Raw genomic sequence first — 72089 nt, 5'->3', positions numbered from 1 at the left:
ATACGACCTTGCATCCTCAAAACTCCATCATTTCCAACATTAACCTGCTTAGAACCACCATGGTGTAATGTGTCGCTAAGGACAAGCAAATGAGGATCATCATACTGTCGCTCTTTGATATGCTCATACAATAAAGACCGAGTGACTATACAAGCTAGAATACGATTGGGCTATGAAATATCTAACATCACGAACTGATTGGCCAAAGCATGAACATCTTATGCAAGCAGTCTCTCACCAATTGGGATGTACGCAAGGCTGCCCATACTCACTTCCTTTTTACTCAAGGCATCGGCCACCACATTGGCCTTCCCGGGGTGATACAAAATGGTGATATCATAGTCTTTCAACAGCTCCAACCGCCTCATCTGCCACAAGTTCAAATCCTTTTGTTTGAACAAATACCATAGACTCCAATGATCTGTGAATACCTTGCACGACATGCCGTAAAGATAGTGCCTCCAAATCTTCAGCGCATGAACAGTGGCTGCAAACTCTAAGTCATGAACATGGCAATTCTTCACATGAACCTTCAAATGTCGCGACGCATATGCGATCGCCTTGCCATCCTACATCAATACCACACAGAGCCCAATACCAGATACATCATAATAAACCGTATAAGATCCTAAACCTATTGGTAGCGCCAACACTAGCGTCGTAGTCAAAGCAGTCTTGAGCTTCTGAGAGCTCAACCCACACTCATTTGACAATTTGAAGGGCACCCTTTTGGGTCAATCTAGTCAATGGGGCTACTATGGATGAAACCCCCCACGAACCGGCAGTAATAACCTGCCAAACCCATGAAACTCTGGACCTCTATAGCTAAAGTAGGTCTAGGCTAGTTCTGAACTACCTCAATCTTTTTGGGATCCACCTTTACGCCCTCTTCCGATACTACATGCCCTAAAAACAATCGAGTCCAACCAATACTCACACTTTGAAAACGTGGCATATAACTGGCTTATCTCTTAAAGTCTGAAGTAAAATCTGAAGATACTGCTCATGCTCCTATCGACTGCGGGAGTAAATCAAGATATCATCAATAAATACAACCAAAAAGGAATCCAAATACGTCTTGAACACCCAATTCATCAAATCCATAAAATGTTGCGGGGGTATTTGTCAGCCCAAGTGATATCACTAGGAACTCATAATGCCCATATCGAGTTCGAAAAGCTGTCTTAGGGACATCAAATGCCCTAATCTTCAACTGACGGTAGCCAGACCTCAAAATAATCTCTGAAAACACCTCGGCACCCTGAAACTGATCAAATAAGTCATCAATCCTTGGCAATGGATACTTGTTCTTGATTGCGACTTTGTTCAACTGCCGATAATCTATGCACATCCTCATCGATCCATCATTTTTCTTCACGAACAACATAATCGCACCCCAAGGCGGGATACTAGGTCTAATAAAGCCCTTATCAAGCAAGTCTTACAGCAGCTCCTTTAATTCTTTCAGCTCTGGCGGGGGCATACGGTATGGCAGAATAGAAATAGGCTGAGTGCCCGGAGCCAAATCAATACATAAGTTAATATCTCTGTCGAATGGCATCCCCAAAAGATCTGCATGAAACACCTCTAGAAACTCATGGACAACTTGTACTAAATCCATGGAAGGAATCTGCGCACCAAAATCGCAAAAATATAAGACAAATAAGCTAGACACCCCTTCTTGACAATACGTCGAGCCTTCACATAAGAGATAACTTTGCTGGAAGAATGGCCAAGAGTTCCCTTCCACTCTAATCGAGGCAATGCCGGTATGGATAAGGTCACCATCTTGGCAAGACAATCCAATAAGCATGATAAGGTGACAACCAATCCATACCCAAGATGATATCAAAATCTACCATATCAAGAAGTAGGAGATCTATGCTAGTCTCAAAACTCCTAATAGTAACCACACACGAGCGATAATCACGATCTACAACAATAGAATCTTGTAACACCCCAAACTTTAGATAGAATCCCACATAAACAACACACAAGAGGGATGTTGGGTATATAAGTTAACAATCCTTAGACCCTAGTGACGCGTTTTAGACCTGTGAGGGTCTAGGCCCAGAACAGATAATATTACTAGCGGGCTGAGCTGTTACAGATGGTATTAGAGACACTGTTGTGTCAGCCTTGCCGATGGTTGGTCAGAGTTCAACTGAGTTTAGGCAAATCCCAGTTAGGCGGGGTAAATCTCAGTGCTGAGTCTAGGCGAATCCCATGCAGTGGAGCAAACCTTAGCAAAGACGCTGAGTCCATAAGAGGGGGTGTATGTAACACCCTAGACTTTAGACAGATTTCCACATCGGCAATACACAAGAGGGATGTTGGTTATATAAGTTAACAAGCCTTAGAACCTAGTGACGCATTTTAAACCCATGAGGGCCTAGGCCCAGAGCGGACAATATCACTAGCGGGCTGAGCTATTACAAATCTCCCACAGGTATGGACACATACACAGGAGCACTCAAAGAATCACGAGACACAACCAGATATGAAGCAATATAGGATGACACGTAGGAATGAGTAGAGCTCGGATCAAATAGAACTGAAGCATCACTATAGCAGACTGGAAAAATACATATGATAACAGTGTCAGATGACTAAACCTCAAGCCTAGACGGGAAAGCATAATATCAGATCTGGGCCTCACCACACTAAACTACGTCTCTAGGATGGGCTCTAGCTGGCTGGCCTCCATCTCTAACAGCCTGACCCCACCTTTGGCTGCTTGACCCCTGCCCCTAGCTAACTGAATGAGTGGTAAAGCAACCAGTGCTGAAATTATGGCATGAGAACTCTGTTGTGGCATGCCACCCAATAATCTCGGATTGACCTCCTGATATTCCTAATACCACCACACTCAAAACACTCATCCTGCTGTTGTGGCTGCTGAAACTGAAGCTGATCCGAACAAGCCGAATAACCATGATGATAACTCATAATCGGAGGCGCACTGATAGGAGCTGGTGGTGCACTGTAGGCTGGTTTCCCAAAATAAGTCACATAAGGACCACGACTTCCTTAAACTAGGGGTGGGCATTCGGTATTTCAGTTTGGTATATAAGAATTTCGGTTCGATATTTCGGTATTCGGTTTATCAATTGGTTATACCAAATACCGTACCAAATTATTTCGATACGGTTCGGTATTTATTATTTTGGTTCGGTACGGTTTCGGTTTAATGCTATCATTCATAATAACGAAATGCTGCCAACCATTAGTTCAAAACTTTGGGGGTGTATTAAAGACATGTCTATGACCTATCACTGATCTGAACATGGGTGTTGCTATGAGTGTTCAAAACTTTGGGTAACAAGTAACATAATTAGAATGTCTTTAAAGACATGCCTATGATCTGTAATGACTTAATGTCATTACTGCTACTGTTATAGGCAACCTAAACAACTTATGATTAAGTATCTGAATGACAACCTAAACAAAAACAATCAATGACAAAATTGAAAACCATTAAGTCATTAACAACATTTTCACAGAAAAGAAGTTCAACAGTGCAATAACAATAGCAGTAACGACTAAACCTGAAGTCTTGAACGATTGAACCTAAACATTTTCACAGCAGCCTGCAGTATAACAGGCTGCAAATTTTAGTGTTCTAACAGCACTGTAGCAGCATTAACAACAAATTAAACAGTGCAATAACAATAGCACTAGTAGCATAATTAACAGTAGCAGAAATGCAAAATTAGTGTTCTAACTTCTAATAGTACCAGTAGGCAGCAGTGCCTAATCGCATATACCTCTTTCCATATTCAATTTCCAAAATAAATTGGTACAAAAAAATGCCTAGGCCCCATTTTGATTTTGTTGCTACTAAGTCTATTACTGCATATATTCGCAGAGCATCCAAGAAAATGAATATTAGTTCTATCTAATCTTCAAAACTTAGATCATGAAATGAGAGTTCCTCGAGACAAATTAGAAAAATGGAGATTGAAGAATGAAAAATTGAAAAGTTATGAACTAGACCTGTTGAAGTCTTGATTTGAAGAGTTAACTGCAGACGTCGGACAACCGATCTCACAAGCGAGTGGCGACAGCGGACGCCACCAGACAGCCGATCTCTGAGTTTTTGAGTAAGGGGTCGTTCGTTCTTACTTAGGTTTCTCAGTTGTTTACTCGTTGTTAGTTCTTGCTTCTTAGTTCTTAGCTTTCTCAGAATGTTAGGACTTAGGTTAGGGTAAGACAAGTGAAAGACTTTTAGGTTATTGGGTTGGGTCTTATTGGGTTGGCTCCAAAAATTAAAATTTTGGCTTTTGGGTCATCACTTGGGCTGGGGCTGGGCAGTCCCAGTATTCTACATGATTTTTAAGTTTTCAGTATTTCTGTATACCGAATTGTCAAGATCCTAATACCGAGGACCAAACCGTTATACCGAAATACAGAAAATTCAGTACCGAATTAAACTGAAATACCGAAAAAACCGAAACCAAAATATCAAATTAATTCGATCCGGTTCGGAATTCGATTTTTTGGATCTTATGCCCACCCCTACCTGAAACACTGTGAGATGCCTGAAGCGCTGACTAAAATGACCTGGGTGGATGGCCTCTACCAAAAGTACCCTACTTCCAAATGAGGCACCACTGAAACTACCAGAATGATGAGTCCTCTTATCTTACACCTGCCCCATCTCCTGAGCATGAACCATCTCGATCCGCCTAGCAATGTTTGCAGTCGTCTGGAAGGAAATATCACTCCCGGTCTCCTTGGCCATTTGTAGCCTGATAAAGTAAGTGAGTCCATTAATAAATTTCCTCACTCTCTCCCTCTCAGTAGGAAGCAAGATAATGGCATGACAGGCTAGGTCCACAAAATGGGTCTCGTACTGAGTAACGGTCAAACTGTCCTGCTGGAGGCGCTCAAACTTGTGGTACTCCTCCATCAGGGTGACAGGGAGGAACTTCTCTAAAAATAGTTGTGAGAATCGATCCCAAGTAAGTGCAGGCAAACCAGCAGATCTTGTCAATATATAGTCTCTCCACCACCTCTTGGCGGAACCCATCATTTAAAGCCCAGTAAAATCGACTCCATTGGTCTCAACTATACCCATGTTCTGCAGTACCTCATGGCAGCGATCAAGATAATCCTTTGAGTCCTCAGAAGGTGTACCACTGAAGTTAACTGGAAAGAGCTTGGTAAACTTGTCTAATCTCAACAAAGCCTCGTAAGACATGGCAGACCTATCACCGGCCTGTGCCGCAATAACCGGTTGAACTACCCCAACTGGCAGGGCTGCTGGAGTCTGATACTGGGGACCCATCTACTCCGGAGTGTGAGTAGTGGGAGTCTGTGCTCCTCTCCCAGCCTGAGAGATGGCTGGTGCTACCGAAAATATACAGGCCTGGGCCACACTCTCCATAGGCCTACCAAACGGACTAGAGCGTCTTGAAGCACTAGAATGGCTATGAACCCCTCCGGGACCTGAGCGGGTCCAACAGGTACAGTCTGAGCTGGAACCTCCTCATCAAAATCTACCAGAGGCTCCACTGCTGGAGTTGCTGCTTGAGCTTTAGGCTGAGCTTTGCCTCTGCCTCGGCCTCTAGCGCGACCTCGACCTCTGACTCTGGTATGAGCTGCCACTAGGGGCTCCGGTTGCTATCCAGCTGTAGATGCAATATGTGTTTTCGCCATCTGCGAGATATTAGGAATAGAAGAGTTCAATCATCAATGATAGAATAAAATCGCACGACATAGAAGAATATAAGTAAATTTGTTCCTAAACTCCATAGACTTTAGAAGATAAGTACAGATATCTCCGTATCGATCCTCCCGACTCTACTTTTCTTGCTCCTGACTCGTGAGACCTAGATAACCTAGTGCTCTGATACCAACTTGTCACGATCCGGAATTCTCAATTTTGGGATCGTGATGGCGCCTAACATTCCGTTTCGCTAGGCAAGCCAACGTTAGAGTAAATATTATGCATTTTAAACAATTCAAGTTATTAAAGCCAATTAAGCTGAAATAAGGTGTAACGACCAAAATATCTAAGTACAATCCCGGACTTGGTGTCACAAGTGCACGACCTGCTAGAAATTTTACAAATAGAGTCTGAAATAAATACAATTGTTTCGAATGAAAGGAATAGTAAAAAGGGTAAGAGGAAGGGAACTTCAAGGTTTGCGGACGTCAGTAGATCTACCTCAAGTCTCCAAATATGATAATCCAAGTTGTTGCACCTCACGTACAGCTGGGACCAATATCAAAATCCACACAAGAAGTGGAAAGTGTAATATGAGTACAACCGACCCCATGTACTATGTAAGTGCCGAGCTAGCCCGACGAAGTAGTGACGAGACTAAGGCAGTCACTTACAATAACCTATACGCAGTATAAAATAAAGATAGGAAAGAAAAATACAGAAATGAATTTAAACAATTAACACAGGAAAGTAACCCAATCTCCAAAGGAAAACCAGCAAATGCCAAAATAAAAATCCTTAGAATCTCGTATGAAAATACCGAAGCCAACACAACACAATAAGGAATAGAAACATATAGGTTGTTGCGGCCCGCAACCCAATTCCATCGTACAACACAACTCTCTCTTATTCCACCATAATAATATCACTAATAATGAATAAATATATATTGCGGTGTACATCCCGATCCCATCATATAATCAAAATCAACATCATAATTCACCCTTATTTCACCATATAAATCTACCCTTATTTTATTTGTTGCGGCTCGCAACCCGATCCCCCCATATCAATATAAATACACCCTTATTTTACCATATCAATTCTACCTTATTTTACCTGTTGTGGCGTGCAACCCAACCCACCCTACAATACGAATAAAGAAATAAATGTAATCAATTTAACAACTCGAACCACAAGAATTCTCTACGATAAACAGATATGAAGCAGAACCAGAAAGGAAATCTCGTCTCAAATTAAGAATTCATTATGGTTAATGCTAAACAGTAAGATAAACCAAATAAATGACAACTAAAGGGCACAAGTAAATCATTGAAGGCAAGTAGCAGTAAATCATGGAAGCATGGGAGAATCTAATATTTTTAACACGAGAATAATAAATGACAATAGCAAATAAAGGCATAAGAAGCATTTAAAGTATTTAACAGTTAAGGCATGTAATCAACCCAGAGCTCTACCGGGGCCTTTCCTCTAGAATCCGCCTCCAAACCAGTCGTATCTAACCAAAATTGACTCAATAACATCAAACAATGCTACGGTAATCAATTACAATACGTAAAGTTAAGGTTTTTACACTTCTCCCAAAAAATCCAAAAAATAAAAATCAACCCCGGACTTGCTTGGTCAAAATCCAAGATTCGAACCAAAATCCATTTACTCATTCACCAGATGACAGCAGAAGTTCAAAAAAAACAGAAATTTCTAAGTCTGAAACACCCGTAGCCTATCCAAAACTCACCCGAGCCATCGGGGCTCCAAACCAAATATGCACACAAGTCCAAAAATATTATACGAACTCGCTCGCCCGATCAAAATACTAAAATAACACATAGAACTACGAATTACACACCAAAACGAATGACAATATAACTTAAGAACTTTCATTTTAACAACTGGACATCTGAATCACACCAAATCAACTTCGTTTTGCACCAAATTTAGAAGATAAGTTGTACATAGAGTAATAAACTTATACCAAATTTCGAAACCAAAATCCAAATTCGGTAGCAACAAAGTCAAACTTAAAATTTCTTTAAACCTTTAAACTTCTACTTTTCAACAAATTGCGATAAATCAAGCAAGGGACCTCCGAATTCAATTTCGGGCACACACCATAGTCCCAAGTCACGATATGGACCCATATGGATCGTTAAAATACAGATCCGAGTCTGTTTGCTCAAAACGTAGACCGAAGTCAACTCAAATGAGATTTAAAACACGATTTCACATTTTACTCAATTTTCCCATAAAACCATCAGGAAGAAAACACGGTCCGCGCACACAAATCGAGGAAGACTACGTGAAGTTATTTGAGATTTCAGCATACATAATTAAGAGTTAAAACTCTAGATAACCTATCGGGTCATCACCATCGTGTTTAGTTGCAAAATATTAGGAAAATCATGTGGAGTTTATAAATTAACTTTGAGATAGTTTGGTAAAGGCTCAAGTTGTTTTGGCTGAAATTTCAGAATGAAACACGAAGAGAAAGACATAAATAAATTGTATTTATTTTGTATGTCGGGTGTACTACAACATACAAAATACAATATACAACAACAACAACAACAACAACAAAAATTAGTGTAATCACATAACACAAAATACAATATAACAAACATAATTTTATGTAAATTGTATATTTTGAGAAAAATCTATACAAAATTTTTATATGCGCGTTGTATGTTTGGACCATATTATATATAAAATTTGTATGCACATTGTATAAAAGTTGTTTGTTTTGATCGGATTCTATACAACAAATGATAGTATACAAATTGTATGCTTTTATCGAATTTGCATATTTCTATTATATGGAAAAGAGAATATGGTCGACCAACGGTAAAAGAGTCATTTTGCGCAGCCATAAAAGTGGTTACCTGTCTATAACTTTGTTATTGAGCTTTTCACCCACCGCCTCTTTTCATCTTCTTTTCTTACCCATTTTTTAGTTCTATTCGCTCTTCTCAACTGTGGTGTCCTATTTGTTTTTAAATTTGTATGCACTTTTGTAGGTTTTCTAAAAAACCTCGTAGTTTGAATATTTTAGGAAACAATGGTGGACTTCTCATTATGGGTTTGAAAAATATATTTTCGGCTAAATTAGGCTCATTTTTTCCTCAATTTGTCTGATTCTTCATCCTTACCTTATCTGACTTATAATTTCACCTTTTTCTTTTGTAAAAGTTTTGATTGTATTTTTTTGGGGATTCGAAAGTGAGGCATGACGGAGAAGAACTCCCTCAATTTGTTGGTGCTCCCTCTGTTCAAGTGAATTCAATCTAATCTTCAATTGGATTCATGGGAGTACTGCAATTTACTATAAAAAAACCTATTTGTTTTGGTTATAAATAGTTATAGTGACAATTCATTTTTTGCAGTAACAGCCTTCCCGATATTCAATTTCTTATGAGAGGCATATTCAGAAGATATGGATTTTATTTACTTCAATAAAATTACATTATTGGCGTAGGCTATTCCTTAGCTGCATGTGCATTATTGCTTTATTTGTTGCCGTAAAATTTCGCCTTTCTTCGGATTTTTGTTTGCGAATGTCTATTACCGATGCTTTTGTTACTTTGTTTTGTTTCATCTTATTTACTTTAACTTTTTGCTCTTTGTGGTGGTAGTTGTATTTGTTTATTTGTGTGTTCATCAATTCGGAGCCCGATAAATATTGCTCTTCTATGGGCTTTCGTTTTAGTTTTTTCGTATTGAGGAGTGAAAATGATTTGTTTCAGTATCTGTGTATGTACATTTGTGTGTATGATGTATGGTTCGGTCATGCTTATATAATAGATACTACTGGTCTTATATTATCTACTGAAAGACTAAATATCTATTTTTTGTACATACTGATGTACAATGATTTGCAGATATTGTGACAAAGTTTATTGAGGGACTTATTGAGGCCTATTCCAGGTTGCAATATTGGAATAATTTTTCTGAGGTGATCCATCTTTAGTTGCTTGCTCACTTTTTTCATTTACATAATACTCTGTTGAGATAACAAGAGTTCCTAGGTTTAATTCTAACATATTATCTTTTGTGCTGAACGCGGTTAAGGTTGTCTTGAGTGCTGATGTTTCTGGTGAAAAAGTATGACAAGATCACGTTAATATCAGGTCTTCCATTTTAACTTTGCCCCATCTCTCTATTTCAATACTGGAATTTTCTTTTCATTAATAGCACTAACAACTGTGCGTTCAAAGCACTATACATAAGTTGGAAATGGATGAAGTTTGATAGATTAGTCTAATTTGTATATTTATGAAACTAGAAAACTTCTTATAATGAATTATACTACACTACACGTCCCTTGTGCGTATCTTGCTCACCTCTTTTGAAAGAAAATAATAAATTTGTATGAATCATCTGTAGTTTTGCACCTAAAACTAAATATAATTTTAGTAGTTCCTTAATATGCGACGATTAATCACTTTTGTTTGATAGATATGAAAAATTGTCGGTATAGTAGTGGCATAAAAAAATACTATAGAGCCTTAAATAAATTGGTTTTCTACAAATAACACCCAAATATCTATACTAATCAAGTCCTCATAAGTGCACCAAAATTTCACTAGATATCAAGAACATGCTTTCATTTGCACAAAATTATTGTCCACAACTTCAAGGCTTTCTTGTTGATTTTCCTTCAAAGTACCTACATAATAGTCAAGGAACTACATCCTATGGAGCAGGACTCTCGGTTTCATGTCTTTTATCTAAGGTTTAGATTTTAAAAATCTATATTTGAGGTTCAGAATTAATTATAATATTTTATTTTTTGGTATAGTCATTCTTCTTGAAGATTGCACTTAGTGAAAGGTATAACTTTATTCAATTGAACTAAAATTTAGTGAACTACTAAAAGGAACATTCTTGATAAGAAACAGATGGTTAGGGATGAAAGATTTAATGTAAGTTTAATATTAGTTATATTTTATTATTTTTAGTAGATTATCTCTTATCACACAATGCTAAACCTTAGAAACCAAATTAGTCAGAACAAATCGATTGTATGAAACTTACACATTATGCTTAGTATCGAGTCAGCCTGAGACATGGTTGCGTATAACTTATTCAAGGATACAGAATACAGAATACAGTCTTGGTCTTAAATATCTTACATTTCTTCAACTACACTAGAAATGTGTATTATAGAATATCATGCCCAATAACTAACTAATACTAAAGTTTATCCATAATCAGAAATAGACTAAGTAATCTTCGCCAACTAGCTCAACCCTTCAGTTTTAACCACATAACTCACTTACTTGATCTATTACCAATATTTGAAAAAAATGAGGACTTCTGATCTTGATCAATTACTGTCGTTGTCACAGTTAAAAGTTTCTTGAGTTTAATTATAGCCTGAAGAGAATGAAGGTGCAATTTAAAGATAGTCTATCTGTTCCTATATTTTATACTTACAGACAAAAATTCCCTAATTTTATTTGTAAGGTACAAAATTAACTATTCAATCCTACTAAAGGTAGTTCTAATAAAATCCATGTAATTGGACTCAAAAAGTTACCCAACTAGTAATTTTAAGGGGTGATTTGGTTGGGGATTTACAAGGGGTGGGCAAAATATCGGTCGAACCGAAGAAACTGCCCGAATCGTGAATTTCTATTTTTCGATTTCGATTTAATCGATTATTCGATCGGTTTGCGATTTTTAAATTATTAAATTTCGGTTTATGATTTTGATGTTTCGGTTTTCGGTTAAATTGAAAACCCGGAATTTTGGGTATGCCTAAAACTTACGTTGTAAAATGTAAACTACTAAACTTAATGTTCTGAATCCCACCTATCCGATATTCTGAAGGCCCAATACCAGCCCACCCAGTTTACCCAAACCCTAAGCCTAATTAGCCTACACTACAGACTTTCCCTTTCCATTTCACATTTTCCCTTCCTTACTCCTTAGAAATTATAAATTAGGGTTCGTCACTTTTTTTCTGTCACTCTAAGCCCGTTTGACCAAGCTGCAAAAAAATAAGCTTATGTATTTTTTTTTTCAAAAGTACTTTTTAAAAAAATGTTTTTGGTGAGAAGTAGTTTGTGTTTGATTAACTAATTAGAAAAGCACTTTTGAGCAGTAATTAGTGTTCGACCAAGCTTTTGAAAACTGCTTCTAAGTGTATTTTTCTCAAAAGTGCTTCTCTAAAAAGTGTTTTTGGAGATAAGCTATTTTTTCTGCTTCTCCAAAACGGTTTCTGCTTCTCCTCAAAAGCACTTTTTTTCCTTCCAAAAGTTTGGCCAAACACCTCAATTTTTGGCCAAAAGTGCTTTTGGCAAAAAAAAAACACTTTTGGCCGAAAAGAAGCTTGGTCAAACGGGCTATAAGTCTACGCGACTGTTGCAGTGCTGACGCTCATCCTTCTTCCTCAGCCCGTCGTTTTGCTGAAAATTGGAATGGAATTTTCTGATTTTCTGATTTAGAATAAAACTTTCTGATTTTCTGATTTTTAAAAACATCAATCAGTGGGCAGTGGCACGTCTATTACAATCTCTGCCAATTCTTAGAATCAGTGGCACGTCTATTATATTCAGTTACATAAGTAGTCTACATTGCATAAAAAATCTTGAACCGTTAATAATCGAAAAATTAAACCTCAAAAAATCGAATCGAACTTTGAAAAACTGCACCGAACCGTTACTTTTGTTTGATTTGGTTATTAAAATTACAAAATCGAAAACTAATAAACCAAATCGTACTTTTATAATAACCGACCGACGCCCACCCCTAGATTTAACCCAACCAATCTCCACCATTGACAAAAATAGGGCATTTCAGTGTTGTTATTGATTTTTTTACCCCGTAACAAAAGTTTGGGAAAAAGATCCCACCAAAATTTAAAAGTTCGTTTGCTATAACTTTTCTCAATTGCCAAGATTTTAAAGCACACAACACTAAGCTGATTGTCATGATTTTAGCATAAAATTCTAATGGATCACCATGAGATTTTTAGCACTTTGACTGAAAAATTCAGGTGATTGTCATGATTTTTGAGGTTGGGCTATTTTCCAAAAACTTTTCTTAAAATGGTTAAATATAAATAATGATTTCAAACATGTCTATTTAACATAGTTGGAGAAGAATTTTGATGCACCAGAAATCATGACAATTACTAGAATTTTCAGCCATAATATTGAAAAATTATCGCGATCCATCAGAATTTTGTGATAAAATCTTGACCATCACCATAACGTTGTGTGCTTTACAATTTTGTGAATAAGGAAAATCCTAGTAATCGAACTTTAATATTTTGACGGGATTTTTTTAGCAAACTTCTGTTATCGGGATTAAAAAATCGATAGTGGCATTGAAGTTTCTTATTTCTGCCATTTTTTCCATATAAATCTGTAGTAAATTACACAATGGTTGGTTGAGTAGAAGCGAATTAGTAGGCGTTTGGATATAAAAATTGTGAATTTGAAAAAAGTAGTATTTTGAGTTAAGTTGAAAAAGGGATAATTAAAATTTAAAATTATATTTGAATATACATTTTATTTGAAAAAAAAAATATTACAATTTTATAAGAAAAAAATAAATTTTAACGCAAAAAAGTGGTAAAACTCACATTTCAAACTTGAAACTCATATGAAATTTTTTATGGACAAACAGGTAAAGTCTCCACAGAAATAGGAATGAAGTTACACTGTTTGGTAATTACTCTTTGTGGTTTTCCTTATAAATAATACTATCTTCCTATGTTATGCAATAATTGATATACTATTAGTTTATATAGGAACAGAGGTAGAGCCAAGACGACTCCACACAGGGGTGTTTATAAAAACTCGGAACAATCGAACCAAAATAAAAATCGAATCAAATCGACTAAAAAATGTTACTTTTTAGGTTTGGTTTGGTTTTGATTTTGAATTTTTAAAATTGTTCAAATTTGGTTTGGTTTTTGTTTTAATAAAAAAATAACCAAAAAAATGAACTTCTAACCGAATATAGAAGTAGCTATTCAAATTTATTATTACACCTATATATATATATATATATATATATATATATATATATATATGTATATTTTTATATAAAGTTTCTAACATTTTATGGTATATATTAGTCGTTTGTATTTTTAGTCTAGGCCTTTGCTATTATAATAATTTAATTATTTGCTTTTACATTCTAGTTTGATTGGTAGTTTTCTTTTGCTAAGTAAATGAATTTATTTCATGTTAAAAGTAATCGATTTTTAATTTGGTACTTAAGTTATTTATCCGATTTAATTATCATCAATATATCTTGGTAAATGATAGATTTCTCAAAGAGCAATTGATTTGATAGTGTTACGTTGAAAATGTAGTCGCCAGATTATGTCTTTGGTAGTGTATATCTCATATTTAACTAAAAAATTGATTATAACCGGAAAACGGCAAAAAACAAATCGATAAAAAATGACTTAATTGATTTGGTTTAGTTCCAATATTTTAAGAACCGACTTACTTGATTTAATTTTTTTTAGAGAAACACCAATCCAAACCGAACCATGAACCCCTCACATTCTACACTCGGAAACTAAAAATAGTAATTAGGGTACTATTAATTTCCCCGGGTTCCGCGCAACCCATATATTTACCTTCTCTCACTTCTCACTCACGAAATTAACAAGCGTTGGGCAGAACATATAAATAGTTGCCTTCGCAAATTTGAGGGATCCTTTCACCATTTTCATCCGAGTTTGAAGCTTTTAAGAGAGATTTTTGAGGAATACAAAGGGGAATCACTTGGAGGTAACATCCTTGACTTCATAACTCGTTTTTATGTAATTAAAGACCTAATTAGTGATGAGAAATTTGGGAAAAAATGGGTAATTAGGGCTTGAGTTTAAGAGGCCTTTAAATGAGGATTTGAGGGGTCATTTGGACTCCGATTTCAGTGTTCTTGTTATGTATAGACTCGTGAGAGTACGAGGTTTTTGAAAATATAAATTTCACCCGATTTTTAGACGTGGGACCGAGGGGAGTTTTGGTCATTTTACATAATTTCGCGTATTAGCTTAGAATTTAATTGTAGAATCGGTTACTTGAAGGGTTATTTACATTATGCAATTGAATTGAATAGATTTAGGCCATTTGGAGTCGAGTACTCGTGGCAAAGACGTGGTATTGGGTTGATTTTGAGCCGGCTCGAGGTAAGTGACTTGTCTAACCTTGCGTGGGGGACCTTCCCCTTAGGATTGGTATATTTGGTAATTGAAATGCCTTGCACGTGAGGTGACGAGTGCGTACTTGTGCTAATTGTTGGAAATCCGATTTTCTTTAAGTACTTACTAGTATATTTCCTTTCCTATTTCTATTACCTGCACTATTAAGCATGTTGTTAGCGTATGAAAGCATGTCTAAGTGTCTTAATTGCTTCATTTGATTTAACCGCCTTACTTGAATTCTATGTAGCATACTAGGCTAGAATCACTTATTGTCTTAATATGAATTTTGCTATTTCTGTTTATCTTCCTGCTGTTGTTGTGTATTTATTTTGGGACTACGGATGTGGGATTCCAGTAGCTCCCCCTTGTCTGTTTACTTTGGGACTACGGGTTAGATTCCCGGTAGATCCCCCAGCAAATTTACTTTGGGACTACGGGTTAGATTCCCGGTAGATCCTCCTGCACATTTACTTTGGGACTACAGGTTAGATTCCTGGTAGATCCCCATGCACAGTTATATGGAACTACGAGAATGCACCTGGTAGATTCCCCAAATACTGGGTATTTACATTTGGGACTACGAAACGGAATTCTGGTAGATCCTCGTGCACTATGAGTTGGACTACGGGACGGGATCCCGGGAGATCCTTCGGACATATATATATGATGGACTACGGGACGGTATCCCAAGAGATTTACTGAATATGTAAAGATGGGACTACAGGACGGTATCCTGGGAGATCCCCGATTGTTACTATTGGTATTGAGTTGTATTTCCTTTATATTCCTGCTTTTAGTATTTAGCCCTTTTGTACCTTCCTGCTCTTATTAGACATTCCGAAGTTAGAGCTATGTAGTATTGATCTTAGCTTGTGATTCATGGGTTTTCGGGTCTTAGATTTATGTTTGGTAATGAGAGTTAAACATGGTGTATACCAAGCGACACATTTAAACAATGTTATTGCTTTATTTCTATTTTTAAATTGTTTTACTTCCGTAAGTTTTGCGGAAGATAACCAAAACTTGTAGAAATAAAATAATTTTAAAGCAGAAATAAGGCAATAACAATGTCTAAATGTGTCGCTCGGCATACACCATATATAAATCTCGAAACCAATATCCAAATCCAAGACCCAGAAATCCACGAATCACAAGCTAAGAGGAGAAATACTACATAGCTCTAACTCCGGAATTTCTAATAGAGAACAGAAAAGTACAGAAGGACTAAATACTAAGGGCATGAATAGAAAGGGACTTATCGGTCTGCGGACGCGGCAGATGTACCTCGAAGTCTCTAAGCAGTCGTCTCCCTAAATGATAGTAGGCCTGATCAGCGGTACCTGGATCTGCACATGAAAAACATGCGCATAAGAGGCATGAGTACACCACGATGGTACTTAGTAAGTGCCAAGCCTAACCTCGGTTGGGTAGTGATGAGGAAAGTTAGGGCCCTACTGAAGTTAAATAAAATATAAAGATCAACAGTATAGAACGGAACAGTATAAATGAGCACAACAGTAAAATAACACAGGGTGAACAAAATAGCAACAACTATACAGAACAAGGTAAACATGGAAAGGAAATACAGCTCAGCACCGATAGTAACAATCGGGAATCTCCCAGGATACCATCCTGTAGTCCCATCTTTACGTATCCAGTAAATCTCCCGGGATACCATCTCGTAGTCCAACTCATATTGCGCGGGGATCTACCGAAATACAGTTCCATAGTCCCAAATGTAATTACTTAGTACTGGAGAAATCTACCGGGTGCATTCCCGTAGTTCCATATAACTGTGCAGGGGGGTCTATCGGAAATCTAACCCGTAGTCCCAAAGTAAATATGCTGGGGATCTACCGGGAATCTAACTTGTAGTCCCAAAGTAAACAGACAAGGGGGGAACTACTGGAATCCCACATCCGTAGTCCCAATGTAAATACACAGCAGTAGCAAGGAAATATTCAGAGAAGAGAAATTTCAGGTTAAGGCAACAAATAATTCTAGCCTAGCACGCTACACCGAGTTCAAGTAAACAGATTGAACAATTAAAGTAATTAAATCACTTAGACATGCTTTCCTAAACTTACAACGGGCTTAATAGTACAAATAATAGCAGTAGAAGAAGGAACATACTAATAAGTACTTAAAGAAAATTGGATTTCCAAGAATTTGCACAAGTACGTATTTGTCACCTCACGTACAAGGCATTTAAATTACAAAATATATCAATCCTAAGGGGAAGGTCCCCCACACAAGGTTAGACAAGCCACTTACAAGTTACAACCAAAAAGCTCTGATCTCTCTAATGGAGTAACAAACTCCTCTCAACCATTTTACTATAGAGTCAATTGCTTAGTTAGTTTTTAGAGTAGGATTTTCAAAATTGTAGTCGGATCATATCATTTGTTTGGTAATAGTAACAATCTTATTTGATTTTCTTTCTCATCACAGAGGACAAGTTGATGTTCCTAAAGTGGAGGAGGCGATAATAAATGGTGCTAGTAATGGTGATAATATTTTTTGGTGGTTTTATAAGTTATCGTGCGTTGTTTGCTTATTAACATATAATTAATCTTGTGCATGGTGCTAGTAATGGTGATAATATTTTTTGGTGGTTTTATAAGTTATCGTGCGTTGTTTGCTTATTAACATATAATTAATCTTGTGCAGTTGTGAGATTCCCCTATTTGGTGTGCCTCACCACTGAGAGGTACAACAAAGTGGGGATCAAAGACCATTACGTGAACCGCTATACGAGTTACACTATTAAATGTAAAGAGAAAACATGTTCGTATAAATTTTGAAAATGAAGTTGCTATGGAGCAACATCACAATGATGCTCATTTTGAGTTAGTTGTTAAAACTCTTAATTTGTTTTGTTTTTGTTTTGATGAGTTTATTCTAATCTATCCTTTGTCCTTTTTTTTGAGGGGGGGGGGGGGGCAGGACTTAGAATCTAAAAGAAAACCAAAAAATTCCCTACTAGGCGTAAGAAGTAGTATCTCTTTTTAGTAGTATTATTTAGATTTTTTTTAGTCACCAAATCTACGGTTTTATTCTCTCTGGTTCTTTCCTTAGACGGAGTTTTGAACCAGAGTTTTTTTTGTTTGTTTTGTTCTTGTTTGAATTCTGTAATTACAAAAAGAAGTATAATTTGAAATGAAGTTCCAAAACGTTTAATACCTCTATGTTATATTATATTATGAACAACTTGCCCTTAAATCACATGAAATATTTGATTATATTGCTAGTATAACACCAAAGACGTCTCAATGAAATTCGTGGCCTAAAGTAAGTTTTTAATAAGGGGCCTTTTGTTATTATTTTTTTGTCTATAGTATAGTTATCTAGCAAAATATGGTATTAATATTACATTGTTTTTTTTTTTAAATTTCTTTTTATCTATAGTGGAGTTATCTTATAAAATATAATATTAATATTGACATTGGTAACAAACTTCAAGTTAATAAGATATTAGCCATGTATTTACAATTTGGTACCTTGATCTTATTGTAAAAAACATCATTTATCAATATCAAGATATGAGTATTAATCAAAGTTCTAGATTATTTCTATTGTTAAAAAATAGGTAGTCTTTCTATCTATTTTTATAAAGATTTTGTATTTTTTTCCTTTTCATATAAACTTTAATATTGTTTAGCGAAAATAAGAGAGTAATTCACAATAAAAAATATTTTTGGGATCCCAAAATTTAGGCTCAAAGCAAAGTCTTTACTAGTCTTCCCTTGAGTAAAAATTGCACGGGCGCCCTATCTGGTCACCCTCATTTAACCTATACCCATTTTTAAAAAGGTTTTAACTTGTACATACTTTTAAACAACTTCAGCCCCTTTCTCGTTCTCTTTCTCCTCCTTCGTTTTCTTCTTCTTCTTCTTCTTCTTCTTCTTCTTCTTCTTTCTTCTGTTACTGTTGGTGCTGCTATGAAACTTCAGTTCATGCGATGATTGTCATAAGTATATTTTTCAGATTATTTAAAAACAAACTATAAATAATGTAGACAATAGTTTGTGAATATTTTCACGTACGGGAAGTTTAAGGTCACACTTAGTGATTATTTTCATGATAATTCTGTTCTTTTTACGTTTATTATTTCCAAAATTTATGATTTAGATACTGTTGACAATCTGATTATTTTATAGTAGTAATACACTATGAAAGAATAAGGTGATTATTTATATAATATGTTAGAAAGCTTTTTCAAAAACTTCAGCTTATACAGTGCTGAAGTTTTTACAAATGAACTAAATAACTTCAGCATCTTCTGCTGAAATTTTTGAAAAAAACTTTATGACAAAACCAATGAATCCTGACAAAAAAAATTCAGCTTATTTAGTGCTGAAGTTTTTATAAATCAGCTAAATAACTTCAGCATCTTCTGTTGAAGTTTTTGAAAAAGCTTAATGACAAAACTAATAAATCCAAGACAAAAAAAACTTCAGCTTATTTAGTGCTGAAGTTTTTACAAATGAACTAAATAACTTTAGCATCACAAAACTTCAGCTACTATGCTTAAGTTAAGCAATTACAAACAAAAACTTCAGCAACGATGCTTAAGTTCAACAATTACAAATAAAAACTTCAGTACACTTGGTTCAGCAATTTTTGCTACTTCAGGCCCGTCTACTAGAATGTTGAAGTTTTGCGTGATTGTCTTTGCTACTTCAGCCTCATATGCTGAAGTTATGCAAAAAAAATAGGTATGTTTGTAATTTTTTTTGGCAAAGTGAACATAAATTAAAACGTGACCCAAAAAGTAAGTACAATTACAGCAATATAAATGCAAATACCTCTTCCCTTGAGCCACACAATATCACCTAAAACTCCTCCCCCAGTTACAGCAGTAGTAGCATTTAATGAGTGAGTTTTTGAGCTATAATAATGAAGGGTATTTTCATAATTTCGGCGGCCATGTTGCTTTGATTAGCAAACACGTGTTACTCACTCTCACACACCATCTTGTTTGTTTCTTGGCTCTCTCGGTTAATATTTCATTTTTGCCTTCTTCCCTGCTTCTTTCAGTAATTTACGGTATTTCTTTATATTGGGTCTTTATTTCAAATTTAGTGTCATATATTGTAATTAGATATATTTTGCTAGATTTAATTATGCGTATCATCTATAACTTAGATTATTTTCAAGTACAACAACAATAATTCAGTAATAACTCACTAGTGAGGTCTCAAAAGGGTAAAGTATACGCAGACTTTATCCCAATGTTCTTATTTTAGTACGCATGTTGGTTTTTTCTTTAGTCTTTTTAATTTTTTTGGTGAATATTATTTGATTTATGATGTTGTGAAAGTACGTCTACCTTTTACCCAGCGTAAAGACAACAAAGAAAATATAGTTTTAATTTGATCGGCTATGAGTGCACTAGCCCCCTTATGCAAAAGAAAAACAAAAAAAAAAGTAAAAGAATTTATCAAATAGGTGTTCGCTTAATCGCTTAAACTAAAAATAGACTGCAAATATATAATATATATGCATAATTCTCGTCTAATATGTGTGTAGTCACGCAAAATCAAAATATAATCTATGTATATTGACCAACAAAAGTAAACAATGAATCTTAGTGGCTATTCGCGCAAAGACCCCAAGAAAGTAGTATAAGTGTCCCATGTCCCATGTGTGGGTCCGGCCCAAAAGTGAATTAGCCATTTCCCGCCATTTCCAGGTTCCTCCGCCGGACTTCATTGATGCATACGACGCCGACGTAGTCAACATAAATGATGAGCATTAGTGCTTTAACTTAGTAGTAATTATTAACAATATTAATAAAAAAAAGTCCAAAAAATGCATATATATATATATATATATATATATATATATATATATAGGAATTATATTCGACTCAATAGTTAAGAGCATGTCCTTTTATTTTGTTGGAATTCCTCTAGAACTAGTCCAATTTCACCTTTTAAACAATATGGTAGTGAAAATCACAACACTATAGAGACCTACTCAGTCCTACCTGCATGAGTTTCTAGAAACGTAACCTTGGTTAATGGACAAAATTTATTGTTACGACCCAAAATTCAACTAGTCATGATGGCACTTAACCCGACCTGCTAGGTAAACCAACTTAATAATAATCCAATTCAAATGAGATTACTGAAAGAGATAATGATAATATAACTGAACTTTTATACAAAGAATTTCCCAGGGGTTGGTACACAAATCATAAGCTTCTAAGATTTAGAGTTTACAAAATTGGTATGAGTTAAATACATCGTCTGTTTGAGATATACATGAACATATTGAAAATTCTAAAGCTACCAAGAATAAGAAGCAGCTATGACCGTAACGCAGGTACATCTTCAATTTCAGCTTTCGCCATACACAACAACATCAACATCCAAAATCTACATGCAAGGTGCAAAAGTGTAGTATGAGTACAACCGACCCCATGTACTCAATAAGTGTCACGACCCGGATTTCCCACCCTCGAAAGTCGTGATGGCGCATACTAGTGAAAGCTAGGCAATCCAACTATTTTGATTAATTACCTTTTTCATTTTTAACCTCTTAACAAGTTCAAGTTAATATATTATAAACAACAGAATTAACAATGCAGAAGAATGAAAATTTAACAATTAAGCAAATGTCAATACGAATCCATAAACATAAACCACCCAGAACTGGTGTCACAATCTCACGGACTATCTAAGAGCACTAAAAATAAGGTCCGAACAAAATAAATACATGTCTGTCTCTTAAAATAGTAAAGAACAGAAGGAAAACTAGATGGGAAGGGGATGCCAAGGCCAGCGGACGCCTGCAGGACTACCTCGGGTCTCCTAATGGACTGAAGGCAACAACCCCTAGCTAAGGTCCGTATGCTCCAGTACTGGGATCTGCACAAAATAGTGCAGAGTATAGCATTAGTACAACCGACCCCACATATTGAGTAAGTGTCGAGCCTAACCTCGGCGAAGTAGTGACGAGGCTAGGACACAATAATTAACATAACTTGTAGTTAAACAGTACCTAACAGAATAACAGTAATAGAAACAATTCAAAGGTAACGGGGAGGGGTAACATGCTATGGTAGAATATCAACATAAGGAATCATAATAATAATGAAAATAAATAATTAAGGCACCTGAACCGATAACAGCAAGGAATCATAACAAACAGGCAATAAGTGCACGACATCACCCTTTGTGCTTTTGGTCTCAATCCCCATCAATGCAATCAAGTAATGAAAATGTGCACGCCATCACCCTTCGTGCTTTATCGCTCTTCCTCACCGTGTAAATATTAGAAATGTGCACGACATCACCCTTCGTGCTTTATCTCTCTTCCTCACCATATGCATCAATATCAATGAAAATGTGCACGGCATCACCCTTCGTGCTTTATCACTCTTTCCTCACTATATGCATAAGTATGAATGTGTACGACATCACCCTTCGTGCTTTATCTCTCTTTCCTCACCCAAACAATAGCAACAACAACATCCCGGCAAGGGAATCAACAACAAGAATAAATACATCCTGGCAAGGAAATCAACAGTAAGAAATAAACACGTTCCGGCAAGGGAATCAGCTATAGCCAAACTTGTACCAACAATTAACTTCACAAATAAACCTCGACCGGAGCCAATGCTCAATAATAAACCAATAGCGAGAAGATAATCATACGTCTTGCTCAACATGGATAATCAACAATTTAGGCATTTATAGTAATTATTAAGAAACACAACGATCACAATTTAAGACTCACGAGCATGCTTAACACCAACGTATAGATACTCGTCACCACACATATACGTCGTTCACTACACTAGCACATAGCAAATATGGCACAATACCTATTCCCTTAAGCTAATGTTAGACCAAACACTTACCTCGAACTTCCACTGCCAACTCAAGCCTCAACCACCACTTTCCCTTTAGAATTTGCCTCCAATTTACTCGTATCTAACCCAAATTAATTTAACAACATCAATAAATGCGAAAGAATTCATAACCAATGCTTAATTATAGGTTTTCTATCATTTTTCCAAAAGTCAAAAATCGACCCGGGCCCGCTTGGTCAAAACTCGAGGTTCGGACCAAAACTCGATCACTCATTCACCCACGAGCCCGAATATGCAATTAGTTTCGAAATTCGACCCCAAAACGAGGTCTAGATTCCAATTATTCAAAAAGCCTTAATTCTGCCTAAAATCCCTAATTCTACCATGAAAGAACAATATTTAGGCCTAGAAATCTAATGGGTGTTAATGGCAAATGAAGGAGATGGGTCTAGGAACACATACATATGATTTAGTGTTGATTTTGCTCTTCAAAAATTGCCTAGGTTCTGATTTTGGGGAAGAAGATTAAAATATGGCTAAATTTAAGTTCTAGTTATGTTTTAAATCGCTGGACAGACCTTCTTCGCGTTCGCGAAGCTTTGGCTAGAAGAGCTTTCGCGTTCGCGAGTTACTATATGTGTTCGCGAAGCTTCACCCCCTGACCTTCGCATTCGCGAGCCAATTGTTGTGTTCGCGTAGAGCATTTTTCCCTTCCCCGAATTCCCTACCAAATGGCCTTCGCGTTCGCGATAGCAGGCCCGCATTCGCGAATGGTGACACCACCAAGGCTTTGCGTTCGCGACCTATGCCTTGCATTCGCGTAGAAGGAATTTTCCTTCAGTCCCACTTTGCTCTTCGCGTTCGCGGGAATTCCTTCGCGAACGCGAAGAAGGAATTACCTGAGCACCTGCAACAGCTATGACAACATCTCGTGGCCTATCCGAAACTCACCCGAGCCCTCGGGTCTCCAAACCACACATGCATATTAATCCAAAAATATCATATGAACTTACTTGTGTGATCAAATTGCCAAAATAACATTTTTAACAATGAATTTAGCATCAAAATCTAAGAAAAATCTCAATAACTCTTTAAGTTTCAAATTTTAACAACCGAGGATCCGATTCACGCCATACCAAATCCGTTTCTCACCAAATTTTACAGGCACAACTTAAACACCATATAAGACCTGTACCGGACTCTGGAACCAAATACAGGCCCGATATCATTAAATTCAAACACATTTAAATTTATAAAAACTCTTATAATTTCAGTTAAACAATTTTCTTCAGTTAAATTCAAATTTTAAAGGCAAATTTAGCATTTTTATCAAGTTTTCACATAAAAGCTTTCCGGATTTGCGCACGCAAATTGAGGTGAGATAAAAGGAGATTTCTAAGGCCTCGGAACACAGAATTTACTTTTAAGACAAGTACCTTAGGTTGAAAGCACTGACGAGCTTGGATAATAGTCAGCGTCCAACATCAATAGCCAACATCAACTCATAACGATATAATAGAGTAGTACAAGAAGCAACTCAAAGATATAATGCTCAGCTCGTTCGCAGAAAAATAGGCATGCTTTTAAAGTATAACAGTAAAACCCAAATCTTTCACCGAAATCACCAAAATATGAGTAAGTCAAAAATCTGTGATTTTTCCCCAAAACTTTCAACAACAGATAAGATGCTTCAATCTTAGATAACATGAGGAAGTACGTATCTATGCCTATATGTCAATGTGCATGTGAAGTTGTAAATGTAACAAAACCGTGTAACATGAAGGAATGCATCTCTATGCATGTATGTCAAGTATATATGTCAAATGCAATGCATCACAGTGATGAACTCATGTACTCATGCTCTTAGAGTACTAAATCTCACTGTCTCACACACCTGCTCATCACACTCAGTCTCTCAGCACTATACGGCGCCTTCTGCGGCATGCAACCCGATCCCATCGATAATAATAAAGTCTATAAGGCCTATTATGGCGTGCAACCTGATCCACATACAACCATAAGGCTTGTTGCGATATGCAATACGATCCACATATAGCCATAAGACCTATCGTTGCATGCAACACGATCCACATATAACCATAAGGCATGTTGCGACGTGCACCGTGATTCACATATCTCACTCACAAACACGGCTCTCGGGCCCCAACTCAGTCATCAGTCTATGCAGTCTCTCGGGCTCACAAATCTCATGTCAATCAGCCTAAACAATGATAATATGTCATGACAACAAATGATAACAGAGACTGAGATATGCTATGCAAATGAATGACTATGACTGAGTATGTAACTGCAGTTTAAGCAAATAACTCAACAACAGATATGACCTCAGTGGGTTCCAACAGAATAAGCATATAGCATAACATGATTCCTAACATAGATCACATCTCAGTGAAATCACAACTCTTCGGTAGTCCCAGCTACCAAAACTTTCCAAAACTACAGTGGCCTGATTCCTTTATAGCCAAGAATATATAGGCAACCCCCGAAGGGAGGTTCGGTCAAAGTTTTTCAAAATGCTTCCCTTGGAGTATCAAACGGGCAAAAATTGCTCAGGATATCTTTGTCCAAAAACTCTTCGTGTCTTCAAACAAAGAGAGACAATTGTGAGCACGTAATTTTTGCTTTATATTTAACATACTCCTAAAATAGTCCACAATAATTTTAATTGCTTTTATGAAATTTTAGGAGTCTCTTCTCTATTATATTTTGGTTTGTTTGGCATTTAGTTGCAATTTTCATAATTAGAAATATCTTTAAATCATGAAAAAGTCAATTTTTTAAATATTGCATTCATTGCATTTTTAGACTTTAATTGCATTATTAAAATACATTAAAATCATAAAAAATGCATTAGTTGCTTTGTCTTATTTTTACATATTTAGGTATAATTAATTAGTTAATTAGTAAAATATTAGATAAAATAGATAGATAGTTCGATTTTACAATTTAATTAGGGAATTAAATGAAAGTGTTTTGCAGTCGTACACTATTTTTATGCCACCTTTTAACCTATACCCTATTTTTAAAAACTATTGATTTTCTAACCAACTAACAAAAAATCCGTAATAATATGACAATTATACCCCTTCTAAAACATATAAGAGTCCGTCTCTCCTCCGTATCTCCTCCATCAGTCCGTCTCTCCTGAGAATGCGTTTTGCATTCAAATTCAAATTCCGAATTCAAATACATTGTAAGTATTCAAATTCATCTCCAGAATTCAAAATAGTTTTTGAATTATATGTTTTGTGATTGATTGATTGAAGTTGTTTGACAAACTTCACTGATATGCTGAATTTGCAATTTTAAATATATTTGACGATGTTCTAACATTCTAAGTTGAAGTTATTTAGTTAACGAGCTGGCAAATAACACAACGAAGAAGAAATTATATTAAATTTTATATGATTGTTTTGTTGCTGAAGTTTTTTTGTCAATAATTAAAAGCTGAAGTTTTCCTCGTACACTAGGTAAAAAACCATAAAACATAAGTTAAAATTTCATATTGCACCAAAAAAACTTCGGCCTAGGTGTTGAATTTTTTTAGTTATTACTTAAAAACTTAAGTAGGAGGGCTAAAGTTTTCCTCTTACACTGACTAAATTAAAAAATCATATTGCACCAAAAAAACTTCGGCCTAGGTGCTGAAGTTTTTTAGTTATTGCTTAAAAACTTAAGCAGGAGGGCTGAAGTTTTCCTCCCACACTGGCTAAATTTAAAAATCATATTGCACCAAAAAAACTTCGGTCTAGGTGCTGAAGTTTTTTAGTTATTACTTAAAAACTTAAGCAGAAGACTGAAGTTTTCCTCCTACACTAGCCAAATTAAAAAATCATATTGCACCAAAAAAATTTCGGCCTAGGTGCTGAAATTTTTTAGTTATTACTTAAAAACTTAAGCAGGAGGGCTAAAGTTTTCCTACACTGGCTAAATTAAAAAATTATATTGCACCAAAAAAACTTCGGCCTAGGTGCTGAAGTTTTTTAGTTATTACTTAAAAACTTAAGCAGGAGGGCTGAAGTTTTCCTCCTACACTGGCTAAATTTAAAAATCATATTGCACCAAAAAAAGTTCGGCCTAGGTGCTGAAGTTTTTTAGTTATTACTTAAAAACTTAAGCAGGAGGGCTGAAATTTTGCTCCTACACTAGCCAAATTAAAAAATCATATTGCACCAAAAAAACTTCGGCCTAGGTGCTGAAGTTTTTTAGTTATTACTTAAAAACTTAAGCAGGAGGGCTAAAGTTTTCCTCCTACACTGGCTAACTTAAAAAATCATATTGCATCAAAAAAACTTCGGCCTAGGTGCTGAAGTTTTTTCCCCCCTGCATTGATGAATCACCATCATATAAAAACTTCAGCTAATATGCTGAAGTTATTAAGCTTATCTCTAAAAACTTTAGCACTTATAAGCTGAAGTTTTCTTTGTAGGATTCATTAATTATGTCGTACATATTTTTCCAAAAAAAAAAAATCAGCAGAAGATGCCTAAGTGATTTAGTTTATTTGTAAAAATTTCAGCACAAACAACCTAAAAAATTCTTCTGCTCATTTTCCTAATACTTGCCACTAAATATGAATCTGCAGGATGAGTTCGATTTGCATTGTTATAACTTTCAATGGGAGTTGGACTCCTGATTTCAAATACTTGGATCATGATACGAAACTTGTTCTACTTAATAAGGATATATCATTCAATAGTTTCCTGAAGAAAATTAGTGAAGTTGCAAATATTGATTCAACCAGATATGCATTAAAAGTATGGTTTGATATCAAACTAAATACAAGCAAAGGAATGCTTGTAACTTCAGATGAAGAACTCAGTACGTGTATACATTTTCTTACAACTGATTCAGCCTACAAGAATTGCCATTTCGTCATCGAAAAAATACAACCTTCAAAATCAGCAGCATTCAAACAATCTCTTGCATATGCGAAAGATTCAGAACCTTTTGCTGACTATCAACATAAAGTATGAGTGCCAATAATGGAAGTAGACAACAGGCAACAATCTTCTAACATTACAGCTACTTCAGAATACATAGTGCTGCAACAATTACCCCCTACTCCAATAAATTCATACCAGTTTGTCGATGACCAAGAAGAAGAAGGACAACTAATAATGCAAAATTAACAACCAACATACAATCCAACAAAGCTTTTTTTCACCTTCTGCAATGATAAACAACAATGAAGATGAAGTAAACATGGAGCTTATACCGATAACATCACATAGAAATAAAAAAATTGCTAAAAGTTCTTGTGTTTCTCAGAAATCAAGAAAAAGAGTGAGGAGAAAGGTGAAAGAATCTCTACCATGTAAAATACTTAGGCACGATGCGTTGCCTGAGGAAGTAAGAGTTGGATCAATCTTTGAGAACAAACAAAACATGACTAAATTTTTCCGCAGCTTGGAGATAAATCAAAAAGTTGAATTCACTGCTGTGAGATCATGTTCCAAGAGATACGAACTGAAATGCATCGTGGACAAATGTGGTTGGAATGTACGTGCTACCAGAATAAAAAATTACACAGTGTTCAGGGTGATAAAATATCATAACATCCATGAATGCTCGGTTGATGCAAGAAAATCAGATCAGAAGCATGCTACATCAAATTTTATAAGTGAACAAATTATAGAACATGTTTAAGACAAAAAGATAGAGGTTACACCAGCCTTTGTAGAAAATGAAATGAAAAAGAAATTTGGAATTGACATTGGTTATCACAAGGCATGGCGTGTTATTCAAAAAGTTGTTGCTTGCATAAGGGGAACACCTGAAGAGAACTACCAGATTCTTCCTTCATACCTACATATGATGGTGGCCAAAAACCCAGGAACATACATAAGCATAAAAAGAGATGCTCATAATAGGTAAGCAAAACAATACTAACCATCAGCCAGAAGTTTCAAATGTTACTATTTGAAAAACTTCACACCTTATGATTTGTTTTTTTTGTGTTTCAATGTACAGATTTGCTTACTTGTTCTTCGCTCCTGCGGCATCAGTAGCTGGTTGGTCCTACTATAGACCCGTTATTGCAGTAGATGTAACGTTTTTGAAGTCAAAATATCGTTTTGGTGTAGCAGATTCAGAAAATAATGAGGCATACATTTGGTTCTTCGGGGAAATGAAAAAAGCAATTCAAATCCGTCGTGAATTGGTTTTCTTGTCAGATAGAAACCAATCGATCGCAAATGGTATTAGAAAAGTTTTTCCTGAAGCTCACCATGGTATCTGCCTCTATCACTTTGAGAAAAATTTAAAGCAAAGACATGCAAAGGCCACTGTAATAAATCTTTTTCAAAGTGGTGCAAGGTCATACAAACGTGAAGATTTTAATCAGTAATGTCCCAACTAAAAATTATTGACAAGAAAACATACAATTACATAATGGAAGAGCCTTCCGAGAGATGGGCTCGATCGTGGTTCCCACGACGACGTTATGATATGCTAACAACAAATATGGTAGAATCAATGAATTCCTTTTTACTAAAAGGGAAAGAAATGCCTATTTTAAGAATGTTAGATTTCATCCAAGAAAAGCTGGGAGAGTGGTTTTATGAACGGAGAAAAAAGGCAAATGAAATTTTTCACAGAGTATCAATATGGGCAGAAGAAGAGATGACTAAGAAGATGGAATTGGCTTGCAAAATGTTTGTGAGTATATTTATTAACTTCAGCTTTTTATATCTGTTGTAGTAATTTACTGCTTACATTTAAAAAAAATCATACTTTTTCTTTTTGAAGCAAAAATACACTAATATAATTTGTCTTAATTTTTTATTCCTTGTTAGGTGTTCAACCTTGACTCAATGTTGTTTAGACTAAATAGTGAAGGAATTGAATTCATTGTGGACTTAAAGAAGAGAACTTGTGACTGCATGGAATTCCAACTTGATGAATTGCTCTGTCCACATGCAATTGCTGCTATTAATAGGAGATATTTGCAGAAATCTGATTACTGCTCAAATTGGTATTCAAGGGAAACATGGTTGAAAACATATGAAGGACATGTGAATACCGTGGGAGATCAAAATCATGGGAAATACCACAAAATGTACAATCTGAGATCACAAAACCTCCAGATGTAGAGATTTTACAAGGAAGAAGACAAAATAAGAGGCATATACCTGCGACTGAATCATCAGTACTATTCAAGTCTACCAAATGCAGTCGATGTAAACAAGTTGGGCATAACAGAACAACTTGCTTGTCTTCTCCAGCACCTCATCCATATTCCAAGAAACACACTGAAAAATACTCCAAGCTTCAATAATCCTTGGTCAGAATTTAGACTTTCTTTACTGTATGGCATAATTCAAATGTGATTTTTTTCATAGGAATAAAAAAAATAAGCTCTTGGACAATTTTATATACTGCTGAATTACAAATCACTCATTTTTGTTGTGCAGACTTACAGGTTTTGTTGCATTTTTAAAAAATATGCAATGACTTCTACGAGAAAAAACTTCAAGTTACAGTATGTGAAATACATATCCTTAAACAAACAAACACACACATACAAACACTCTCACATATGCGTACAACACACAAAAAGAAACGCATGTACAAACAAAAGTTGTAGCATCCCTAAGCAACTAAGAAGTATAAAGCAAATACCAACAAATAACAAGGATAATGCAATATAAAGCTAAGAACAAAGAGGGTGACAATTATATTGATATAAAAAGAGGTCAGAACAACACACATTTACAAACAAAACTTCAGCTCTCCGGGCTGAAGTTATACAAAATTAACCTAAAAAACTTCAGCTCTATGAGCTGAAGTAAACAAAAAAATAGCATTGAAAACATAAAAAAAGGATTACAAAGACTAACAATCATCACCATCATCATCGTCATCATCACAGTACTCCTCAATTTCTATAAATATCTCATCATCATCACTATCAGAGATAACTATAGGGTAGTCGGGCAAAAGACCACTGAATCCAAGAAGACCAATTTTTAACTTGTTGAATTGATCACACAACTGACTTTGTTCGACGATTACTCTGTCCATAAGAGAAGGAAGAGTCTTCAGGTTGTTTTGCAGCTTGGAATAGTCGTTCCAGCTGGGAAACTGAAAACTATCAAACTGCTGCACAACCTTGTCGAACGAGGTTGAATAACTTCCACAATTACGTTCCATGTTAAGCCTGTTCTGGAATGATTGATTGGCAAAAAACTATGGTCTGATTCTCTCCCAATCAGCCTTTATTTGATCCCACAAAAGCATAAGCTTAGACATCGGTTTGTTATTGTACCACTCACATTTCAAACTCTCCCACTTCTGCATAATTTCATCCATATTAGGTTTCCCACTTTCACTTGCACCAGACATTTTTTCTTTAACAAAAGTTGAAAGACTAAGGATGAATACAAATTTAAAGAAATATGATAGAACTCTATGAATGACTATGAAATTTTCAAGTGAAGAGATTGTTAATATAGACAAAGAGTTCACCTAATCAATTTAATATCTATAAATGTAAAAGTAACTTTTCAGCTGTTTTTACTGTTTTACGTTCAGAGAAATTGAATGAAACAAGATAAGTAGGTGGTAAAAACAAGTATGTTGTAAATGCAAAAAGAAATGTAACTTCAGCCCTAGTAAAACCCACAGTTTTTCTATAGTAAAAAAATAACTTCAGCCTGAAAAATAACTTTTCGGATCATTTACTATATGGTCAAACAAATTTAAATGAAAGATGAAGTAGTTGACAAAAGACAAAAAGAAGATAGTAAATGCAAAAAAGATAAGTATCAACTTAAAAAAAATACCAAAACATGCTAAAGTTTTTGTCCTAAAGCTTTTTCGAAAAACTTCGGCCCAATGTGCTGAAGTTGTTTAGTATATTTCCAAAAACTTCAGCACCTGTTAAGCTAAAGTTTTTCTATTGGATTCAATAATTTTTGTCTTAAGCTTTTTTCGAAAAACTTCGACCCAATGTGCTGAAGTTTTTTAGTATATTTCCAAAAACTTCACCACTTGATCAGCCTAAGTTTTTCTGTTGGATTGAATAGTTTTTGTCCTAAAGCTTTTTCAAAAAACTTCGGCCCAATGTGCTGAAGTTTTTTAGTATATTTCCAAAAACTTCAGCACCTAATAAGTAGAAGTTTTTGTGTTTGGATTTAATAGTTTTTGTCTTAAAGCTTTTTGAATGAAACTTCGGCCGAATGTCCTGAAGTTTTTTACCATATTTTCAAAAACTTCACCACCTGATAAGGTGAAGTTTTTGTGCCGGATTGAATAGTTTTCTTATGACTTTTAAACAAAACTTCAGCTCAAAAAGCAGAAGTCATGTTTAAGTTTTTTCAAACAAAAAAATGTACTTAAAATTCATGATAAAGGACACAAACATATTTGTATGACAAAAAGGTGAACTAAAAAAATAATTAATGTATATTCACAAAATCCAAATTATGTACAACCAATCCTCTAATCAAAAAATTCACACAGAGTCTCTTCAAAATCTCAATAATCATGTCCTTCTCGTTCTGCTGGAGTTTCATAGCCGTTATCTTTTTTCCACTTTCCATGAGCCCAAAGATTGGCCAATTATCTCCTCAATGCCAATGTTTGACTTTGATCGAAATTGAATACATCTTCTCTCTTCAACTGGATATCAATAAACTTAAGAGCAATATACCACAATCAACACTGCAAAAAACACATGAAAAAGAAATTAAAGAATAGTTAACACAAGGGCAAAAAATAATAAACATAAGATGCATGGTAAAACATATGTGAAACACATACTTGGTAGTCTGTTTCGGTGTGTTCATCCACTTAATTTGAAATTTTTCCACAGGACTGTCCCCATAAAATTTATTATGTTCCCCAAAATTCAAGCATTTGAGACAGTGTGGAATCAACCGGGCATAAATTTTGACATGTTCATGTGCTCGCTCGTATGTTGCATCGCCCATGGAATCATACACATATATAAATTTGTCTTCAAAGTCCAGAATTTCAAAAAAGTAGTGCGTAGATATCTGGCCCTCCCTTGGCTTAAGTCGAAATGGAAAGAATACTTTTTTGGCAGATGCCCATGAGATACCACAGGAAAGGTCGAGGCCTTTTACGTAGTTGACCACCTTTTCATTCGTTGATTCTTTCTCATACCAACAAAAGTCCGTAAGTGGCCTAATAACCGCTTTTTTTTTTCAATCTGTTCTTCAGATATCTTCTTTCTATTTGATTTGCTCTTAAGAACCACCATTCTCTTTTGCTTCCTTTTCTCAATTATCTTCAACTTTTCTTCTGAAGGATGAATACTATCCAGGATAGTCATATACTCATCGAAAAGTAAATCTGTTACTGCACATCTTGATTTTGTATAACGTGGAAGGTGATAGCAATATTTTTTGCGCAAGTAATATACGCCCACATCAATATGCTGCAAATGGACAACGACAAATGATAACATGTGAAATTACCACTATGAAGTTTAGAAAAAAACACATTACACAACTACAAACAGCATGACAAAAACTTAAGCATATTCAGTTTTAGCAAATAAGCTAAAAAACTTCAGCAGTTTACTATGAATAAAGCTATACTACAGAAAAATAAGCTAAACTTTTGGGAAATACAGTTGAAAACCAATTCAAAAACAAACTTAATAACTTACTTCATCCGTAAGATCAGAGTCAAGGTCCATAAGCTCGGTAAAGAATGATTTTTGAATATCAAGTCCAGCTAATCTGAATGGATTGGAATCATATTCACTAGCATCCATCTCTAACCACTCTTTAAATCTTTGCATCAATCCACTGTCTTGATTAACATAATGGAAGGGACACCTTCTTCTATTCTTTCCTACTATCCAATCTTGCCCCCTTTGCTTTTTCTTATAAACTACATAAGGAGATCTCAACCAAATACTCTCCATACGCATCCTTTTCCCTTTTTTTATATTGTTTTCCTTTTGCCTTCTCTCCCTGCTGTTCCGTCACAACTAACTGCTGCTGTTCAACAACAGAGGGGAAACTACAGCCATCGTGGCAGATGCTTGACCAATTCCCTGCTGTTCACGACGTTCTTCTGTCTCTTCACGAACAACAACAACAACAGAATTACCTTTTGAATCAGCCCCTTGTGTACTACCAAGTGAAAGTGAACATAAATTGAAGTTGGGGATATCATGGTGTCACATATAAGAGAACTAGAAATCTTCCTTCTTTTAGGTTTTGGAAGCAGTTCCGATGCATCATATGAGATATGCAAAAGCAAGGAAAATATAAACATAAATAAAACTGATAGAGAACACACATTAGGCAATAAAACAGCCAGTAATCAAATTGCAGAAAATAATTACTTGGTCTAAGTGTTGCGACACAGATAAATAAATAATACTTACTAAATTTTATAAAATAATACCAACACACTTCACACCTGTCTGTGAGTCAACAGGTGTGAGTATATGTATTTCTCCTTTTTCATATTGCTGCAAAATCTCACCCAATTCTTTTCGAGCTGCCTCTAGTCTTTCTGAAAAATCATTCAAAAACATAAAAAAGAAAATAAAATATGTAAAATTTCAAAATGTAAAAAATATACTTCGATCAAATATAATAAATTCATGATCTATAGAATACCTTTACGTTTGTCTTCCGCTGTGGTTTCCCCAGGCTGCATGCCTTTCTCAATATCAGTATTTCCAGCATCATTCAATTGTGAACCAACGTCGACGACCGTTGCAATATTCTCTGGAAGGTTTTTCTCAACTCTACCTTCATTCAATTGAGCATCATCAGAGAGTTTTTGAGTTGTGGCAATTGAACCACGACTAGTTTCAACTTCCACAGCATTTTACTTTTTCGTAAAAGAGGGGGAATAGATCAACTAGTTTTTCTATATATAAAACATAGAAAAAATTTATACCTGTAGTGAAAATTTCACTACAGGATATTATAAAAAAACAGTTAAAACTTCAACTCTAAGAAGACTGAAGTTAGCCAGTCACAAACAAAAACTTCGATAGTTACAAAAAAAAACTTCAGCTCTAGAGCTGAAGTTCGACAGTTACAAAAAAAAAACGTCAGCTCTAGAGCTAAAGTTCGACAGTTATAAAAAAAGAACTTCAGTTCTATAGCTGAAAGTTCACCAGTTACAAACCAAAACATTCACCAAAAAACATCCTGTAGTTTTTACAAAAAACACAAACACATAAAAATAAAACTTCAGCTCCTATCTAAGGTATAATTGAAATATTATAAACTTCACACTTTGTACATGTAGTAACAACTTCCTATGTATCACCACCTAGAAGTTCATTGCAAATCGCTATTACTCCTGCATAACGATCGCCTTTCAGATTTAAAGTACCAACAGGTGCTTGATTTCCAATATCACTTTCCAAAGCACAACTCGGTGCATGTTTTTCAGTGCCAACAACTTGATCATCTGCACCTTTCTCTCCACCTTTACTCTGTCTACAGACATTGGATTGTTCCTCTCCACCTTGTTGTTGAACATGTTCAATGCCTTCAACAACTGCTTCATTATGTGTAGCATTATCATCTGCGACTTTACGCAATGCATCATGAGCAGTATGTTCTTCACTCTCAACAACTTAATTATGTGCACCTTGCTTGCTTCCAATATTCTCAGTTGATAAATGTTCTTCATCATTTACATCTCTGCTCAATCTAGCTACACTAGAATTATGCTCTTCAACTTGTTCTTGAACATGTTGATCGCCTTCAAAAGCCAATGGATCTTTGTAACAGTCGTTCCTCCTGTCATATTCTCGATGCTTACTCAAATCAAAATTGCCATCGTCCATTTCATTTGATTTGTTGACAATCATAAACAACTGTCCAATCTTCTCATCGAAATATTCCTAGAAAAAAAAATTATTAACAATGATTAATCTGAAATAAAATCAGCATAAATAAAAAGACTTCTCTATAAATTAGCTTACCTTCACTTTTACAAAAACCGCATCCACAATAGCAGTTCGCTCCTCCTTTTTAAACGTATCAAAAACTTCATTCACGATCGTGCTTCTTTCTTTTTCTGCATGCCTTTGAACCTCCGTCGTTAACCTCTACAATAAATACACAACAAAAATTCAGATATAGAAGAAAACTTCAGCTCAAAAAACATGTTGTACTTTTACAAAAACAAACCCAAAAAACTTCAGATCAAAACTTACAGAGCATATTGTATCAAGTAATTCATCGTCATCAAAGTCAGATGTAGACGAGGTAGAACGACTCTTGGTACGAGATGCTTCACCAATAAAAAGAGTTTGATTCGGTTCTTTTGGTTGATTCCAACTACGTGGTGATTCCCCAATGTCATGAGTTTGATTCGCTTCTTTTAATCGACTCTTTGTAGGTGGTGATTTACCAATGATAGGAGTTCGATTCAATTCTTTTGATCGACTCAGAGTACATGGTGATTTACCAGTTAAAGGAACTGCATTAACTACATATGAACGAATCCGACTGCACGGTAATTTCCCAATTAAAGGCATTGAATTCAATTCCTCTTCTGTAGGAATTATATCCAATACCCTAAAGTCGCGATATCTCTGTTTAATACAAAAAGGTATATTATGAGGAGAAAAAAACTAATACATCAGCATATAAACACAAATACAAAAATAAAAAAAAAGTAACTTACTTCATGAGTTTTGAACATATAATAAAGTTCGGGATATTTAGCCTCTCCCACGCATATATAACGTAACATCCTGGGGGCCTGAGGCATATCAAGGTACTCATCCTCTGCTACATACTTCTCCCGAATATCTGGGAAGCGCTCATAGAACCAAACACATAACGGATATGGAAATCCAGTAAGTTTATACGCAGTTGCATGATGTTTGTTCTGCTTGTCCAATGCATGTTTCAGTGAATAAATGAGCTTCTCATAAGCCATATTACCCGAAGGATATTCAATACAAAGCTTCTCGTCTTCAACGATAGATGCATGCTCCTCAATCACACATAACTCAGTATTTTTTCCAAACAGAATAGACTATACAATAAAAATTTCCATAAGCTTATCTGCATCATCATCACTCTCGCATACGTGTGCATGATTCACAACATTCTTTGGAATTACATTGCGAGTCATAAAACTTCGAATATCCTTCAAACTCACACCCTTGGACTTACCAAAATAGCGCTTCAGAATAGTGCTCTCTCGATTAAATGGTTTTTCAATATTATGTGTTGTGATCCGCAAACCACACATAATGTGAAAGTTTTCAAGGGTGAAGGAAACATCATGCCCAAAAATCTTGAAACTAATGGAGTCTCGATAATTCATGAATATTCGAGAAAGACACAGACAATGAACCAACTTCATGCTGCATTTGAAATTCTCCATAGCAATAATGTATCTAAATGCACCATTATTAAGCTTATCCATTTGTGCAGGAGTCAAGAAATTTGCAATTAAACTCTTCAAATCATGGTTCCCCTTCCAGTAACCCTTAGAGTTAAACCATTATGTAAACTCAAAATATTTTTGTCCTGGTACTATAGGTGGAGGCTCAGGGACATAAGGACCTGGTGCTACTACAGGTAGTCTAGGTTTTTTAGGTGCTTTGCCTTCTTTAGCTACTTTAAGATCTTTAGGTGCTTTAGGATCTTTAGGTGCTTTAGGAGCCATCTGTCCAAAAAAGTAAAAGATACAAATAATAACATCAAGACATTATCAAAAAGATCATTTAAAACTTCAACACCTAAGAAGGCTTAAGTTCGACAAGTATAAAACAAAAACTTCAGCTCTAGAGCTGAAGTTCGACAAGTATAAAACAAAAACTTCAGCTCTAGAGCTGAAGTTCACCAGTAACAAACACAAAAACTTCATCTCCTAAAGCTGGACTTCACCAGTTACAAACACAAACACCTTCAGCTCCTAAAGATGGAATTCACCAGTTACAAACACAAAAACTTCAGCTCTAGAGCTGAAGTTCGACAAGTATAAAACAAAAACTTCAGCTCTAGAGCTGAAGTTCACTAGTAACAAACACAAAAACTTCATCTCCTAAAGCTGGACTTCACTAATTACAAACACAAAAAACTTCAGCTCCTAAAGATGGAAGTCACCAGTTACAAACACAAAAACTTAATTCTGGTTCTCCATACAAGCACAAAACATTCAGCAAAAAAACAAAACACAAATTCAAAATAAAAAATAATGCCAAAACATGAAAAAAACTTCAGCTCCTATCTAAGGTATCATTATCATCTGTTTAACTCTGAAATTTTTTAAAAATTTGAGCGTCTAATCACAGAAGAATTTATAGAATTTTCATTAACAACATAAACACTCGTTCAAAAAACCTAAAAATAGAAACGTAAAAGTAAAACTAATGAGCTTATCAAACTAAACCCTATCATAAATATATGACTATCAAACCCAAAATCAGAAATTAAATCGTAAATAAAACCCAGAAAGTTAATGCAATGTACCTATGATTAAATCGTAATGTGGGAACAACGACGACTAGCAGTTGAAAATTCAAAACAACGACGAAAACCCTTTGATTTCAGAGAAGAGCAAATCAAAAAAACGCGAATAACGGGAGAAAAAGATAGAGACAGTAGAGGACTAGCGTATACTTGGAGAGAAAGTAGTCTTTTAATAAAGAAGGAAAAAATAGTCTTTTCAAATGGCTTTTAACAAAAAAACTGATACGGGTACAAACGGAAAGACAAAGCGGCTACAGGTTAAAAAGGGCGCCCCGTGCAATTTTTGCGCTCAATTAAGCACCTGGGCCGATTTTTCTAGGCCCAATTTCAACATATAACCCAGGCCCCAGCCCAGCTTGGATACCTGGTCCGCCCATCTGGCTTCAAGGACCAGCCAAACGACGCCATAGAACTCCAAAACGACGTCGTTCTGTCTTCCATCTCCCCAGCCCCAGCCCAACCCTCGCGCTCTCATTCTCACTGATTCTCTCATTCTCACACACGCATGCTCTCACGATCTGAAATTTGAACACAATCACAGAGAAGAGCTAAAAGTTGGAAATCCAAAAAAGAAGAAGATAGATACACATAAAAGCTTCAAAAGAAAAACAGGAGAAAATTGAGTGAAAAGAGAATTTCAAAGGCTCTTCCGATTTCTGCTGCATTACTTCTACAACTTCTGGGTGTTCGAGTTTGATTTTGGATTCAGAAGTTGAAGCTGCGTTTTGTTGATTCTCTTTCTTCCGAGCTCCAATTTACTGATTCCAGCTTATTTGGCTTTCTTCTCTTCTAAATTTGATCCTTGTGCAGTTTAGGTATGTTCTCCATAAAATTATCTCAATTTTGTTTCATTATGGAATCAATGTTGTTGTTTAGTTTATCTGTTGCTATTATATGAATTTATTTGTTAGATTTAATTTCAAACAATGAGTAGAACATTAATAAAATGAATTGAAAGCCGAGTGTTGATTGAATCTGGATTTCATGAGAATTAGAGCAACTCCGTGTGTTCGTTGATTGAATCTGGACTTCATGAAGTGTGAGTAATTTTGTTCGACTAATTGGATGTTTTCTGGCGTTGAAAAGAATCCTCACTAAATGGTCAGCACCAATGAGAATCAAAAGAAATAGGATGGAAGAACATAAGCTCGGATTTGGCTAATAGTGTAAAATGGCTATATTGTGACAACTAGCTTGTAGCCATGGGGAGGATTGGATCTGTAGTTTTAAATCCAGTTTGATGTTGCATAGTAAGAAGCTGGAGTAGCTCAGTTGGTTAGAGCGTGTGGCTGTTAACCACAAGGTCGAAGGTTCGACCCCTTCCTCTAGCGAAAATTTCCTCTTGCAGAAATGCAGGGTAAGACTGCGTACAATAACCTTTGTAGTCCAGCCCTTCCCCGAATCCCGCTCATACGCGGGAGCTTAGTGCACCGGGCTGCCCTGTCCTTTTTTGATGTTGCATAGTAAACTCATGAAGAGTATTGACTCAAATGTATAGTATTAGTAATAGACCATCATGCAATCAGCAACCTAAACAATTGCATCGAATGTGGCCATTTTGTAAAACATTTGCTCTGCAGTTGGTTTTCTAAAGTATGGTTTATGAGAATCTCATGACTGTTCTAAGTTTGCATTAGTATAAATTTCATTGCGCCTTGATAAGCAACGGACCAGGGAGAACGACTTGAAAAAATTAAACATCTTATTTCCTCAAATAAATTCCATAACTCTTAAACCTTCACATTTGATCTCAAACCTTAGAAAAAATAAACAACTTGTGAACATTCGTAGTTTGCTTTAGGCGCGCTTAATAAAATTATTGTGACTATGGGTACCGTTCCCGTGACATAGTCATGATACGTAACCCCAAAATTTGAGTGCACGCTTGCGTGACTCGACCCCCCCAACTTCAAAAGTAATAATAAAAATAAACATGTCGTAAATTGGGGGTGCATTTCACGCGACACGATTCACGATGTGTATAAAATGGCCCGTTTAAAATATTTTACTTTGCATACAAATTTTAGACAAAGAAGAGGGATACAACAAGGCAAGTTTTGATAACCTGAATGGAAGGACCTTGGCCCAAGCCCAAGTTACTTCTAACGGACTGGATTTGTTTCCAAGTATAGCGGGCTGGATAAACAACAAATAAATAGACCCAAATTCGAACTCCACTCACTCTCAATTTCTCGCCCACATTACGCTGGCGCTGTCTTCCTCTATTGCCTCCTTTTCATCTCTTTGTGCCGCCAAGTCCCTCGTTCTATGAAATCAAATAGTATGTTTCTCTTTCTCTGTTTCTCGATATTTTTCTTTATACACTTTACAATAATTTTTAGCGGTAAATTACAAATCTTTATGAATTTTGGATTATAATGCCGGGTTTGTTCCCATTTTTTAACAAAGCTTATAACTACTTCCTTGTATTTTTTAAAAATAAATATTCGTCTTATTTGATTTATGTGTGATAATGGTTATACTAAATTGAGTTTGAGTAGTAATGATAAATTTTCTGAAAACTTTAAATAAATAATTTTACACGCAAAAAAAAAAAACCTTTCTTAATTGATTTTAAGTTTCATGTAGAATTGAAGAATCACTTGAAGCCTGAAACCCCTATATTTTCTTATCTGTTGTGAAAGAATAGGAGAAATGGAGGGCTATATGGAGGATTGTAGGGTGTTGCTATCTCAATTGAAGCAGCAAGATAAAGACCTAAGGCTCAAAAGAAGGTAAACCTTTTAATTTTATCTTCTGACCTTAATTTAACTCTTCGTTTTAAATATAATACAATGCTACGATCGAATTTTTTGGGATGACGATGGTGTCTAGGCCAAGCTTGCACGCACTTCAACTATGCCATCGGGTACCTGTTACCTCCCACCTGTACCAGTGTTAGGTAACTTTGTTCACCAAGACTTGGACGTATGGGAAGAAATCACCTAGTGCTTTTGCCGCCATTGTTATTTGAACCTGAGACCTCATGGTTTTCAACCCACTTCATTGACCTGGATTTAGATACTGTTAGCACATTGATGAACTTTGCCAATTAATGAGTGTAACTTTCGTTTTGTTTAATACTCCCTCTTTCTCATTTTATATAATTGTGTTTCACTTGATTTATAAGAGATTAATGGCCGTGGAAGAAACTATTCAAGTAAGAATTGAAAAATTAGTTTGATAGACAAAACATTATAAAGTATGAATAGTTTCTTAACTACTTGCGCAGCCTTTGTTCAGTTTATACAAGTGAAATAAAATTTACTTATAAAAAAAAGTTGAATAATTAAATGAATTCAATGTAAGTTTGTGTAGAAATAAGATGGTGTCAAACATTTTAGGACGTTCTAAAATGGGAAGACTGTTGTATTAAATTAGACGGAGGGTGTAATTTTCTTTGTATCAGTAACGTATGAAGTGTTTGTGGGAAATGGGAATAATCGATTTTGAGTATTATGTTAGAGATAAGAAATTCATTCTGCAGGTGGTTAATGGACTTGCATTTATCGGAACGAGAGCGAAAAAAGATGGAAAGACTCAAACCTCATGGTGATATGTGAGAACCTTCTTTTGTCTTTAAATTTTCTATATCTTTTTTGTAAAAACTCTTCTTTTCCACTTCTTGGATTATGGCTGTCTAGTTAGTAATAGCATCTCTCCCTAGAAAGGGCATGTTAGTCATTGCACTGCTTTCGTCATTGAATATTTGCAAATTGAGTGCTCAATTGAATGCACAGATATTGGGATGCAATTGTCTGTGAATTTCATTATAGTTTTCTGGACTATCCCTTTGCGAAATTTCCTTCTTCTTTTATTAGCTTTGGCTAAGTCAGGGAAGTCGTGTTAAAGAACACTTGCTGAGTGTTGTGATACTTCATTTTATATGTTTGCAGACCATAATGTAATGAATCACATTTTAATGACGGTTTATGTAGCTAATGAAATTCTGAAACTTGATATTTGTAAATGAGATGAAATATAATAAGTGTACATGGTCCTTATTATCAGCGTCCACAAATATGGATTGCATTTTTTCGGCCTTCCTGAAGATAGGGGTAAGGTCTGCGTACAGCCGTACACACTACCCTTCCCAGACCCCACTTGTGGGATTACAATGGGTTTGTTGTTGTTGTTGTTGTTGTACAGCTCATGCAAGTCCAAGGACAAAGGCACTTACAGAAATAGCCAATTGCAAGGATACTTTCCAAAAATACGCAAATATCACCCAAATAAAAAAACGCAAATATCAGAATTCTACAATCACTTATAAGTTATAATATCAATGAAAAGGCGTTCCCAAGAGTTCTGATAGAAGTGAAGTGAGTTCCGTTTCAATTTCTCTTAAATGCTGATTATTCCTTTCCGTTGAGATGCACTAAAAGAGACTTGCGGAGATATTTCTCCATATTCGTATATATTTTTCTTTGAAGTGCATTTTCCAGCCATTAACAACTTTTCTACTGATGGGGGGCATATATCATTGAACCCTGCCAGCACAACACAAGTGACCAGCACACTAAAGCTCAGGGACAATGCAATAGCAGATGGTTAACAGTCTTCGGCCCCTCTGAAAAGAACACAACAGTTACTAACCATAATACTTCACAGACAATCACCAGTAAGATGTGATTACTTATGTATCGACTATCTTCCCATGCAAAAACTACAGAATTTAAATGTGATATGCATTGCCTCATGCCTTTCAAGGATCCTTAATCCTATATTCTCTTAGTGTTGATTGTAGTATGATTTGACCCAGAAATTAGCAGTCCCCAAGGTTGATGGATTAGATGGACATAAGTGATGACACCCAATCTCTTATCCAATCCTCTCCTAATGCCCCTCCACATCGAACAACTGTTTAAACCATCGTTTCTTTCTGAGTTCCATCAGAGAGTATCAACACCATATTCATATTTGTGATCAGTGACCTCCATCTACAGAATTTTGTAGTAAGTAAAGACCATCCACAGTTTACGCTCCTTGTTGCTAAACTTTGAAATCTATTTTTCCAAGTGTGCTTGTTTAAACACAGAAATAGATCCAATACGTAGGCCACACTTTGTGATATCAGTCTCCTTGGCTCTTTTAAAGCATTGTATGTTTTTATGAAAGAGGTTTCTTATACTCTTTCTACAGCCTGATTAAAAGTATACAGTACCTTATTATGTGGGTTGCTCTTGTTTATGTATTTTGTTATCTGGATTCATATTGCATTAGCAATGGTTGCTTGTTGTTTTCCTAGTAAACTTTTTGCACTTCTAACTCCACGTCTACTCTTTGATTCTGTATCTGCAGGACTTTACCTGAATCATTGATTAGAAAAGATGATGTAAGTGTTCTTTCTAATGCTTGCTGATGTAATGACATTCTGCAAGTCGAAGTAGATAAAACATACCTCAGTTTATTTTTTTTAAAAATCCAAATGATACTGCTTATATGTAACTTCTGAAGCAAAAGAGTTTGAGTATTCATGCACTCTTTATTTTTAAAAAATCTGATTCTTTTTGTATTGAATATTATCTGCTTTTGTTAAACTAAGTTGCAAAATTTTTCCCCCCACTAAGCTGATATAGTTTCTGTGTGTCTTAATTGCAGTTATATTATGAAAATATTAGAACTTCTGTTGCAAAGGCATTTGGAGTGCATAAGGATGAAAGGACAGGTCCTGATGCTCCAGCCATATTGCTCTTTAATTCAGCTGAGAATTTGGGATGCATATATTCCCTGCTTGATAAGATGAACAACAAGGGGTTATGCTGTATTGCGGAGACAGTAACTGGTGGTTCAATTACTTTTGAGAAAACCAATTGGCAAATGAGAAGGATAATAAAGCAATTTCTTCCCAAAATTCTCCATAACCATGATGATTCCAGTCAAAGTCGGATTAAAAGAATTTCTCAACTCCTCAATGATCCTCAAAACTTCCATGTTAACCATGGGGTTCTTTGTTCTACCTCCATATCCTTTCGAAGTGCTGCTATTTATATACTGGATAGACTTGAGGAGCTGTCTCTTCTAACTTTGAGTAAAATGCATAGAAATCTCAGGGATGTCACTGGATACACCCCTAAGATGCAGTCTAAACGAATAGGGTGGAATATTGAAAATTTAGTTAAACAAATCAGGAGAACATCTTTGGAAATACTATCAGACTATGAAGAAGGGGATGAGCCACCAGAACCCCTGGCCAAGGCTTTGTCCGTGGCAACCTTAATGTTAAAGCCAAAACCTGATTGTCCCTCTCAGATGGTGTTCCAAAAACTTTCACCAGATATAGAAGCATTGCAGAATGATATAGCAAAAGCAATCAGGATACTAGATGATAAAAGAAAAATAAGTTTTGCGGAGTTGGGAAATTTGCCGCTTGTACTGGATTCGAATGATAAAGCTGCCAAAGAAAGTGTTCGTTTGCGTGTGAAAGTGAGGAAACTGTTGACTGAGTATCTTCTCGAATGCAGCGACTTGCAGTCTATACCTGAAAGTTTACTAGAAAGTCTTGCTATTATTAACACAACATCTAGGCATGTATCTAAGAAAACCTACTCAAATAAGGAGGTTGAAGAGGAAGTAGAATGTGTGCTGAATATTAGTGCTCAGATAAAACAAATTGTTTGGGATTTACTTGCTGAAAGTGATGTCAGTGAAGACTTTGCTAATGCATACATGGAGAACATCGAGGAAACTTATTTTGAAGCTGGTGATGAAGATGAGAATCTTTCTGATCATCCTCGAAATTGTAGGTCTGATTCTAATTTCTCATACAGCCAATTAGAAAGTGTCGGTGAGATAAACCAATGTGGCTCCAAGTCTTTATCCTCTCTGCTTTCACCCAAACACAAGTTGAACGTCAAACTTGAGTCAATGTATACCGATGAAGTAGATTCAGTTCATTCCAATTGGTTTGACAATTCCTCGTCATTCTTAGAAGGTGCTAAGAGTATGAGTGGAAAAGATTACCATTTTAGAAGCATGGGCGAGCACAGAGGAAAGCATTCGTGCCCATCTATGTCCACCAGAGATCAGAATAAATTTTCTACAACTTTCTTGCCTAATATAGGATCAGACAGGAACGATATGGATCAAAAAGAAGTTGCATGGCATCTAGGATGCAGGCCACCAAGATATACATCGGAAGAGTGTTCAGAAGAAAAAAATGCATCGTCTCGCAGGAACAACTTGAGTAAAAATCAGTATCTTCTTATTCAGGAAGCTTCTGATGATACTAGTATGGTTGCTTACAGTCTTGTCGGCTGTATGTTGAATAAGTTTGCTCAGTTGGATGGGCTACAGTTATCTGATGATGATGTATCATATCTCCAAGGCAATACATCAGATCCCAACAATTTTGAAGGTATGTGAACCCAGAACTCTCCTTGTGCTGCTTCTGAGTCTAAACAATTGGGTAGTCACTGAAAAAAGATAATGTCTTTTGATTGTTTTAGACAGATTCTCTGTTCCTGCCTTTGCTTTTTATATTTTCCATGTCTAAACAGCACTCCATGGGCATTTAAATTTCTAAGGCGTCACTTAAGGAACATCGTGCTTGGAAAACTCTCGTAAGGTTTAGTATACCTGCATTTTGAGTTACGGGAAGCACTATGCCTACCTAGTGAAGTGGCTGTTCTGAATATCTTATCCTGTGAAAGTTGAGATCTCAACTCTTCAATCTTGCTCTGACCAACCAGTCACACCTTTAAAGATTATCTGGGGGGATTATGCACTATATGAGCCTACTCAGATGTAGCATGAAAATTTATCTATCTTGGCTCGGCTCGGTTGAACTCTTTCTCAAAGGCAGTTAAACATGCCTGAAAATGCCTTTGGAAACACATTCTAGGGGAAAGACCTAGTGCAAGTAAAAAAGGGAAACAATTATTACGCGTAGGATTGCATGTTCTATTGATGCTTCATCTCATTGGTATGGCAATGGGTGGGTATTCTGTAGGATTGCTATTAAAAAGGTGTCCTGAATAGTACAAAATGAAATGAGATTTTAGGTTGAGCACTTTAGATTTATTTTGTTCCCTTTTTCTTTTCTTTATTCTTCTTTTGCTGACCCAAATATATTAGGATTGAGATGTTGCTGTTGTTGGGGTAGGAAATAGTGGCAGAGGAAAAGATCATAAGAAAGGAGGGCTTTTGGTGGGATTTGAACCTTGTACCTGAATGAGTAGGATAAAAAGGCAAAAAAGAAAAAGGAATTATATCCGCTGAGAGATAAAAAAGGATTCTTACATATCTTGTTGGTGATACTGCAATTTGTTCTGATTGCTGTTTTATCTTTTCGATATTCTGTTTCTTCAGGTCAATTTATCTTCCTATTTTGACTTCTGAATGCTGTCAAGAATGTGTGGGATGTCACTTATGTGATGCTTTTTAGGTGGCAGACTCTACGTTGTATGAGAAGTCAAAGAACCTGTCGAAAAGTATGTTTCAGTAAGAAAAAGGGAAGATGAACACAGAGAGGCTCTTAAAAAAAGAATAGAATGGATAGGACAGGCGCATAGTAAAATTGAGATTTAGAATAAAACAAGGCACAAATGAAAACCAAGCAGGGAGTAGAATGGTTGTTTATTATCTGAAGATAATATGCTTAAGTGAGTGAGATTGATACTGCAATGGTACGTTGATGTTGCTGAATCCTAACCTTTGTAATATCTACAAGAGAATTGCGCGTAAATTCCTCCAAGTTACTTTGCTATTGCTAAATCCCTGGACACTTGAAAGTTATGGATGGTTTTAGATAGCTTGAGTGATTGTCAGCAAAGTTTCATAATGTGAATTTGCTATTATTGTGACATGATTCAAAATCCTCTGAAGGAGCTTTGAAATATGAACCTTTACCAAAATATGGTCCCCTATACTGGTTCTCTTGCTTCCAATCCTTGAAAGTTTGAAATTTTTGTATTTTTGAAGGCTGGTGTTTACTAATTTCTTTACAGTTCTCAAGGACAGGGGAAGCTTCTCTGATGAGACCACTAACTCCTTAATGCTACATGTTCTTGAAGAGATAATTCCTTCATTTCCGGACAGGTACTTCTGAGTCTGCTAGTTTCTTTATAAATTAATGTTACATCTACACATTATATAGTGTTTTTTATTTCAACATAAATGGTAAAATATCATGAGGATGGAAGCTGCTTGAATCTGATAAGCTTATTTGTAAACAAATTTTCTACTTTTCATTACAAAAAGGAATTTCTAAATCTTATACTTCACAAGTCTTGCGATCAGAAGGCTGCTGCAGTTGAATTCTGTGGCCCGAACCTCAAATTGCTTTTATTCTAACAGAATTTTTCTTTACTTCCTATCCATCCTTAGTAAATTATAGAATATTGCCAGAACTGTAAAATGTGGCCGCCTCGCTTTAGAAGAAGTAAAGAAAGAGAAAAAAAACGTTTTCCAAAAGCAAAATTATGACCAATTAGCAAAATATGACCTGTTGAGCTCGCTTCATAAAAGTGATGTTATGGGCCTTATAGCATTATATGGTAAAAGGACTTGAGCAGTTACGGCAACTTCAGTGTAAATTGGTAAAGGACAGAGGATAATAGATAGAATTAGAACAATATTATAATAGAGGATTATCAATATCAACCTTCTGAATTGATCTTTAGTGGACATGATTCAGAATCCTCTTTAGTTTCGGCACGGGGAAAAAAGAATTTTGCCTCTCTATGCTTGCTGTAACTAGTCTTTTGGTTTCCATTAGTAGATCTGGATAGAGACAACTCTAGTTTTTTGGTCTTAGCAAGTTATGACATTATAGAAACTCCATCTGCTGTGAAACTAATAGCCGATGTGATATATTATAGTCCAAGGACCGACTATTTCTTTTTTAAAAAGTGAACTCGGTCTTCTTATTCAAGTAGTTAACATTTCCCTTCAGTAAGCATTCCTTTGGCAAAGAGGGGATTTGTGCATCCAACGATAAGATAAATGGCCTTGAATTGTCCTGAGTAAACTATTGGGGTCTCCTGTAGTGTAGTTGTAACACCCCAGACTTTAGACAGAGTCCCACATCGGCAAAAAACACAAGAGGGATGCTGTGTATATAAGTTAACAAGCCTTAGACCCTAGTGACGCGTTTTAAACCCGTGAGGGCCTAGGCCCAAAGCGGACAATATCACTAGCGGGCTGGGCTGTTACAGTAGTAAAAGGGAAGAAATAGGTTTTTCCTTATCCCAGGATTCTTGCATTATGAACTAAAAAAGAGGAACTCAAGCTCACTCCACAGATTTCTTCCTTACGGCGCGTGCTTATGATTGTTAATGAGGTGGTTGAATGGTTTCTGTATGCAGTGGTAAAGAGCATCTGAAGGAGCTGTTGGGCGTGAGGTAGCTTCTGAATCCTCGAGGCATTGATGGGAGCATAGCCCAAGGCTCAATTATATAGAAACTGACATAGATTTGGTTGGTGACGGTATCTTGCAAGGACCGTGATTCCTGCATTGTTGGAAAGAGATGCGCTTACACGTAAGTGTAGGTTTGAAACTTCTTAATCAATTGAAGTCATGTTTATGTTTGTTATATTACAACTTCTTTTTTCTCTATTTTGGTCACAGTTTTTTGGAAGTAGCTAGAAAGATTGTCAGGGCTTCACCAATTGTGCACTTGAATAGACACATTACGACTCTAGCTGGAAATCCAGTCTGATGAACATGGTGCTGATGTTGCTTACGCAATGAAGAATTTTGGCCAGAAGAGCAGAAAATTTATCCTTTTCTAGGCCTAGATATGTATGTATATGAATTCGTTTGTACTTGTTATTTGTTAACTTATATTTTTTGGTTAATATTCGTATTGGACAAGCGAGAAAATAAATTTCTGGTAATAGATATGATATATCGGCATTTCATTTAATCTAAGAGAGATGTAAACACTTGATTTCTCATGGGCGATAGATAATTACAACCTCAGTGAAATGCCAATTTGAACAACTGATGTTGGACTAAATCTTATGGAAATCAGCGTTGTGTTTTTCACTTTTGTACATGTATACGAGGTTTATGTCGTTACGGATTACTATTAGGTATAAACATGGTGAATGGTGTATTATTGTGTTTGTTTTTTTCACTAATTGAGTATACCAATCAATAAAAAATGAACTGAGTGAGTGCCATAGAGGTTTAAAGCAAGCACAAGAGAAGGAGGGGTACTTGAATTTATGGATGTAGCTCAAGAGCTTGTCCAAATTCCTTCAACTAGTGTTAGGGTTCACTAAATCACTAAACAATACGCTCTCGCTACCCGCTCGAGGTTTTTTCTGTCACGACCCTAAAATCGATCCGGTTGTGATGACGCCTATCATGAAACTAGGCCAGCCGACACAATTCTCAAATCAAACCATTATTCTATAAAAATAATGTGAGTATGCCAACTTAGTAAATAATAAAAGTAAATGAAAGCTGAGCAATAAGAAAACACATAATTTCACGTCATAACACTACAACAAATACAGTACATTGCTCAAAACAGTACAGAAAACATTTATCTCGTAAAACAGACTCAGTTTCAGTAAAACCTTTCAATTTTAAATAATCTTTCAATAGCTTCAGACGAGTGATGAAAATAGTGAGAAAAAGAATAGAAACGTAAACAGCCCCTCGGGCAAAACGTGTACCATGAACCGCCCCTCGGGCAATGTCAATAGAACCAACCCCTCGGGTTACCTCACAATCACTCGTAATTAGCCCCTTGGGCAACAACATGAAACAAAAACAGCCCCTCGGGCAATATCACATCTCTCACACTGGGTACCGCGCTCACTAGGGGTGTTCAGACTCCGGAGGGGCTCCTACAACCCAAGCGCTATAACAAGTCATCTCGCGGCATAATCAATCAGGCACTCGGTCTCACATAACAAGCCACCTCGTGGCATAATAAATCAGCCCCTCGGCCTTTCAATATCACAAATAAGTACAACATGCTGCGGCGCGCAATCCGATCCCATAATATCCTCATAACACAGGCTCTCGGCCTCACTCAGTCAAAAACCTCTCAAACCACTCAGGCAACAGTAAAACATGATGCTCATCTCAAAATATCATTTAAAGTATCAAAACGGAGTAAATACGACTGCATTATGAATTCAGTAAAACATAACATAACTGAGTACATATATTAAGTCAAAACAGTGAGGAACAATAGTAAAAAGCCCCTAATGGTCCAAACAGTTGGCACAAGGCCCAAATATGACATTCAGCCCAAAATAGAATAATAATTTCCAAACACAATAGTATCAAATAGTTTTCAATCAAATATGCGACTTAATAGTCGTACGGGACGGACCAAGTCACAATCCCCAACGGTGCACGACTCCACGCTCGTCATCTAACGTGTGCATTACCTCAAAGTAGCACAACGATGTGAAATCCGGGGTTTCATACCCTCAGGACAATATTTACAATCATTACTTACCTCAAACCGGTCCAAACTCTAGCCTGCGATGCCCTTGCCTCTCGAATCGGCCTCCAAATGCTCCAAATCTAATCAAAATCAGTATATTATCATCAATATACGCTAAAGAAACAAAGCCCAAGCGAATATAATTAAGTTAACTCAAGAATCCCGAAATTTCTCAAATCCGGCCCCACGTATCGAAATCTGACCAAAGTCTCAAAATCTGACAACCCATTCAATTACGAGACTATCCATACTAGTTTCACTCAATTCCGACTCCGAATCGGCTTTCAAATCCCATATATTCATTTTATAAAGTTCCACAATTTTTCCCCAAATTTTCACCCCAAATCTCTACTCAAATGATTTATCCAACGTTATAATCTTGTATTTTAGCCAAAATTGAGTTAGAATCACTTATCCCGATGGTTTTCTTGAAAATCCCTCAAAAAATCGCTAAAGCCCGAGCTCTTTAAGTAAAAATATGAAATAAAACCCCAAATCTCGTATTTGTAGTGTATCTTTCGGATTCTTACCACCGCTGACCGCGGAAAATCACCGCTGACCGCGCTTCTGGTGGCTGCACAAACAGGCCTTAGTATTTTGCCCATAACTTTCTTTACAGATGTTCAAATTATTATTTATTTACCTTTCTGGAAACTAGACACGAAGGGCTACAACTTTGATTTTTGAATCATCGCAAAATTCCTTGTAGATCAAAAGATATAGGCTTCTGAAGTCGGACCAACAAACTTGCAAATTCTTTCCCTGGAGTGCCTCAGCGCTCCCTACTCGACCTCAGCGAAAATCCATCGCCCTCAACAGAAAATCCCTTCCCCCACGGCGAAAATTAAACACCAAAACCACGCCCGAGTTCCTAAAATGCCCGGACTCGCCCAAAACTCACCCGAAATACACCCGAGGCCCTCGGGACCTCAACCAATTATGTCAACACATCCCATAACATCATTCAAACTTAGTCGAGCCTTCAAATCACTCAAAACAACACCAAAACACCAAATCGACCTCGGATTCAAGTCTAAGAACTTAGAAACTTCCAGATTCCACAAACAACGCCGAAACCTATCAAATCATCTCCGAATGACCTGAAATTCTGTACACACGTCCCAAATGTCACAACGAACCTACTCCAATTTCCGGAATTCCATTCCGACCTCTATACCAAGATTTCCACTGCCGACCGGAAAATGCCAAATTTTTAATTTCGCCAATTCAAGCCTAAATCTACCACGAACCTCCAAAATACATTCCGGACGCGCTCCCAAGTCCAAAATCACCTAACAGAGCTAACCAAATCATAAAAATCCAAATCCAAGATCGAATTTTGAGAAGTCAAAACTTGGTCAAACCATTCAAATTTAAAGCTTCAAGTTGAGAATTGTTCTTCCAAATCCATTCCGATTATCCCGAAAACCAAAACCGAACTCATAACGCCCATACTCTACTTGAAGCCATCTCGTGGCATAATCAATCAGGTGCTCGGACTCACATAACAAGCCACCTCGTGGCATAATAAATCAGGCCCTCAGCCTCTCAATATCACAAATCAGTACAACATACTGCGGCGCGTAGGCCGATACCATAATATCCTCACAACACAGGCCCTCGGCCTCACTCAATCAAAAACCTCTCAAGCCACTTGGGCAACAGTAAAACATGATGCTCAGCTCAAAATATCATTTAAAGTATCAAAACGGAGTAAATATAGATGAGTTATGAATTCAGTAAAACATAGCATGACTGAATACAAATATTAAGTCAAAACAGTGAGGAATAATAGTAAAAAACCCCTAAGGGTCCAAACAGTTGGCATGAGGCCCAAACCCTGACATTTAGACTAAAACAGAATAATAATTTCCAAACACAATAATATCAAATAGTTTTCAATCAAATACGCGACTTAATAGTCGTACGAGACGGACCAAGTCACAATCCCTAATGGTGCACGACCCCACGCTCGTCATCTAACGTGTGCGTCACCTCAAAGTAGCACAACGATATAAAATCCGGGGTTTTATACCCTCAGGACAATATTTACAATCATTACTTACCTCAAATCGGTCCAAACTCTAGCCCGCAATGCCCTTGCCTCTCGAATCGGCCTCCAAATGCTCCAAATCTAACCAAAATCAGTATATTATCATCAATATGCTAAAGGAACAAAGCCCAAGCGAAAATAATCAAATTAACTCAAGAATCCCAAAATTGCTCATACCCGGCCCCCGGACCCATGTCTCGGAATCTAAACAAAGTCTCAAAATCTGACAACCCATTCAATTACGAGACTATCCATACTAGTTTCACTCAATTCCGACTCCGAATCGGCTTTCAAATCCCAAATATTCATTTTATGAAGTTCCACAAATTTTCCCCAAATTTTCACCCCAAATCGCTACTCAAATGATGAATCCAACGTTATAATCTTGTATTTTAGCCAAAATTGAGTAAAAATCACTTACTCCGATGGTTTTCTTGAAAATCCCTCGAAAAATCGCCAAAGCCCGAGCTCTCTAGGTCAAAATATGAAATATAACCCCAAATATCGTATTTATAGTGCACCTTTCGGATTCCTATCACCGTTGACCGCGGAAAATCACCGTTGACCATGGTAAATCACTGTTGACTGCGGTAAATCACCACTGACCGCGCTTCTGGTGGCTGCATAGATAGGTCTTAGTATTTTGGCCATAACTTTATCTACATATGTCAAAATTATTATTAATTTACCTTTCTTGAAACTAGACACGAAGGAATACAACTTTCGTTTATGAATCATCTCAAAATTCCTTGTAGATCAAAAGATATAGGCTTCCGAAGTTGAACCAACGGACCTGCAGATTCTTTCCCTGGAGTGTCTCAGCGCCCCATTTTCTGCCTCAATGCCCCATTTTCTGCCTCAGCGCTCCCTACTCCACCTCAGCGAAAATCCATCGCCCTCAGCGGAAAATCCCTTCCCCCACAGCGAAAATTAAACACCAGAACCATGCCTGAGTTCCGAAAATGCCCGAACTCACCCAAAACTCACCTGAAACACACCCGAGGCCCTCGGGACCTCAACCAAACATGCCAAAACATACCATAACATCATTCAAACTTATTCGAGCCTTCGAATCACTCAAAACAACACCAAAACACCAAATCAACCTCAGATTCAAGCCTAAGAACTTAGAAACTTCCAGATTCCACAAACAACGCCGAAACCTATCAAATCACCTCCGAATGACCTAAAATTTTGCACACACGTCCCAAATATCACAACAAACCTACTCCAATTTCCGGAATTCCATTCCGACCTCTATACCAAGATTTTCACAGCCGACCGAAAAACGCCAAATTTTCAATTTCGCAAATTCAAGCCTAAATCTACCACGAACCTCCAAAATACATTCCGGATGTGCTCCCAAGTCCATAATCACCTAACAGAGCTAAATAAATCATAAAAATCCAAATCCGAAATCAAATACTAAGAAGTCAAAACTTGGTCAAACCTTTCAAATTTAAAGCTTCAAGCTGATAATTTTTCTTCCAAATCCATTCCGATTATCCCGAAAACCAAAACCAACGATCTACATAAGTCATAACACATCGTACAAGGCTAGTCATGCCTGAGAACTGACGGGCGAAGTGCAAATGCTCAAAACGACCGATTGGGTCGTTACATTTTCATTCTCAAAGCTCGAATACAAAACTTTTAATTAAATGAAGAGATTACGTCCATCTCATTATACTTGTATTTTTGGTGATTTGAGAATTTCTTTGTTTATATATACATACATATATATATATATATATATATATATATATATATATATATATATATATATATATATATATACATATATATATATATATATACATATATATATATATATATGTATGTATATATGTATGTATGTATGTATATATGTATATATGTATATATATATATATGTATGTATGTATGTATATATGTATGTATGTATGTATATTTTGTTAGAGCCTTTGAGGGTTTCTTTTGTTTTTTAGTGAATCTCAAATTTATGATGAGATATTTATAGCGGTTTATATATATATTGTTACTTAAATTTTAGATGTGTATGATCATGAAAAATCTGTTATGGTGTTACAAAAGTAAGATATTCTTATATTACAATTGCAAGCAACAAGTAGTATGGTGTCTCCTCTGCTGTGTAATTTTGTTGAGCTTTCTTTGCCACGAAATTTGGGAGCCATTTTTGTACTGATAAGAAGAACCTGTTTATAAACCATGGTTCATTTTGTAGCACCTTAATCATGTTCTCTTTTTTTGGCAAACTTGACTGTATAGTAATCTTCTCCAAGATTTATTAGTGAAAAAAATTTCATTAGGCTTCCACAAGTCTTGTATTTTTTGTTTAAGATAGTGGTACATTAGACGTTTCCCCAAGAGCTTTATAGTGACCGAATATTTTTATGGGTTGTAGATACGTTGTCTGTCGACATCCATTAATATTATTTGTCTCAAATTTTATGTCAATTCCCCGCTAACGTTGCACCTGGCTCCGATGATTGTGTCTCCATTGGAATTGTTGAAGTCTCTTCAGCGTGTATTTGTAGTAAAGACTTCATTTTCTAGTAGTTTATCCTTGTAGGATGATGTGGGTGAAATTGGGTTTGTGTTTATGTCGTGAGGCTTTGGTGGGATTTGAGTTTGGTTTCCTAATTGGTTGTTTAGTGAGAAGTCGCTCATTCTCTCTGGCTACAAGAATTCCAGTACAAATATACTTCTTACTATTAAATAGAATATCAAAAATATTTCAATACATTTTGAATAGTACAAATATACTTTGAAGTAAAGATTCCTCGATTTCCCCCTTCAAATGCATTGTCTAGTGATTTTTAAAATTGTTACCACTAAGTATAGAGTCAATAACTTTATATATTTAAATAGTTCAAGTCTACTTTGAAGGGAAACTTTAAATACATTAATCCACTGAGTAATTAAGATTAATAACACAATACAAAAACGCGTATCGGTAATTAAGATGCATGTCACATTGTCACTTTCAATTTCCACATAGACCTAGTCCAATTTCACTTACTGCCACTTATAGTAAATTACTACTTCAAATACCTTTAAGTCTTACGTGAGCATTGGTTAATAAATTTCTTTTACCTATTTCAATGCAAAAAGATCTTCCACTTATCAGTGCAATCAAACTTCTCTATAACAGCTTCATTTGTTCTGAATATTTTTGGATGTTATAGCGAAGTGCTATTATATAGAATATATATTATATATGTTATTAATTTCAGAAAAATTTGACTTTTATAGTGAAATTTGGGTCTCTATGTACCCAAATTTCCTACGTTAGATATGCTTGAGTAAGTCTAGTTTGTCTTTATGTACTCAATTTTTTCTATTGATCAGTATTCAGTTGCATACTTGCATTGTCACATGCACCTGTCAATTTCAAAAAAAAACAAAACAAATTCTGTATAATTTCAATTACTCATTTTTGGATGATGGCAACGTAAGTTAGCTAAAATCATGTAACCATTATCGCATATACTAAGAATACCATACGAGCAAAATTAGGCACATATGAAAGTATAAATGTTGATCCCAAGCGCACACGCAAGTATATGTGGTCGTACAAGTAATAAAATGATAAGTCGAGTGTCGAACCCACAGAGACTTGTATCAACTACCCACTAAATTCACCAAGATTGTTATTCAGTCGAGCCAAATTCGAGTTCAAGAATGTGATTATACTAAACAATAATTCTAACTAGTAACAGCAAAATGATTGTTGTGTATTCAGTAGAGACAAATATTCCAGGGTTATGATCGATTCACCAATCCTATTATGTTCTAGTTAACTCTCCCTTTCCTACAATTAACTCATGGTTGCTAATTAATCGAACAATTGCTCTCATAACCTTCTCCCCGAAGTACTACTCGCCTATTCAAAATAGATTAACGCCTATATTCCTATGAAATCAATCTATTAAGAACGCATTAAGATTAGGATATTTAATTAAGCACGGTGACTAAGTATATTTCTATCCTAACCACAAATCCGCCCCCAGAGTTAAGATCGTGCTCTCTTTAATTCTTCTCTAATATAAACATGGCTTTCCCAAGCATAACATAGATAGTAAATAGAACTTAATTGCTGGCTAGCCAATTAAGCAATTAATCACAGAATTGAAGAAACAACCATATATTGGTGAATTATAATCAAGGTTAAGTCAACGTTAAACAACAATATTCATGGCTAAATCACAACCTCAGAACTATGGGTTTTAGCCACTCATGATAGCATCAAAGAAATTCATAAGTGTTGTATAATTGAAAATACTAAGAAAAGATGAAGAAATGTAAGATATCGTTGCTCCCGAATGTTTCTCGTATGTATAATTTCTTCAAAGTGGCGTCTCCCCTCTAAAAATAAGCTTAGTCTTGCTTTTATACGCGTTGGGCAGGTCTAGGCTAAAATAACCTTGTCCGAGGCAAACTTGGACAAATTTCTCGTCACCAGCGTCCAGCCCAGCGCCCTACGCTGGCGCTAGCTTAGTGAGCATTCTGCCTCTGGTGCCACAAGTGGCGTGGAGCGCTGCCTGTGGAGCTGAAAATCCAACTTTTCCATTTTCCTTCGTTTTGGCTCTAATCTCGCACCTTTCGCCTCCAATTGCTTTCGGATAATTCCTACACATAAAAATACTTCGAATTAATATAAATCAACACATTTTACATTCAAAATCCACGAAACACGAGTAAAACACGAGGCAATATACATATAAATATATATACTTTAAGCTAAATATCAACACCCACACTTAGGCTTTTGCTTGTCTTCGAGCAATGAGACTAACAACTCTATTCCAACTACATACAAATCTCAACTATAGAGGAGCACTTTATTTTTAATCACACACTCTACCCTTGACTATGATCGATACCGGCAATCAAGCATAAACATACAAAATTCACATTCTCCCCGTTTTAACCATGTCCAAGTATAACATTTCAATTCAAATAACCTACCTGTAACCACCCAGCCTTAGAAACTGACTTGTAATCACTAAGCACTCTCAACTCGCGCACTTACCAACAAGATAAGTTCACAATATTACCAATCATTCATGAGATCGTGTGCCCTCACCAACAAACAAAACAGTGAATATAGAATAGACCACACATTCAAATATGCTTTTTGAATATAATTTAAGGACATCATACATTTGAACAAAATTTGCTTACTATCACAAAAAATTCATATGCATCCCGTGATTGTGTCATAAGCTTGTCCGTAGTGTACATCTCTACTAATCTAGGCTAGCCAAATCTAGGATCAATTAGGACTTTAAGGTTGTAATGTAGGCTAAGAGATGGGTATGATACATTTAGGAAAAGTGACTTACCCTCCTAAGCACTTTAATACACTACACTCACAATTCATACACATATTCTTCTCAACCAATTCATTTGCCACAAACCATATACAACATAGCCCTTATTTTCTTTAAGCACCTCTATACTTCCACTAGTACAAAATAGTAAGAATGGGAGGTGTGCATTTTTTTCTACATACTTTAACTATCATTTTTTTCTTTTCTTGAAATTTTTCTTTTTCTTTCTCCTTTTTTTTATTTCTTTTATACACACACTCCATACATTAAAGTTCATGGGCTAATGACTTTTGATTTCAACTTTAGTGCACTAAAGAGCCCTTCCATGGTTCCACTCAAAAGCTACTCTCCAATCTCTCACCTTACTTCTTTTAGCGACTAAGTACCTTAGGAGCTAAAGGTTCAACAATCTCAAATTAAGAACAAAATCGGAGTAAGGCTTGTAATGTGAGTGCCAAAGAAAAGGTCTATAAGCTCAAAGGGGCTAGCAACGGAAAATTTTATTTTTATGTGACAAGCACATCTATGATCAAGCAATAAACGCCTACGTCTCCTAGACTAGCACAACTTAACAATTTCGCTTCGATTAACATATGGAGCAAGTTCTAGACTATACGGGATAGCATAGAGAATCACAATTCCTCACACACACATTGAACATGACTCAATCAAGACGGTTCTGTTTAGCTCTCAAGTCAAGAAAGTACATATAATCGAGAAATTTAAGCAATAATGCACTATGTAGCATACAAGTCGAACAACTGAGAAATGGCGTCACCAAATAGGCTATTTACTTTATTCAAGCATCACAATTCGAATCAAATGTACGGGAAGATAGAATGCATGTTGTAGCCTAATGTTCCAGCACCAAACATGTCACTTGGCATCTCAGAGCAACTCAGTTTCTTTCTAAACTACTCCTAAAAAAAATAATGTACCCGGTTCGAGCTACACCCTTGAAAAAGAACCAGTGCCCAAAGAAAAAACCAAGGGATACTACCGATGTATCCTAAAAAAAAACTTTTGGTGTTTTTTTTATCAGACTTTAATCCCTTAATTGTCAAAAAGATCCATCGTTGGGAAAAGTCTGAGCTTTTTCTGATTTTTTTTCTATTTTCGTTTTGTTTTGTAACCTAGATTATGTCTACTAGGAGTTGTAAAAGAAAAATTAATTAAAAAAATAGTTTTATGCAATTACACATCAGAAAATTAGTTTTCCCATCTCACACTTATATTATGCATAGTCCTTGATGCATTATCACAGTGAAAAATATTAAACAAGGGGGAGAAATACTCCCTGAGACCCTCTCGGGCCTAGCTTGCACATGATCCTCAATATTAAGAGTCGGAAGGACCCCACACTTACGCTCAAACATGCTCCTCAACTTCAACTTTGGGTACTCAGACATCCCCTACTGTGCAAAACAAAAACAACACAAAACTATATATAAAAAATGAAAATAAAAAAATAAAAAAATAAAATACAGGCTGGGTTGCCTCCCAACAAGCGCCTTATCTATAGTCGCGGCACGACGCCATCATTTTCACCACTTTTTCTTCCACTTTGAGGATATAAATTGCGTCGCCATTTTTGCATCAACTTTTTTGTCACATTCCTAGGGCGGTGGTGTAAAAATAATGTCACGCCCCGAATCTGGGCCTGGACGTAACATGACACTCGGTGCCTGACTACATGTGACCGAGCGAACCAACTGGCTGGCTGAATCAACATGTGATATCATAACATACTAAACACGGAAGATAAACTAACACATGCTGATATATTGAAAGTTTGAATGGTAAAAATCAAAGTGCGGAAATACTAATACAATTCAGAAACATATTGTTGCCAAAATAGCTTAATATGAAAAGCATGCGACTCTGTCTAGCTATAACTCTAGTCTATGAAACCTCTATTGAAGTACTGAAAATACTGTCTATCTGTAAACACTGAAAGACTGTAAAGTAATGATAATGCCCCGAAAGAACTGGGGATCACCAAATAGCTGGTACGAGAATCCTAACACTCTGAATCATCAACCTGTAAATCATTACCTGCATCGTGAAATGCATGCCCCGGGAAAAAAAGGATATCAGTACATTTGAATTGTACTGGTATGTAAAGCAACTGAAAGAAAGAATTATAAATACTGAAACTGAAACTGAGCTGATAACTGAGAATTGATAATTGATAACTGAAATGATAACTATTAAAACTGAAACTAAAATGATAGCTGATAGCTGATAGCTGATAACTGATAACTGAGCTAATAACTGATAACTAATAACTGATAACTGAAATAATAGCTGGTAACTGAAATGATAACTGATAACTGAAACTGAACAAAGGAAGTAAGGATATGAATACTCACTCTTCTGAATGATGAACAACTTGTTTATCTGAATAAGCTACGGCCTCGGGCCCAATATATATATGTGCACAAGCTACGACCTCATGCCCAAGTATACGTATACATAACTACGGCCTCAGGCCCAAAAATTCATAAAGCATAAACTACTGCCTCAGGTCCAAGTATGCATAAAATATATAAACTACGGCCTCAGGCCCAAATACAGGTGTTCAACATTCAGGAATTTAAAATCAAAAACTGAGAATCATACTGCAATACATGATAGTGAAATACTGAATCACATTAGGTTACATTATACTGGAATACTGGAATACTGGATCATACTAGGTTACATAATACTGACATACTGAATGGGACTAGACTGAGACATGAATTCTTGAACTGATTATGAATACTGAAATTTCAACTGTATATGGCTATGGCATACTGAGTAATCTATACTAAGACCGGGGGGCATCAAACCCAAGTTTATATTGAATACGCACTGAGCTCACAACGTTCAGAATGAAAGTTATGAGCAAGTTATGAAGCTAGAGAATAGAAGTTCTACAACTATTCAAGGAACTAGGCTTAACTATATTTCTGAGGAAATTAATAACGTCATAAAAGAAACGTAGTGTAGAGAGAATCATTAACATTCCCAAACATAGAGAGTCAGCCTCACATACCTCAATTTCGTCCCTTAGTGATACTACAATGATCCACAATACTAAGAACCTTCAATCTACAATAGCAACATTCAATGGAACCCAATATTAGTAAAAACTTCCATAACTTAAGCCATTTAGGCATATTATCAAATACCTTGTAGGCATAAATCTCTACGTCTCATCACCATATAATTAATTCATATAACTACCACCATTCATCAAAAATTTATCCCACCATCATTATTAGCCAATTTATAACTTCCAAAATTACATATATGATCATCCATCCACACCCAACCAACAAAGTTCCATTAAATAAACATCTTTCAATCTCTATAATAGTTGTGTAATCAAATTGGGAACTTATGGTTTCCAATCACCATACCAAGAGTTCCAATACTTATTCATACTCATATTCCCTTAATAAATCCATACATATAAGTCTTAGGGTGTAGGATTACCTTTTTAGAAGAAATCTTGCAAAACCCTCCTTTGAGTTCTTGAAGAAATCCCTTGAAGATCTAAGTATTTTATTTGTAGATTTCATCAATACTAGTGTATAAATGATGGAATTCACACCAAGATAATGTGTATTACTTACCTTGAAGATGGGAGGGTTTGGAGGTCTTGATAGGGTGGAGGAAAACCCTAAATTTTGTCCAAATGATGTGGGGAAAATAACCCCCGAAGGTTTTATATCAAAATAGGGTCGGGTTGATAAAAAAAGCGAAGATTTGCATAGCCGCGGCGCATGGGGCGACATGGAAATGAAAAATGTGTTTAGAAATGAAATTTTGAGGTGCACTGTTAATTTGCACAGCCGCGCCGCAGGGGGCGGCGCGGTAGTGTAAACTTCTGCACTGATTTTGGTAATTTGGTCATAACTTCTGGTAGGAGTGTCCAAATGACGAATGGTTTGAAGCAAAACTAAACTCAAAGATATTTCATTTGATAGGTTGTGAATCACATAACACCTTATATAAATGTAGATATGCTCATCCAAAGTATAGTCTTGTGCGTGCTCATTTAAAATTTTAGTCTATCATGAAATTTTTCAACTTGGCTTAGACTTAGGTCTTTCCTTGGACTCCAAATCACTTATGATATTCCTCGTACACTTATTATCATAACCAATTAATAACCATCATATTAATACTCATTTAATGCATCCACAACTAATTCAAATTTACGGGGTGTTATATTATCTCCCCCTTGGGATCATTCGTCCTCGAATGATTGTCCTGGCTGTATCTTCGGCTAACTCCGGACCTTAAATGTGTCTGGTGGGAACATGAACTTTCATTAACACTTGCATACTAAACTGAATGAATACACGATTAAATACTTAAATACATGGAGATTGTAATATAAGGCCTGAATGAGAATGTTAGATACCTTCGACATTTCTCCAAAATACCTACCAGCTAACCGAGCATAACACTATCTCCATAGGGCATAATAATACGCATAACATGATACATATACATGAAACTTGTCTGTTATGGGTACATGAATTCTGAACTAACGTGGATATATGAATACTGAACTGACACGAATAATCAAGTGCTGAACTGACGTGAATATCTGATCACTGAACTCACATCAATATTTGAGTATTAAGCTGGCATGAATATCTGAGTACTGAACTGACTTGAATGTTCTAATCATGAGATCTGAATACTAGAAACACAAATGTCATGACATGAGATTTGAATACTGGAAACTTGAATGTTATAACATGACACATGAAATACTGGTGTACAACCACTAATTATGGTGGAAATTCTAACTCATAAGCTACTTACCTGATCCTTCATAGGATCCTTTATGGGCCGACGTATCTGGGGTTGAGCTTTCCTTTCTTCCCAAATTTTATAACATTTTTCACATGCAAAACTTTTAGAAATACCCAATCATCAACTTGAAACTCTAGGTCTCTATGTTGCATGTTCGACTAGGACTTCTGGCGACTCTGAGCTGTCTTCAAATGCTCTTGAATCAACTTGACTTTCTCTATAGACTGATTGACCAAATCTGGTCCCAGCAACTCCGCTTCGCCAACTTCGAACCAACTAATTGGCAATCTACACCTTCGCCCATAAAAATTATTCTTTCAAAATAAGTGAGATAATCTTATTATAAGGTCCATATTTACCATCTCCACTAAAAGATGTGTGTGTTTTGACAAACACTTGGTTTTTTGCTGCTCGACTTTCACTTGCTGAAAATTCAAACACTTGGCCACAAAGTCTGGAACTTTCTTTTTCATGTCATTCCAACAATAAATCTCCTTAAGATCATGATGCGTCTTTGGGAAACCTAGGTGGATAGAATACCTGGAATTATGGGCTTCTAACATCTTCCTCCCTCGCTAAGTCCATCTACGGTTGGAACACACAATCTATCCTGACACCTCAAAGTACCATCATTTCCCCCTTGTTCAAAAGCCATCGTCTTATGCATGTGAATCCCATCTTTCAGTTACAATAAGTAGAGATCATCAAACTGTTTCTCCTTCATTTCGGCCACTCAGGATGAACAGGTCCTGTTCTAGACAACAACTCCACTATCTTTGGAGTACGCAAATTGAACTCCTAGCTGGGCTAAGCGGTGAACTTCTTTCACCAGAGTTCTCTTATCTACCTCAATCATGAATTATACTTCCCACACTTGATTATCTAGCTTCTTAAGCACTACCTGAAAACACTTATAGTATTGTTGTGATCTAAGTCTCTGACCACTACTCGGAATATTAGCGCCTCGTGCAATGGCACTACCCTCATAATACATAAATGAGCATAATTTTATAGCTTTTCTGTGATCAATTTATCATCAATAGCTAAGCTCAGTGATCATTCTACTCACTTTGTATTTCTTACACATGCTAGACATATTCCTTGTGCTAATTATACAATTTTCCCTCATTACCGAACTAATTTTATTTTTCATATCCCATGCTAACTATTCGGGTTTCAAATCACTAACTAGACTTACTAAAAATTTTCACATCACCCCTTAGACCAAAGGTCTTATACTTGCGGATCCTTCTCTTTTTGTTGGGATCCAAATAACTTTCCTTATGTTCTGCAATTCTCTGCACTCTACGTCAATAATGACTCATCTTCCAACTTACTTCTGAGCTAAGAAAAAAAACTAAATTATTCACATAACGGAAAGCTAGTGTATTCACAACTATCATACACAATCTTAATAATTTAACTCTGCTCTCACTGTCAATCTTGGGAGGACTGCTTTTCGATAATTTCTAAAGGCTATTCTTATATAGCTTGCTCTCTCACTGTTAGCTGATTTTTTCCACTGACACTGTACTTCGGGTTTAACTTAAACTCTTTGGGTCCTAACACATGTCCGATATTTCAAACTGTCATCCTCTCACTAGAGTTAACCTGGCTAAGTGAATCAAATCTTACCTCTAGCTCTGCTGAAATTGCTAATTCACTGTATTTACTCAAAACTTATTTACTATTCTTTTACTAACCACCTGCTAGCATCATATTTTCTTGCTCTGCTTTGAATAACTAAAGTGAAGCATAAGGTTTATCCTAACTTCCCTCATCATCTGACCATATTCTTTTGCTGTACACTATCATTCTTTCGAACTATGCACATGGATCACACCTAGGAAAATTTCATCTATCTTACACAAAATTGGAATATCTAACCCCAAACTTTCTATACACTTCAAAATCACTACAGACTATAAACCTCTGGCCTAAACTGTAGTCACATCATGTGAAGGGGGAACTGTCATATCTTTTATCTCACAATAATAGCCACTTCGTATACAAATTTTCTAACATGGTACTTTCTAGTTCTGATTTGAATAAATCTAAAAAACTTAAAATCATTCCCTAAAATTTAATGTCGCCTGCTCTTGGTTCTCATTTCGTACATCATATTATTCTTAGCTATATTTCCCTTAGGCTCTTTTCTGTCCAAAACTATAGTGATCAATTCTATGCCTGCTGTGGTTGAATTCTTAACCTATTACACCTTGGGGTCTGACATACGGATACAGTGCCATACACATATGATAAATCACTTCATGCACTATCCGGTGAGTCTTGGGTCTTAATCCCTAAAACATGCAAATATTTCGCTATAATCACTGTTAATTACATTTTCTTTGAGCATCCATATGCATCACTGTATACTCACACGTCAACAGATGTCGAATACACTGAAAATTGGAGATTTGGTAATTGAATAACAAATAACTGGCATACTGAATAACCATAAACCTGCTAACTGAAAGATTGTATTTCTAGTAACTAAGTTAAACTGATAACCATAAAATATAATGACTGCTTTTATACTTTCTGATAAGGCTATTCTCTAATCTGTACTACTATTTATTGCATCCCACTTTCAACATACCCTCAAATCTCATTTGTTACCAACATGCACTCCACAAATACACCCCAATGGGCAATCGTCCTCTCTAGAACCTTAGGATTTTCTTGCCTGCCGCTTGGGAATTCGATACGTATGGAATTCGATAGGAAGAGAAGGTTAACTATTGCTCTAAGCTTCATGGCACGAACTAGAGTAGAAACAAGTGAGACAACCCTGAATGTCTTAGTAGTTAACCCTTTATATGAGTGGCTGGCACACACATATAAAAGAAACTCCACTGGACACGACTTCATATACTCCCTAGGACTATTGAACCTAGTGCTCTGATACCAAGCTTTGTCACGCCCCAAACCTGGGCCTGGACGTAACACGACACTCGGTGCCTGACTACATGTGACCGAGCAAACCAACTGGCTGAATCAACATATGATATCACAACATACTAAACATGGAAGATAAACTAACACATGCCGATATACTGAAAGTTTGAATGATAAAAATTAAAGTGCAGAAATGCTAATACAATTCTGAAACATATTTGTTGCCAAAATAGCTTAATATGAAAAGCCTGCGACTCTGTCTAGCTGTTACTCTAGTCTATGAAGCCTCTATTGAAGTACTGAAGACACTGTCTATCTGTAAATACTGAAAGACTATAAAGTAATGATAATGCCTCGAAAGAACTGGGGATCACCAAATAGCTGGTACGAGAATCCTAGCGCTCTGAATTATCAACCTGTAAATCATTACTTGCATTGTGAAATGCAGGCCCCGGGCAAAAAGGGACATCAGTATATTTGAATTGCACTGGTATGTAAAGCAACTGAAAGAAAGAATTATAAATGCTGAAACTGAAACTGAGCTAATAACTGAGAATTGATAATTGATAACTAAAATGATAACTATTGAAGCTGAAACTAAAATGATAGCTGATAGCTGATAACTGAGATAATAACTGATAACTGAAATGATAGTTGGTAACTGAAATGATAACTAATAACTAAAACTAAACAAAGGAAGTAAGGATATGAATACTCCATCTTCTGAATGATGAACAACCTGTTTCTCTGAATAAGCTACGACCTTGGGCCCAATATATATATATGTGCACAAGCTACGGCCTCAGGCCCAAGTATATGTATACATAACTACGACCTTAGGCCCAAAAATACATAAAGCATAAACTACAGCCTCACGCCCAAAACATGCATAAAACATAAACTACGGCCTCAGGCCCAAGTATGCATAAAGCATATAAACTACGGCCTCAGGCCCAAATACAGGTGTTCAACATTCAGGAATTTAAAATCAGAAACTGAGAATCATACTGCAATACATGATAGTGAAATACTGAATCACATTGAGTTACATGATACTAGAATACTAGATCATACTGGGTTACATAATACTGACATACTGAATGAGACTAGACTGAGACATGAATTCTTGAACTGATTATGAATACTAAAATTTCAACTGTATATGGCTATGAAATACTGAGTAATCTATACTAAAACTCAGGGTCATCAAACCCAAGTCTATATTGAATACGCACTGAGCTCACAACGTTCAGAATGAAAGTCATGTGCGAGTTATGAAGCTAGAGAATAGAAGTTCTACAACTATTCAAGGAACTAGGCTTAACTATATTTCTGAGGCAATTAGTAACGTCATAAAAGAAACGTAGTGTAGGGAGAATCATTAACATTCCCAAACATAGAGAGTTAGCCTCACATACCTCAATTTCGCCCCTTAGTGATACTACAATGATCCACAATACCAAGAACCTTCAATCTACAATAGCAACATTCAATGGAACCCAATATAAGTAACAACTTCTATAACTTAAGCCATTTAGGCATATTATCAAATAAGGCATAAATCTCTACATCTCATCACTATATAATTAGTTCATCTAACTACCATCATTCAACAACAATTTATCCCACCATCATTATTAGACAATTTATAACTTCCAAAATCACATATATGATCATCCATACACACCCAACCAACAAAGTTCCATTAAATAAACTTCTTTCAATCTCTATAATAGTTGTGTAACCAAATTGGGAACTTATGATTTCCAATCACCATACCAAGAGTTCCAATACTTATTCATACTCATATTCCCTTAATAAATCCATACATGTAAGTCTAAGGGTGTAGGATTACCGTTTTGGAAGAAATCTTGCAAAACCCTCCTTTGAGTTCTTGAAGAAATCCCTTGAAGATCTAAGTATTTTATGTATAAATTTCATCAATACTAGTGTATAAATGATGGAATTCACACCAAGATAATGGGTATTGCTTACCTTGAATATGAGAGGGGTTGGAGGTCTTGAGAGGGTGGAGGAAAACCCTAAAATTCGTCCACATGAAGTGGAGAAAATAATCCCCGAAGGTTTTATATCAAAATAGGGTCGGGTTGACCAAGAAATAAAGATTTGCATAGCCTCGGTGCATGGGGCGGCGTGGTAATGAAAAATGTATTTAGAAACGAAATTTGGAGGTGCTTTGTTAATTTACATAGCCGCGCCGCATGGGGCGGCGCGATAGTGTAAAATTCTGTGCTGCTTTTGGTAATTTGGTCATAACTTCTGGTAGGAGTGTCCAAACGACAAACGGTTTGAAGCGTTAGAAACTAGACTCAAAGATATATTTTATTTTATAGGTTTTGAACCACATAAAACCTTATATAAATGTAGATATACTTATCCAAAGTATAGTCTTGTGCGTGCTCATTTAAAATTTTAGTCTATCATGAAATTTTCCAACTTGGCTTAGACTTAGGTCTTTCCTTGGACCCCAAATCACTTATGATATGCCTCGTACAATTATTATCATAACCAATTAATAACCATCATATTAATACTCATTTAATGCATCCACAACTGATTTAAATTTACGGGGTGTTATAAATAAAGGAACCAAGCAATATATATCACATCTTGCACTTCTTGGCTTTTAAGTAAGGAATGTTATTTTATCTTTTTGGTGTGGCAAATTTTAGAATGTAAGGGTCTTGTTCTTCATCTATACATCTCTCCAAAGGTTTGATATCCATGTCTCCATCCAAACATAATGTAGAAAAGTATTTAGAATGAGGACCAACACGCTCCAACTCCAAAACTGCATTATTTTGGACATCCTAAATACTATATACTCCCTCAACCTTGGCATCATCAATAAGAACATGATCTAATGATTGATATTCTCATTTTAGCTCATCAATTTGACCTAGAAGATATTTTTCAGCTTCACACAACTCATCACTAAACTGTTGGGCACTACACACATCAACCATTGCACTCAATTGAGCCTCAAAGTCGTGAATATAACTGCCAAATTTGTCGATCTCGTGTCCCAGTTCAGCTCATCCTTCGATAAAGTGTTGCATCTCATTCATAATTTTCTCACGGAAACCTCCATATTCCTCGAATAATTTCTTTTGAATATGAAGAATGCGAACATCGTGTTCCACATTATCCAATTCGTTACTCCTGTCAAACTCACACGAATTATTAGAATCATCATAACAAAGTATTGGAGTATGATAACAACACTTAGGATAATTATTTCAATTACCACCACAAATAGTACAAGATTAAGATGGTACACACAACTCGGTCTGGAATTTTTTTTACAATATTGCCACAAGCGGGGTCCCTTACAATATGAACAAGGATTACAAAAACAAGAATACTTACTATCCCACCACTTTTCGGTCGAAGATGCCACATAATTTTTTTTTAATACTAACTACACTAAACTAAAATTAAAAACTTAAATAGATAAAAAGTAAAAATCTAATCTAGTAAAAAATAGTCAATTTAGCTAAACGTTAGACTTGACGAAATAAACAATTATAGCTAAAACTAGAAAGTAGTCAATATTCAAGTCCCCGGCAACGGCACCAAAAACTTGTTGGTCCCAAACACACACGCAAGTATACATGGTATACATAATAAAATAATAAGTCGAGTGTCGAACCCACAAAGACTTGTATCAACTACCCACTAAATTCACCAAGATTGTTATTTAGTCGAGCCAAATTCGAATTCAAGAATGTGATTATACTAAACAATAATTCTAACTAGTAACTAAATTATCAAGCAGCAAAATAATTGTTGTGCATTCAGTAGAGATTAATATTCCAGGGTTATGATCGATTCACCAATCCTGTTGTGTTCTAGTTAACTCTCCCTTTCATACAATTCACTCATGGTTGCTAATTAATCGAACAATTACTCTCATAGCCTTCTCCCGAAGTACTACTTGCCTATTCAAAATAGATTAACGCCTGTATTCCTATGAAATCAATCTATTAAGAACGCATTAAGATTACGATATTTAATTAAGCACGGTGACTAGTTATATTCCTATCCTAACCATAAATCCGCCCCCTCAGAGTTAAGATCGTGCTCTCTTTAATTCTTCTCTAATCTAAACATGGCTTTTCCAAGCATAATATAGATACTAAATAGAACCTAACTGCTGGCCAAACAATTAAGCAATTAATCACAGAATTGAAGAAACAATAATTATTGGTGAATTATAGTCAAGTTTAAGTCAACGTTAAACAACAATATTCATGGCTAAATCACAACCCCAGAACTATGGGTTTTAGCCACTCATGATAGTATCAAACAAATTCATAAGTGTTGTATAATTGAAAATACTAAGAAAAGATGAAGACCTTGCTCCCGAATGTTTCTCGTGTGTATATTTTCTTCAAAGTGGCGTCTCCCCTCCGAAAATAAGCTTAGTCTTGCTTTTACACGCGTTGGGTAGGTCTAGGGCCGAAATAACCTTGTCCCGGGCAAACTTGAGCAAATTTCTCGTCACCAGCGTCCAGCCTAACGCCCCACGCTGGCGCTAGCTTAGTAAGCATTCTGCCTCTGGTGCCACATGTGGCGTGGAGCGCTGCCTGTGGCGCTAAAAATTTAACTTTTTCGTTTTCCTTCGTTTTGGCTCTAATCTCACACCTTTCGCCCCCAGTTATTTCTGGATGATTACTACACATAAAAATACCCCGAATTAATATAAATCAACATATTTTACATCCGAAATCCACAAAACACGAGTAAAACACAAGGCGATATACATATAAATATATATACTTTAAGCTAAATATCAAACAAGAGCAGGATAATAGTAAATGCAGAATTAAAATGCAGGAATTAAAGATGCTAGAATTTTATACTGGTTTCGGATTCAATGTGAATCTTAGTCTAGTCTCCTTGGGTTGCAAGGGTGTTCTTTTTTAGCGATCGAAGTTGCTTGAGTACAGAATGGTTGATGTAGCTTTACACCAACAACTTAATCTCTATGTCTCTTTTCTCTTCTTGATATATCCTCTTCAAGTCCAAAACATATGTATATATACATTCCATGAGGCCTTCTTGACTCTTGAATGATGTGAATCTTGACAGATTGCAAAGCCAAGGGAGTTGATCCTTGAAAGGAATCATAGATTGATTCTTTTCAAGAATAAAGTCAAGTTTCCATTGATCTTCCTTGATTTATGGTCTTGACGAGCTTTCCATCTTCTAGGCATATCTTTTTGTTACTTGAGACATATCCATTGGATCCATTGATTTTTTGGGTTTATTGATTTTCAGTGCATCCTTTTGCGATCTCGTTTCCCTTTGATTGGGACCTTCCAGTAATAGCTTCCGTCAATCACCGATTGATTCTTCTTCTGGATCTCCGTTCTTTCTAGTAATAGCTTCGGTCAATCACTGATTGATTCTTCATTTGGATCTCCGCTACTTCTTCCTTTTCCATTGCTAATCACTGATTCTTTTCCTCGTTAATAGATTATTTCCTTAATATATTCCTGGCTGGTATTGCTTCTTGAATCCTTTATTGATTTCCTGTGATCTTGCACCAAATGTGATATATTATTTTTCATCAATTAAACTTATAATTAACAATATAAATTTGTCTTGTTCATTAATCTCCTATCAAAAGAACATACCATTCTTCTATTTCAAATTGATTTTCTTCATCTATTTTCTTCGTGTTAGAACAATGTTCACTTTTTTAGAGAAAAGAAAATGTTCGATTGAGTACCAGTCAAATAGTGCATTGTTTGATTCTAACAAGTTGCCTAAACTATTTTTGTCCATATTAATGATTTTTCAGTCTTCCATTAGTCTTCTAAGAGACGTGCAAGAAATTAGAAATATAGATTATATACACCATTTTTGGGCCAAAAGACCAGCAACCTTTACAAGTTCTCGACTTATATTAAACTTCATTTTTTCTTTAGTTGTATTTATTATATACTAATAATTTTATCAGGTCACATAAATTATTTCTTTATTCCTTGAGAAAGGTACGACGGATGAAGAAGGAGTAGAAGGAGAAGGTTTAGACGATATCTGAACTATGCATTACTTGAGTTCAAAGTTAAATTGCAATTATTAGAATGTATATATATAGTAGCTCTAATATTTCAGATGGAAATAAAATTTTTAGAGTCAGAATGAGAAATTTTTACATTATCATATCACATAAAAGATAACTTTATATAATTGTTCATAAAAAGTTGACGAGCGAATATCTTTATTCGTTACTTAGAGGAGACAGTATACTACTAGTTGCTTGCAATTGTAATATAAAATATTTTAATTTTATAATACCATAATAAATTTCATGATCGTACACGTCTAAAATTTGAGTGGACATATATAAACCGATACAAATATGTCATCATAAATTTGAGGTCATTAA

General features: G+C 35.9%; 2 protein-coding genes and 1 non-coding gene across 6 annotated transcripts; all 3 read left to right on the top strand.

Moving 5' to 3' along the window:
• The first annotated feature begins 29052 nt into the window (after nt 1-29052).
• On the top strand, nt 29053-29798 carry LOC138876409 (uncharacterized). The gene is made up of 2 exons (XM_070155327.1): nt 29053-29364; nt 29502-29798. The coding sequence occupies exons 1-2, from the start codon at nt 29053-29055 to the stop codon at nt 29796-29798; spliced, it is 609 nt and encodes a 202-aa protein (XP_070011428.1).
• Nucleotides 29799-38597: 8799 nt separating this feature from the next.
• On the top strand, nt 38598-49020 carry LOC104231696 (uncharacterized). 4 transcript variants are annotated; one of them, XM_009784741.2, is made up of 8 exons: nt 38598-38962; nt 40798-40882; nt 41635-41706; nt 43449-43482; nt 43749-45504; nt 47096-47186; nt 48455-48628; nt 48718-49020. In XM_009784741.2, exons 2-7 carry the CDS (start codon nt 40803-40805, stop codon nt 48492-48494), a joined length of 2073 nt encoding a protein of 690 aa, XP_009783043.1. In that variant the 5' UTR covers nt 38598-38962; nt 40798-40802; the 3' UTR covers nt 48495-48628; nt 48718-49020. The 4 variants fall into 4 exon arrangements, with proteins under 4 accessions (XP_009783043.1, XP_070009101.1, XP_009783044.1 ...); XM_070153000.1 differs by having other exon boundaries at nt 40793-40882; XM_009784742.2 differs by having other exon boundaries at nt 40793-40882; nt 48455-48634.
• On the top strand, nt 39405-39478 carry TRNAN-GUU (transfer RNA asparagine (anticodon GUU)). Its single transcript has one exon. It is a non-coding gene; the product is annotated as a tRNA-Asn (tRNA).
• Nucleotides 49021-72089: the final 23069 nt, after the last annotated feature.

The sequence above is a fragment of the Nicotiana sylvestris genome, chromosome 8 (assembly GCF_000393655.2).
Source record: "Nicotiana sylvestris chromosome 8, ASM39365v2, whole genome shotgun sequence".
NCBI classification, from domain to species: domain Eukaryota; kingdom Viridiplantae; phylum Streptophyta; class Magnoliopsida; order Solanales; family Solanaceae; genus Nicotiana; species Nicotiana sylvestris.
This window is presented reverse-complemented; position numbering and strand designations above follow the sequence as displayed.

Coding starts and splice junctions, on each gene's coding strand:
- LOC104231696 (XM_009784741.2), top strand. CDS start 40,803: ATGGAGGGCTATATGGAGGATTGTAGGGTGTTGCTATCTCAATTGAAG. Junction 45,505..47,095: donor AGATCCCAACAATTTTGAAG/GTATGTGAACCC, acceptor ATTTCTTTACAG/TTCTCAAGGACAGGGGAAGC. Junction 47,187..48,454: donor ATTCCTTCATTTCCGGACAG/GTACTTCTGAGT, acceptor TTCTGTATGCAG/TGGTAAAGAGCATCTGAAGG.
- LOC138876409 (XM_070155327.1), top strand. CDS start 29,053: ATGTCCCAACTAAAAATTATTGACAAGAAAACATACAATTACATAATG. Junction 29,365..29,501: donor AATTGGCTTGCAAAATGTTT/GTGAGTATATTT, acceptor ATTCCTTGTTAG/GTGTTCAACCTTGACTCAAT.